Genomic DNA, 61,566 nt, shown 5'->3' with positions numbered 1-61,566 from the left:
CCTGAGCTACAGGCAGTTAGATTTGGGTATGTCATTTTAGGCGAAAATTGAGAAAAAGGGTCCTATCCTTAGCGTGGGATGGCTGGTCATGTTTCGGAGGACGCATGACTCAACCTTCGCCTCCCGAGCCCGTTGGGGAGTTGCAGCGATGAGACGAGATCGAAATTGGGGAGAAAAAGAGGGTAAAAAAATATTATGGTAAGAAAATAAGTATCAATATTTTTCTGATTGATTTACAATATTATATAACAAGCATTTCGCAACACCCGCAACAACATCTGCTAAACATGTGTATGTGACCAATACAATTTTATTTGATTTAAAATATATAAATACCAAATGATCAATTAAGTGTCTACAGAATTTGTCCAAATGTAACTTGTCTTTAATATACTTTTACTGTGTCTCTCTGGTTTTGTTTATTATTTACTTTTCTGTTACGTGTGATATTTGTATATAGTTTTGTACCATGTTCCTGTAATGCAATAAAACATAATAACACAAACAAATATTTGAAATCCAACAGTTGTAATGGAAGGGTGGGGCTTGGGGCTGTGTCGTGTGGGCCTTTGACTGAGAAAGACACAGTGGAGAGCCAACCAGTAATAGCACAGCCTCCTTCATTAGCGACGCATTGTGCCGACAACATCAAAGAACAATTCCAGACTCTGAAGTCAGGAGGACTTCGAGAGTTAGGTGTTAACCGTACTAAGATGCCAGTGTCTTTCTTTAAAATGTATATAAATTGGTTCGTGATTAAACAGATACATTAAGTTATTCTTATCACACCAACAGCATGTTATGGGCGGGGTCATGTCCCACTGGGCGGTGCCCTCGCGCTGGACTTGTGCATGTTGACCACGCCCCTTCTGCATTTCGGAGAAGATGGCGTCGCAAGTACAGAGAGGAGTGCCTCTAAGTGCGGTAAGCATATTATGATATTTTACAGTATCTGTAATCTGTTGGAATTTGTATATAGACGGAAATTGCTGTGCAGTAAACTTAGAAGTATGGTGATAGTCTTGTTGGTTCGATCGCATAATGTAATGTGTGTTTTGGAGCTAGCTAACGTTAGCTAGCTAGCCAATATCCTTTGGGAATGTTGATTGCCGTTAGCGCGTGCGATATTGATAACCCCCAGTCCCCATGCAAAATGGAACATCTTTTGACCAGCGGAGCTGGAGATTTCTATCTTGTCGTTTGCTAGATAAATACAGAACTATTTCTGAACTTGGGCAAAATAGATACTTTGTAGAGGCGTTTCTCCTCATCTAATGTCATGCGGTGTTGTTGTGGTGACGTGCAATATTTTTCAGTGTCACACACGGAGTAGCCCAATGGCGCTCATCCACTATTGTCAAAAACGAGTTGCGTCGAGAGATTCGGAAATCCGGGAGATTGAATTGTGTTCAAATCAAAGCGCCAGATTGCCTAACGGGCGTGTTTTCACGGCGTTGTAAAGCAGATGGCAACCACCACGAAACAGCGTATGCGAACGTGAGTAGATTACGTTGAAAACAACGGTCGGCCATCTTGGACGCTGTCTCCAGTTCATAGCTATAATATATACCCCAGTGATTCCACTCCTCCGTCACAGTATGGTTGCTGTTGATGCATCCAATTATCCTATGCCATTCAAATGGGGAAATAGTGTCTATTTTCATCCTTGCACAGGTCAGAAGTGCGAGATGTATAGCTTAACTTCACCACCATATAGCCAAGAATGACCATATTGACCCGGACATGCATCTTATCTAATTTAAGACGATCCTTTAAGACTATCCTCTCCATGTGCCCTGGGCTGTGCTTGGGGAAGCTTCTGAATCTACAGGCGTGTGTGTTTGACAGGAGGAGGGGGGCAGGGGGTGTATTAAGATGGAGAGAGGTTTGTGTGAGATGAGTAAAGGCAGTGAGTATTGGGTGTGCTTTTCACACTTTAAACTCACATGATGTGGGGATTGACACATGTAGGTTAGTCAGTCAGGACATGCCAGTTGCCGGTTGTCAGTCATTTGAGAATGGAGTAGCCCTAACATAATGCTTCCTGAAGGAGGTGGTAATATACAACATTTTATCCATTTAATGTCATCAACATAGGCTAACTCTACTCCTCCCTTAACAGCTCTGTCCCAAGTTCCTCCACACAAACTCCACCAGCCACACCTGGCCCTTCAGCGCGATCGCTGAATTAATAGGTGAGTCATCATCAGTCCTACTGTCCAGTCGCCAAGTTACCTGTGTCACCTGTCATATTTGTCCAATCGTTGTGTCCAACTGTGAGTCATTAAATCATTACTATCCAATCACTGAGCATCATGGTGTTAAAATGGCTACTCTGTGGCAATGTTCTGCTCTCATTTTGTGACCTATTTTATCCTGCTGAGTGTCTCATTTTTGGATGGGATTCTTTTCCCATAACCACAGTGTTAATGGATGAGTCTTCTTTTTCCCCTTGGGGTAGACCTATAAATCAAATTGTATTGGTCACATACACATTTAGCAGATGTTATTGCGGGTGTAGTGAATTGCTTGTGTTTCTAGCTCTAACAGTTCAGTAACTAACAAGTAATATCTAACAATTTCACAACAATATACACAAATCTAAAGTAAAGGAATGAAGAAAATATACAAATATTTGGACGAGCATTGTCGGAGCAGCATAGACTAAGAGACAGTTGAATAGAATTCAATAGAATACAGTATATACACATGAGACGAGAAATGCAAAATATGTAAACATTATTAAAGTGGCCAGTGAATCCAAGTCTACGTATATAGGGCAGCAGCCTCTAAGGTGCTTGTGGTGGCTATTTAACAGTCCCATGACCATGAGATAGAGACTGTTTTTCAGTCTCTGTCCCAGCTTTGATGCACCTTGTACTGACCTCTCCTTCTGGATAATAGTGGGGTGAACAGGCTAGGATGCTCTCAATTGTGCATCTGTAGAAGTTGGTGCCATGCCACATTTCTTCAGCCTCCTGAGCTTGAAGAGGCGCTGTTGCACCTTTTTTTACCACACTGTTTGTGTGGGTGGATCATTTCAGTTTGTCTGTGATGTGTACACCGAAGAACTTGAAGCTTTCCAACTTCTCCATTGCGGTCCTGTTGATGTGGATAGGGTGGTGCTCCCTCCTGCTGTTTCCTGAAGTCCACGATCAGCTTATTTTGTTGACGTTGAGTGAGAGGGTATTTTCCTGGCACCACACTCCCAGGGCCCTCACCCTCCTCCCTGTAGGCTGTATCATTGTTGGTAATTAAGGCCTACTACTGTTGTCAACTGCAAACTTGATGATTGAGTTGGTGTACGTGGCCACGCAGTCATGAGTGAACAGGGAGTACATGAGGGGGCTGAGCACACACCCTTGTGGGGACCCAGTTGCACAGGGCAGGATTCAGACCCAGGGCCACAAGCTTAATGATGAACTTGGCGGGTACTATGGTGTTGAATGCTGAGCTATAGAATTCTTACATCCTCTTGTCCAGATGGGATAGGGCAGTGTGCAGTGCGATGCCGATTACATTATCTGTGGATCTATTGGGGCGGTAAGCATATTGAAGTGGGTCTAGGGTGGAGGTCGACAGATTATGATTTTTCAACACCGATACCGATTATTGGAGGACCAAAAAAGCCGATACCGATTAATTACAAATGTATTTGTAATAATGACAATTACAACAAAACTGAATGAATTTTAACTTAATACATCAATAAAAATAAATTTAGCCTTAAATAAATAATGAAACATGTTCAATTTGGTTTAAATAATGCAAAAACAAAGTGTTGGAGAAGAAAGTAAAAGTGCAATATGTGCCATGTAAGAAAGCTAACGTTTAAGTTCCTTGCTCAGAACATGAGAACATATGAAAGCTGGTGGTTCCTTTTAACCTCTAGCGTCGAGCAATCCCGTATCCGGGAGCGTAATCATAGCCTCAAGCTCATTAGCATAACGCAACGTTAACTATTCATGAAAATTGCAAATGAAATGAAATAAATATTTTGGATCACAAGCTTAGCCTTTTGTTAACAACACTGTCATCTCAGATTTTCAAAATATGCTTTTCAAGCATAGCTACACAAGCATTTGTGTAAGTGTATTGATGGCTAGCATAGCATTAACCATAGCATTCAGCAGGCAACATTTTCACAAAAACAAGAAAAGCATTCAAATAAAATAATTTACCTTTGAAGAACTTCGGATGTTTTCAATTAGGAGACTCACAGTTAGATAGCAAATGTTCAGTTTTTCCAAAAAGATTATTTGTGTAGGAGAAATTGCTCCGTTTTGTTCATCACGTTTGGCTAAGGAAAAAAAAGAAAAATTCCGTCATTACAACGCCAAACCTTTTTCCAAATTAACTCCATAATATCTACAGAAACATGGCAAACGTTGTTTAGAATCAATCCTCAGTGTTTTTCACATATCTATTCGATGATGAATCATTTGTGGCAGTTGCCTTTCTCCTCTGAACCAAATGGAAAAGTGGACGCAACTGGAGAAGGGCAATAATTTAGACGGAGGACACCAAGCGGACATCTGGTAAATGTAGTCTCTTATGGTCAATCTTCCAATGATATGCCTACAAATACGTCACAATGCTGCAGACACCTTGGGGAAATGACAGAAAGTGTAGGCTCATTCCTGGCGCATTCACAGCCATATAAGGAGACATTGGAACACAGCGCATTCAAAATCTGGGGTATTTCCTGTATGAAATTTCATCTTGGTTTCGCCTGTAGCATTAGTTCTGTGGCACTCACAGACAATATCTTGGCAGCTTTGGAAACGTCAGAGTGTTTTCTTTCCAAAGCTGTCAATTATATGCATAGTCGAGCATCTTTACGTGACAAAATATCTTGTTTAAAACGGGAACGTTTTTTTCCCAAAAATTAAAAGAGCGCCCCCTATATCGAAGAAGTTAACATGTCTTCAATATTCCCAGGTAAGAAGTTTTAGGTTGTAGTTATTATAGGAATTATAGGACTATTTATCTCTCTACCATTTGTAATTCAATAACCTTTGACTATTGGATGTTCTTATAGGCACTTTAGTATTGCCAGTGTAACAGTATAGCTTCCGTCCCTCTCCTCGCTCCTCCCTGGGCTCGAACCAGGAACACAACGATAACAGCCACAATCAAAGCAGCATTACCCATGCAGAGCAAGGGGAACAACCACTCCAAGTCTCAGAGCGAGTGAACGTTTGAAACACTATTAGGGTGCACCCCGCTAGTCATTTCTCTTCGGTTACACCAGCCTCATCTCGGGAGTTGATAGGCTTGAAGTCATAAACAGCGCAATGCTTGACGCACAACGAAGAGCTGCTGGCAAAACGCACAAAAGTGCTGTTTGAATGAATGCTTATGAGCCTGCTGCTGCCTACCACCGCTCAGTCAGATACTTGTATGCTCAGTCAGATTATATGCAATGCAGGACACGCTAGATAAACTAGTAATATCATCAACCATGTGTAGTTAACTAGTGTTTATGATTGATTGATTGTTTTTTTACAAGATAAGTTTAATGCTAGCTAGCAACTTACCCTGACTTACTGCATTTGCGTAACAGGCAGTCTCCCTGTGGAGTGCAACGAGAGGCAGGTGGTTATAGCGTTGGACTAGTTAACTGTAAGGTTGCAAGATTGGATCCCCCGAGCTGACATGGTGAAAATCGGTCGTTCTGCCCCTGAACGAGGCAGGTAACCCACCGTTCCTAGGCTGTCATTGAAAATAAGAATCTGTTCTTAACTGACTTGCCTAGTTAAATATACAGACTTCCGATTGTTATGAAAACTTGAAATCTGCCCTAATTAATCTGTAATTCCAATTAATCGTTCGACCTCTAGTCTAGGGTGTAAGGTTAACGTGTATGGTTCAGTTACTATTGTTCCTGTACCCAAAAAAAGCAATGGTGGATATCTTAAAGCAAGTGGGGACAGCAGATTGGGATAGGGAGAGATTGAATATGTCTGATAACACTCTGGCCAGCTTGTCTGCGCATGCACTGAGGACGCGGCTAGAGATGCTGTCTGGTGCCGGCTGGGTGCAAGACGTCGGTGTCCACGACATGGCTAGTTTTCCCTTTGTAGTCCGATGATTGTCTGTCGACCCTGCCACATACGTCTCGTGTCTGAGCCGTTGAATTGCGACTCCACTTTGTCTCTGTACTGACATTTTACCTGTTCGATTGCCTTACAGAGGGAATAACGACACTGTTTGTATTCGGCCATATTCCCAGTCGCCTTGCCATTTTTAAATGCGGTGGTTTGCTCTTTCATTTTTGCGCAAATGCTGCCATCTATCCACGGTTTTGGGTTTGGGTAGGTTTTAATAGTTACTGTGGACACAACATTTCCTATTAATTTCCTGTTAAACTCAGTCACCGTATCCATGTATTTGTCAATATTATTCTCACAGGTTACCCAGAAACCGATTTAAAGTGATAGTCCTATAGACGGACCCACAGCGGTCCTGTCCTGTCCCTGGCAATGTCTGTTTTCCAGAGTAGGGTTGCAACGGGAGGGAATATTCTCAGTAACTTTTAAAATGTACCAGTAATTACCCGTGACTTTGGAAACATTATGGAATTTTCATAACATGGAATGTAGCTTTTTGATGTATGCTACATGAAACCTATGCTGTATGACTACACACTGAAGAGCTAAAGATCTCTGAACCTACAGTGAGTGGGAATATAACATAATTGATGTTCAGTGAGTATCACTCTCAATTCAAATCACACTACGGAATATGCCGTTTTCTTTCCCCTGCCATGTCCTCCTCTCCTATACTCACTCTGCCTCTACCGTTCTCCAGACTACTATAAAAAGTTATTGCTCTTGGCTGCTATGGCACAAAAACCACTCAAGATGGACAGAGAATGCTAAAGCTCTCTGAACCCTACAATGAGTGGGAATATAACCTAATGGAAGCTCAGACTATCATTCTAAATCCGTGTAATCCCCTGTCTCGCCCCTCCTCTACCTTTCTCCACTCTTCAAGTTGGCAACCATAGATGTTGCATATAAGAACATTTTACCCATGCTGAGAAATAATCCCCCTGCTAGGCTGCTCTGTCACACAAACTACCCGAGAGCGTCAGAAAAAGAGGGAATGCCAACACTCTGTAATGCCTCTGATACCCTAGACTGTTTGGGAATATAACTTAATGTGTGTTCAAGGTCCCCTTCCCTCCTCGGCTCGCCTTCCTCACTTCTCTTTGCATCTCATTGATTTGCTTTCGAATGACGTCATTGTGATTAGACCTTTTATATTTTCTGAACCATATTACCATAGTTTCTGACAATTAGCCTACAGTAGTGTGTCTGGATAAGGCTCTTTATCCTTCGGGCTAGGCCTGTAGCCTATCCCACAGCAGTCCTGTCCCTGGGGTGGTCTTTTTCCACACACACTTTCAGCCTCCATGATGATTAATCCCTTTGCCTTATCACTGGGCTCCAGGGTAACGTTTTAACCTGGTGGTACTGGTGCCACAAACTTTTACACTTGATAGTACCAGCCCATGATTTGGTCGCACCATCCAAAGAAATTCATCACGCAATAAAAAATAATAGGAGTAATCATCTTGTGAAGGGATTGTAAGGTCAATCACATTGCTTTATTTAGTAGTGTGTAGTAGACTACTGGGATCGTTTTCAATAAACACGTTACATCTAACATGTCTAAGCAGGAATGCATGATACAAGATATTTTGACATGCAATCTAATCCAGTGATTATCATGCATTTTTTTTTACTGTCAAAATGGGGCTACAGAATTTTCAGTTTTTTTGGGTTCAATAGAGATTTTCCGTTATCTTTATGCACTAATATTACATATAGATATGGGCGTAATTCAATAGGTGCTCATTCACCACCCGAGGAAGTGGAAATATAACACCTACTGCCAGTAGCCATGTTAATCAAACAGTACATTTTAATGTGCGAAAAACTCTTTTGTAATAGGTCTACTACCTACTCATCTCCAATGAGGCCTAGTGCACTCGCCATGGCATATGCACATTTCACATGCTCCACATTCAGAATATCTTGATTGTATAACTGTGTGCTTTGAGCTCAACATTGAGAGTTCAGAAGTACAAATAATCAGAGGCAGGGTAGCCTAGCGGTTAGAGCGTTGGACTAGTAACCGAAAGGTTGCAAGTTCGAATCCCCGAGCTGAAAAGGTACAAATCTGTCGTTCTGCCCCTGAACAGGCAGTTAACCCACTGTTCCTAGGCCGTCATTGAAAATAAGAATTTGTTCTTAACTGACTTGCCTAGTAAAATAAAGGTAAAATAAAAAAAATTAAAAAAAATAACACCTACAGAAAGATGAGAAAACAAATTGTACCTATACCTGTGTCCCTCTCTTTAACATGGACAACAGTAGTTGCTTCCAAGGTTGTTTTTTCTCTGCAGTTACATTTTGAAATGTTATACAATCAGAATGCATTTCTCAGGGCACACGGGGCGAGGCTTGCTCATTACAGCAGGTGGCCCCAGCGAAACAGGCACAGCAGGAGGGCAGACCATTTCATTAAAGGAGTCATGAGTATAATGCAGTTTACTGTTTAACCAAGTCAATGTTTTATCTGGCCCAAAAAATAGGACATGTTGATTGAGGTGACCAGGTAGAATGTGTAACCAATTAAAAATGTAACTCGCACAGATAGTTATAGGGTCAACTAAATGGTTGCCTTCTGGAGCCCTGCTTATCAGGCAGTGAGCCGTTTCTCAGGCAGGTCTCTGTTGCTGCAGTGCAGTCTGCCAGCCTGCAGTTTGTCTGCCAACCCAGTTTAGTATTCAGCCTGTCACCAGATACCGTCTCAGATGTCCATCACAGTTCTGTGCATGTCTCTGATACAGTTTCCTCCTATCACCATCAATCTCTCCTTCTCTTATCTCCATCTTTCTCTGTTGCAGTATCTCACATTCTTGATTTCCTTCAATACCCCTCACTTTTGCTTACCAATCCCACTCTTTCTTTCTCTTTGTACCTGGAGCAACAAAGGCATATAATATCGCAATATCTTTCATCAGCCTTGTGTTTCCCATCTGCACACACTGCCAACCCCACCCCGCCAGTATGGCTTTGGAAAGGCCTTTGGATTCAAGCTTACTCCAGACAATACTGGAGAGTGGAGGAGCTAGACAATAGAAGATAGTAGTACAAAGATGGCGGTAGGGATGAACATTTTGAAAAGGAGATGGATAGAGGGAGGGGGTGATTTTGAAGGTAGTTGATGGGAGACCAGACCACATGTTTGTGTTAGTCTAATGTTCCAGTAGTGTTTTGAGGATGTTGCATCTACAGCAGAGGCTGGGGTTGCATCCTCTGTGACAGCTGTCAAAGCCAGCCTGTTCTAATGGTCCGCGTTGCACAAGCAACAAAGGAGGACATATTATATCTATCACACTTTACATTACACAGCTTTAATGTTATATTGGGTGTCTAAAACCCTGATGATGTGTGGTAGTTTTCCACAGCATTAGCAACACAGATGGCAATGTGATTTGGCTTGTACTCCTATGCTGGTTTGGCGTGGATGTGTTGGCATTGGACAAATGGCTTGGGTGGTCTACTATAGTGGCAAGCACTATGCAAGAGATTCATTATTTGTGAAGTAACAGTGGAAAAATCAATATTTGTGGAAAAATGTCATTTCTGATTTATTCTGTTCATATTCCTCTATGCTTACAAATCCTTTATTTCCATGTCTTTTCCACAGATAATGCCTATGATCCAGATGTCAATGCCAAGCAGTTCTGGATTGATAAGACCCAGTTCAAAGGCCAAGACTGCCTCATCTTCATGGACAATGGAAATGGGCTGGACTATGAAAAGATGCACAAGATGCTCAGGTATGGACAGTTCTCTGAACCATTACCACTACTTTAGCAGGGTGAATCGGGTTCGATAAAAGCCGGGACAAAAGTCCTGCAGAGAACACCCCCTTCGGGACCATCACGTGACATCCTGATGACACTGGTGAATGTCCTGAAAACGTCCTGACTCGGTCCTCCGTGACATCCAGGGAATTTACACAAGTCCTCCCAGAGAACATTCCCATGGGACCATCATGTAATGTCTTGACAACTGGAAAAACAAATGTTCAGAAAACGTCCTAAGGGACGTCCCCGGAACAAACCAGGGACAAGTAAAAAACAAATGAATGTCTGCTGTGCTATAAGAATGCAAGTTTCTGATTGATGTACATAGAAAACCACCATGTTTCTCTATCTTTTGCCCTCCTCAGCTTTGGTTACAGTGACAAGACAGTCATAAACGGCCAGCACCCGATTGGTCTCTACGGTAACGGTTTCAAGTCGGGGTCCATGCGTCTGGGACGAGACGCCATCGTGTTCTCCAAGTCTCTAGATGGAGACACCATGCATGTAGGCATGCTCTCACAGAGCTACCTGGCACAGATTAAAGCAGAGCAGATCATCGTACCCATTGTCTCCTTCCAACGCGTTGCACACAACCAGTATATCCTTCTATAGAGAGACTACACATACGCACTGCACATACACACACACACACGTCATAGTGCTTAAACTGTCATCACCTTCAAACAGTTTGGACAGGTGGGACGGTGATCTATAGATGTACTTGTACACGGTGTCATTTTATAGTCTGTTGGTTGTATTGTCCCTGTGTGTGTTGTCCTTGACTTCTGCACTCCGTGTGAATGAGAAGCACAAGGCCAGTCTGCAGGACATCCTGTATTACTCTCTCTTTAAGACGGAGAACGAGCTGCTCACAGAGCTCAAAGCCATCAACTCCACCTGCTCCATGGGCTCTTCAGGAACACGCATCATCATCTGGAGCCTGCGCAGGTCAGACACACACACACACCTGGGTATTCCTCTCTTACACAGTCCGTATAAGGACATTTTCCCCTCTTTCTTTCTCCCTCAACTATTGAATTTCACTACGTGGAATTTACTTTCAAATGTTACTTCTCCTTTGGAATTGCCACTCTCTCGGTCATCAGATTTCTCCCTTGGTGGAATTGTAGGTGTCACTTTAGTTTTCTCCTTGAACATAATCAAAACCTAAGATTCCACCATTAGGGGTCGGCACAGAGGCCCGTTTTGAAGTATGGAGCATGTAAAACGGTTGAGTAGGAGTCTATACAGTAAGTGTTTATTCTTGTCCACAGGACATTAACAGGACAGACAGAATTTGATTTCACAACGTCCAGTTACGACATCAGAATCCCGTTGGATGTGTTGGAGAGCACCAGTGAGCAATACAGGCGGTCGGAGCTGCTCACAAAACCAGAGAGTTACTACTCGCTACGTGTGAGTATTAGTATATTGACGTTCCATACAGCATTTCTCACGGCACAGAGCGTAGCTTTAGCTAGATTCAAATACTTTATCCTTTGACTAGTGCAGTGTTTTCCAAACTCGGTTTTGCCTAGCACTACACAGCTGATTTTAAAATATTCTAAGCTTGATGATCAGTTGATTATTTGAATCAGCTGTGTAAAGCTTGGGCAAAAACCAATATTTGCAACCCTTGGGGTCCCCAGGACAGAGTTTGTAAACACTGGACATGTGCATTATCATTTGTATGTGTGAAATTTTATTTCCCATTTTTCTAGTGTTGTATTTTGATTGTTTATTGTATTCTCTCAATGTGCTGTTTGTGTGCTCAGGCATACTGCAGTATTCTGTACCTGAAGCCGCGTATGCAGATCGTCATTCGAGGGCAGAAAGTGAAGACTGAGCTCATCTCCAAGAGCCTGGCATACATCGCTAAGGACTATTACAAGCCCAACTTTGTGGTATCCTACCCCACGCAGGAGCCTCTGTGGATGGCTTTACTGTGTGTGTCCATGTCCGTGTTTTCCTGTGCGTTCCTGTTGTCACATCCTCAAGACACTCATTTTGTTTTCTTTTGGAGGGAAAATAGAAATAGGAAAATATGGGTACTCTACATACAAGAGATACCATCAGCTACTGCCACAGACACAATACTTTTATAAGCTTGCAATAATAATCACTTACCTATGTTTAACTAATATTAGTTCAATACATTCCATAGCTAGATTTTCATGTTCAACACAGTGATACAATATGGTCTTTTTCACAAAGGGAAGAGGATATGTCATCTTCTCTCCTTCCTGTTTGAGGCCTTAAGTCCTGTACCAGAACAGACGTATTCCCATCACGTTTGGGTACAACACCAAGAGCAAAGACCAATACGGCATCATGATGTACCACAAGAACCGCCTTATAAAACCTTATGAGCGAGTGGGCGTTCAACTCAAGGTAAAATAGTGTTTTTGTATGTTTGGGCGTATGGATTGTGCATAAGAAAAATTATTGCCATCCATTGTGGTAATCGGATGCCTCATGTCCTCCATCACTGACTCATAACCACCTCTACCCCCTTCAGGCCAACATCCAAGGTCTCGGGGTCATTGGGGTTATCGAGTGTAACTTTCTGGAGCCCACCCACAACAAGCAAGATTTTGACAATACCGACAAATACAGGTAAGGACTCTTACCTGTATAGGTGAAGAAGAGAGTGCTCCCTTCAAGAACACTTCCCGAAGAACCGTCTTCCATTCAATGAAACAAAACAATCGGACTGTTTTGTGGCCATCTGCCCACATACTTTAAAGATGGTGTACTTTTAATAATTTAGCTGGATAAAGTGGCACTACGTGAACTGTCATAGTTTATTTCTTATTTTCTTTCTGCAGGAAAACCATCAACAACTTAGGGGTTAAGCTGGAGGACTACTGGAAAGAGATCCGCTTTAAAAGAGACAAAGAAGATCCTAACAGCACCGTACCAGTGGAAGACACCATGTAAGTAAAACACTCCTCCATCTTCCTTTCTCCTTTCCTCTGTGTCTCCATCCCTCCTCTAACTTGTTCCTCTGCGTACCTCTACCCCCAAAGGAAGCGCCCGGACCAGAACTGGGTGCAATGTGACACCTGCCTGCGCTGGAGGAAGCTGCCAGATGGGATTGATTGCAGACTGCTCCCAGAGAAGTGGTTCTGCCACATGAATCCCGACCCCCAATTCAGGTGTGTCCCGAACCCACCTAGATTAAATGAACATGCTTATTAAGTGTTGTAACAAGTTGTGTGACCCCCCACTCCCCCTGCCTTTGGGCCCCCTCTGTCTTTGTTTGTGCGCATGTCTACTTGCCTACCGGAGTGTATATATTTGTGTGTGTACCTGTGTGTGTTGACGTTGCCGCGACAGTATATAGGCATTCATTATCGCCTGCCTTTCCAGGAGCTGCATGGTAGAGGAAGAGCCTGAAGACTCCGATGATGACCAACCTTCATACCAGAAAACCTACAAGCAACAGTGAGAACCCAACCATCTACCATATACTTAAGCAATAAGGCACGAGGGGGAGTGGTATATGGCCAATATACCACGGCTAAGGGCTGTTCTTATGTATGATGCAATGCGGCGTGCTTGGATGTAGCCCTTAGCTGCTAAGGGTGCCTTATTGCTATTATAAACTGGTTACCATGGTAATTCGAGCAGTTTAAAAATAAATAAAATGTTTTGTCTTACCCGTGGTATACGTTCTGATATACCACGGCTGTCAGCCAATCAGCATTCAGGGCTCGAACCAACCAGTTTATAATGAATAATTAATGCTGCATCTACAGATATTTTCAATGCATAACTGTATATTTAGGCTATTTGCAGATAATTGACCTTAAGCCTGAAACATGCATCACTATTTTGTCTATGCATGGAGTGAAAAACCAACATTAGGCCTTCCGCAAAACAGTGCTTTGTGTGAGTTGTTGGTGGAAGCAAAATAATGGCAACATATTTCCCATGCTGGTTCGTGGCACAAGTTGCTTGTGTTTTCAATATGCTGCGAGTTTTCCCACCACAGTAACATTTGGTAGTTGCCAGGCCATTTATTCTAGTTCAAAACATTTAATTCTACCAAATGTTTTGCTGGACGCAGGTGATATCAAGTCTGTAGGTAGGCAGCCGCCTCTCTGTGCTAGTGGTGGCTGTTTAACAATCTGATGTCCTTGAGATAAAAGCTGTTTTTCATTCTCTGTCCCAGCTTTGATGCATCTGTACTGACCTCACCTTCAGGATGGTAGTGGGGTGAACAGGCAGTGGCTCCGGTGGTTATTGTTCTCAATGATCTTTTTGGCCTTTCTGTTACATCGGGTGTTGTATGTGTCTTGGAGGGCAGGAAGTTTGCCCCCGGTTATGCGTTGTGCAGACCGCACCACCCTCTGGAGAGCCCTGCGGTTGTGGATGGTGCAGTTGCTGTACCAGGCGGTGATACAGCCCGACAGGATGCTCTCAATTGTGCACCTGTAAAAGTTAGTGCGGTTTTTTTTTGGTGACAAGCCACATTTTTTCAGCCTCCTGAGGTTGAAGAGGCGCTGCTGTGCCTTCTTCACCACAGTGTTTGTGTGGGTGGACCATTTCAGTTTGTCTGTGAACTGTGCACAGAGGAACTTAAAAGTTTCCACCTTCTCCACGACTAACCGTCTGTGGATACGGGGTGCTCCCTCTGCTGTTTACTGAAGTCCACGATAATCTCTTGTTTTGCTGACATTGAGTGACAAGTTATTTTCCTGGCACCATACTCCGACCGCCCTTCCCTCCCTGTAGGCTGTCTCGTCGTTATTGGTAATCAAGCCTACCACTGTAGTGTCGTCTACAAACTTGATGATTGAGTTGGACCCGTGCCTGGCCACGTAGTCATGGGTGAACAGGGAGTACAGGTGGGAGCTGACACTTTTAAATGTTTTACTCACGTCGACCACGGAGAGCCCCCAGTCTTTGGTAGCGGGCTGCGTCGGTGGCACTGTGTTGTTCTCAAAGCGCACTAAGTAAGTTGTTTAATTTGTCTGGAAGCGAGACGTCAATGTCTGGGACGGGGCTGGTTTTCTTTTTGTAGTCCGTGATTGTCTGTAGACCCTGCCATATACGTCTCGTGTTTGAGTCGTTGAATTGCGACTCCACTTTGTCTCTATACTTACGCTTTGCTTGTTTGATTGTCTTGCGGAGGGAATAACTACACTATTTGTATTCGGCCATGTTTCCAGTCAACTTGCCATTATTAAATGCGGTGGTATGTGCTTTCAGTTTTGCGCGAATGCCGCCATCAATCCACGGTTTTAGGTTTTAATTGTCACAGTGGGCAGAACATCTCCAATACACTTCCTTATAAACTCACTCACCGAGTCAGCGTATACATCAATGTTATTGTCTGAGGCTACCCGGACCATATCCCAGTCCATGAGATAGAAGCAATCTTGACGCGTGGAATCCGATTGGTCAGACCAGTATTGGATAGACCTAAGCACGGATGCTTCCTGTTTTAGTTTCTGTCTATAGGAGGGGAGCAACAAGATGGAGTGTGGTAGCACACAGTGCTAATGTAACGTTAGCAGGCTGGTACGGCTAACAACCATACAAGCTGATTTGTAACAAGAAATTACATTTAAACCAGTAGTCATGAGTGCATATGATTTGGTTTAATTTCCAACATTAATTTGACATTCTAAGGAATTCTAATTTGGTTTTATGTAATACTTTCCATTTTTCAAGTTGAGGTAACTTTGCGTTGGGACTTTTGATGTGTATACTAATGCAAATCCATATGTTACATGTGGCTATGTTTATACTACCTACCCTTTAAACGGTGAATGAGCAGTGGCAAATTCAAATACTTCCCATTCAAGCCTATGGAGCTTTTTTTTATTAACAATTAAAATGCTTATAGTTCAAAAAGTATAGATGGTATCGAAATTCTGAATGCAAGAAATCTAAGTTAGGTAATTCTGCACGTTATTACATTGGTTTGGAGTTGATAGCTTAAACGGTAAAAGGAGATTTTTTTAGCATTCAAGCCTATGTGCCTTTTTGGCATTAAAAAGCATTGAGAGCTCATTTAAATGTTGTTGTAGTACAAAAAGTATAAATGCCATCAAAAAAATGTCTCAAGCAATATAAGTTGGGGCAGCCTGTGGGTTTTAGAAGTTTGTTTCATATTCATAACTTAAATCGATTAAGCTCTAGAGTGGATGGAAGAAATATAATTTTAACTAGATGGTAGCTTTACATTAAGTAAAGTTGTGGGGCTTGCTTTCTCTTTTAAAAGTATTTTTGTGGTAGTGGAAGAAGTAAAAAAACAACAACATTTATCTACTATTAGAAGCAACGCAGTTACATATAGTCAGTTACATTTAGTAATATAATTGGTCTGGTTACTTTGATAGACTACTATATCAACCTGATTTAATTATGATTATGGGGCAGTTAGATCACAAAAATGTCTGTCTGTAAAGAGTGTGCTGAGAGTCAAATCAAATCGAATTTATTTGTCACATACACATGGTTAGCAGATGTTAATGCGAGTGTAGCGAAATGATTGTGCTTCTACTTCCGACAATGCAGTAATAACCAACGAGTAATCTAACATAACAATTCCAAAACTACTACCTTATACACACAGGTGTTTAGGGATATGTGCATATGTACATAAAGATATATGAATGAGTGATGGTACAGAACGGCATAGGCAAGATGCAGTAGATGGTATCGAGTACAGTACATACATATGAGATGAGTAATGGAGGGAATGTAAACAAAGTGGCTAGTGATACTTGTATTACATAAAGATGCAGTAGATGATATAGAGTACAGTATACATATACATATGAGATGAGTAATGTAGGGTACGTAAACATTATATTAAGTAGCATTGTTTAAAGTGGCTGGTGATATATTTTTCCATCAATTTCCACTATTAAAGTGGCTGGAGTTGAGTCAGTGTTTAGGTAGCAGCCACTCAATGTGAGTGGTGGCTGTTTAACAGTCTGATGGCCTTGAGATAGAAGCTGTTTTTCAGTCTCTCGGTCCCTGCTTTGATGCACCTGTACTGACCTCGCCTTCTGGATGATAGCGGGAAGCAAGTTCAGGGAGTGGGTGTTTAAATAAATGAAACAAACACGTAATTCTAACAACGCACCGACATGAAAACAAAGTCAATAACACCTGAGGAAAGAACCAAGGGGAGTGACAGATATAGGGAAGATAATCAAGGAGGTGAAGGAGTCCATCCAGGTGAGTGTCATGAGCCGCAGGAGTGCGAGACGATTGTGACAGGTGTGCGGGATAATCAATAGCCTGATGACCTAGAGGCCAGAGAGGGAGTTCACGTGACAGTACCCCCTCAGGCGCGCGGCTCCAGCTGCAGGACGCTGTCAAAGGGGACGAACCCGGGGTTCAGGAGCAGACCGGCACCCCTGCTGATGTGCAAGAACCTGTCACGCCAGCTGAGGCACGGGAACCTGTCGAGTCAGCTGGGGCGCGGGAACCTGACAGATCGTTTGAGGCAGGGGAGCCCGGCAATCCGCCTTTGGCAGGGGAGCCCGGCGATCCGCCTGGGGCAGGGGAGCCCGGCGATCCGCCTGGGGCAGGGGAGCCCGGCGATCCGCCTGGGGCAGGGGAGCCCGGCCCCAACGTCATTACTATGTCCACATACTTTTGGTCATGTAGTGTGTCAACCTTAATACATTGGATTGTGGGGCAATCAGATCATACATTTTAGCAGAAATAACTACACTCTCACTACTACACTTTTTAATACACTCTCCTAGAATACCACAGTATATGGAAAATGTGATAATAGAGTACAGAAGACAAGGAGGGATTGAAGTTTTAAATTAAAATTTTATCACAACGGTTTGGATAACAACAGGATTTTCTTGAAGTTTTCTGGGCTGAATCGGGATCAGTGGGAAGAGGGACCCACTGACAGGATACGGGCACCCATTCCCTCATAGCTCCTCTACCCCCAGGGGTATACACAAGTCGAGTCACTAGTTCAATTTCAATCTACTTTGAGTTATAAACAAAGCAAATTGATAGAATTTGCAGGAAATGTTCATGACATGATTTTGTCTGATTTACGTAATCGGACAGGGACACAGAAGATTGTGTGACTTTTCCTTCAGACCTGTTAGTAAAGAAAAGTCTGTGTCAAATACTGTATGTTCAAATACTTTACTTTGAGAGTTTTCTCTAGCCTGCCTGGAGTGTCAGATGGCCAGGGTTTGCAATTTTGGGACTATTCTATTGGTCCATTAAGCCAGGCAAGCTAAATCAAGCAAAAATAAAGTGTGTGTGTGGATACATGTAGTGATTCACACCTGTATCCCAAAGCCCTGGGCTAATGCAACCAGTGCTACGTTCTATCTAGAGCCCTGCATGGGCATGACTTTTTAGCGCAAGCCCTACCCAGGCCTGATTGCCTAACCCGAAATTAGAAATACAGTAACTTCCTTCGTTTAGTATCTATAGCTGATCGTCTCTGTCTGTCCCTAGCTCCCAGCGCTGCCCCATGCACTCTGAGTATCTGTAGTAACTGCTCCGTTTGCTCAAAACTGCTCAAAAAAACAAAAGGAACACTAAAATAACACATCCTAGATCTGAATGAATGAAATATTCTTATTAAATACTTTTTTCTTTACATAGTTGAATGTGCTGACAAAATGGAGGTCTGGATTTGGAGTCACACTCAAAATTAAAGTGGAAAACCACACTACAGGCTGATCCAACTTTGATGTAATGTCCTTAAAGCAAGTCAAAATGAGGCTCAGTAGTGTGTGTGGCCTCCACGTGCCTGTATGACCTCCCTACAACGCCTGAGCATGCTCCTGATGAGGTGGAGGATGGTCTCCTGAGGGATCTCCTCCCAGACCTGGGCTAAAGCATCCGCCAACTCCTGGACAGTCTGTGGTGCAACGTGGCGTTGGTGGATGGAGCGAGACATGATGTCCCAGATGTGCTTAATTGGATTCAGGTCTGGGGAACGGGCAGGCCAGTCCATAGCATCAATGCCTTCCTCTTGCAGGAACTGCTGACACACTCCAGCCACATGAGGTCTAGCATTGTCTTGCAATAGGAGGAACCCAGGGCCAACCGCACCAGCATATGGTCTCACAAGGGGTCTGAGAATCTCATCTCGGTACCTAATGGCAGTCAGGCTACCTCTGGCGAGCACTTGGAGGGCTGTGCGGCCCCCCAAAGAAATGCCACCCCACACCATGACTGACCCACCGCCAAACCGGTCATGCTGGAGGATTGCTGGAGGATTGCAGGCAGCAGAACGTTCTCCACGGCGTCTCCAGACTCTGTCACGTCTGTCACATGTGCTCAGTGTGAACCTGCTTTCATCTGTGAAGAGCACAGGGCGCCAGTGGCGAATTTGCCAATCTTGGTGTTCTCTGGCAAATGCCAAACGTCCTGCACGGTGTTGGGCTGTAAGCACAACCCCCACCAGTGGACGTCGGGCCTTCATACCACCCTCATGGAGTCTTGTTCTGACTGTTTGAGCCGACACATGCACATTTGTGGCCTGCTGGAGGTCATTTTGCAGGGCTCTGGCAGTGCTCCTCTTGCTCCTCCTTGCACAAAGGCGGAGGTAGCGGTCCTACTGCTGGGTTGTTGCCCTCCTACGGCCTCCTCCACGTCTCCTGATGTACTGGCCTGTCTCCTGGTAGCGCCTCCATGCTCTGGACACTACGCTGACAGACACAGCAAACATTCTGGCCACAGCTCGCATTGATGTGCCATCCTGGATGAGCTGCACTACCTGAGCCACTTGTGTGGGTTGAAGACTCCGTCTCATGCTACCACTAGAGTGAAAGCACCGCCAGCATTCAAAAGTGACCAAAACATCAGCCAGGAAGCATAGGAACTGAGAAGTGGTCTGTGGTCACCACCTGCAGAACCACTCCTTTATTGGGGGTGTCTTGCTAATTGCTTATAATTTCCACCTGTTGTCTATTCCATTCGCACAACAGCATGTGAAATTTATTGTCAATCAGTGTTGCTTCCTACGTGGACAGTTTGATTTCACAGAAGTGTGATTGACTTGGAGTTACAATGTGTTGTTTAAGTGTTCCCTTTATTTTTTTGAGCAGTGTATTTGTACTCATAAAAATTCTTAATTCAGTCTACATTTGTAAATTCATCTCAGTTTAAGGAACTGTATTGTGGCCTTTCGTGGCTTCCTGTTTCACTGGGGTATAAACATTAGGTAACATGCATGTAAATTCCCTGTCATCCATCACAATGGGAAAAGGAAAAGAACTCACAAACGAAAAGAGACATGGTTGTTGACCTTCATAAATCTGGCAATGGCAAAAAAAAATGCATACTACCTATTAGTGCAACAATTTAGAAGTTTAAAACCGTTGGAAGAGTGGTAAGCTTGCCTAGTATTGGACGCATGTGTATCTTGTCCCCACGCACAGTGAGGAAGATGGTTCAGGAGGCAAATAAAAGGGCCAAAGTAGGAGAGTTACAAAACTTTGTCACATTACCGGGTCGCCACATCTCCAAATCTACAATTAGACGCCACCTCCATGCCAATAGGCTCTTTGGAATGGTTGCAAGAAAAAGCCTTTATTGAGAGCAACAAACAAATGTACATGCCTAGAGTTTGATAAACAGCATTGCCACTTGGATTGGAACCGGTGCTATGGTCAGATGACAGAGCTCTTTGGGCATGCACACCAGTCAGTGGTGGGTTTGGCGACAAAATAAGGATGCATGTGCAGAAGATAACCTCATACTTACTGTAAAATATGGTGGTGGATCTTGACTAAAATGTCAATCTTATGGTGCTATTTTGCTTCCACTGGTCCTGGGGCACTTGTTAAGGTCAACAGCATCATTAACTTCACCAAATACCAGGACATTTTAGCCAAAAACCTGGTTGCCTCCCCTTGGAGGCTGAAACTTGGAGGTCGCAAGTGCAACTTCCAGCAAGACAATATCCCCAAGCACACATCAAAATCGAGAAATTGTTAATTGAAGACAAAATCAGTCTCCTGACTTGAACCCCATTGAAAAACTTTTGCTCATCTTTATCAAGGGTGCCAATCATTTCGGACCTGATAGGCGATTCCATAGAATGTGTATGATGTCAGCAGGTGAGATTAATGCAATTATGGCTTTTCATTTTCAATCAAATTAAACTGTGCTCTATTTCACAGTGAAAGGAACACCAAAATGCAGCAGGAGTGGAAACGACAACAGGTTAGCTTTTTCTGTGTGTGTCTGTCTGCCTGTCTATGTATGTGTCACACCCTGGTTCATGCCTACACATGATTTGTTCTACCTTATATTTTGTGTACCCTGCCCAAACTACCCTGTTGTGTGTGTCCTAATGCCCGACTCTGGTGTGTGTGTGTCAGTATGAAGATGAGCAGAAGAAGACAGAGCGGATGCGGATCGCAGCGCTGGCTCGGCAGAACGAAGCTCTGAGGCGCCAACAGGAGGACCTGAAACTGCAGCTTATAAAGACATCGGTGGGTCTAGATATGTCATGTAGCAGCACCTAGTACAGAGGCGAGGAGGACTAGCTAGTTGAATAAAAACAGCCAATACAGTCTTCCTACTCATGTCCTTCCTTTCCTCTGTCATTTGTAGAGCTTCAGGACAGCTGTACAGATGTCTCCAGCTTCTGCTCCCCCCACAGTCAGAGTTAATGTGAAGGCACCACTGAGCACTAGGGCTACCACAGCATCACCACTCAGTGCTAGGCCCAGATCATCTCCTCTCAGGATCTCTCCCCTCACTCAATCAGGTACGTCTCCTGTGAACTGCATATGTTATGTTGATGGGGATGTTTTTGATAATGTAGATGTTGATATAAATGTATCTCTCTCTTCATAGGGACCAGCCCTTCCTCCAACCACATGCCCATCATCTCTAGCGTGTGCTCTCTTTCAACCCCTCCAGCCCCTTCAACACCTTCAAGGTAGGGCCACTGTCTGAGTGGTCTCTCTTCTCTTGTATGCTCTCTCTCGTTCTGTCTCTCCCGTAGTGTTTGTACTACATATCCTTGCCACAAGGGAGAGAGAAATTCTGTCAATAATCATTGTTATTTGTTTAATGGTGCATAATAAGCCCCCATGTCCTCTGTAGAATGAAGAGAACATTGGCCATGACCTCTGAAAGGGACACCAAAAGACCCAGGGTGAACGGTTTCCACCAAAACACCTCTATGGGATCCGCATCAACGGCAGCAGAGACGAATGTGTCATCCCCATCAGTCATCATCCCGATTGACGATGACGATGATGAGATCACGGATGACGATGACATTGTTATCTTGGAGACCAACAGCACCCCTATTCCAAAGAAGGCAACCTTTGACATGGCCAAGGTAAAGTCAGAGAGTAGGGCTGTGGAAACAGCTTCTGGCACTGGCAACGTTAGGACCAATGGCATAGGAACAAGCTCCGTGGAGACGGGAACCGTAGCAACCAACCTCTCCCCTCTACCACCTTCCTCAGAGCAGATGAGCATCACCACCCAGACAGACATACGGGGCGAAGTGAAGGATGAAGAGGAGGAGCGAAAGAAAAAGGAGGAAGTGGAAAAGGAGAAGGAGAGAATAGAGAACTGGACAAAAGTGAAGAACAAAGAAGAGGACAACAAGAAGAAGGAGGAAAGAGATAGGAAGAGAACAGAACCAGGCCCGTCCTCTGCAGGCCCATCCTCTGCAGGCCCCTCCACACCAGGCCCCTCCACACCAGGCCCCTCCACACCAGGCCCTTCCACACCAGGCCCCTCCACACCAGGCCCCTCCACACCAGGCCCGTCCTCTGCAGGCCCGTCCTCTGCAGCCCCATCCACACCAGGCCCATCCACACCAGGCCCATCCACACCAGGCCCATCCTCTGCTGGCCCATCCTCTGCAGGCCCATTCTCTGCTGGTCCATCTGTCCCAGACCCATCAGATCTTCCTCGGATTGACTTCCGTAACCTGTCAGAGGCACAGGAGCAGCAAGATCAGCTGCTGGAGCTCATGCAGGCTGCAGCCCATGAGAGGGACCAGTTCAAGGAACAGGTCCACAAGCTGACCTGCCAGCTCCATGACCTGGAGGGCAGCATGCAGGAGCATTCCCGGGCCGCTGTGAAGAGAGAGCAATGCAACCTGGCCTGTCAGACTGGAGCAGGGGATGGAGAACGAGAGCAGGCAGAGGGGAGTAAGGTCAGTGACCAGCTGGCTGTACAGGTAGACACTCTGCTCCAGGACCTCAGCAATGCCAACTGTGAACGTGACATGCTACGCTCCCAGGTGAGTGGCCATTTTATCCCCCCTACCTTTATAAGTATGCTGTTGATATTTTACCATACCGTGAAAAAGGCTAGTTTGATGTAAACCTGATGTACCAGGTGTGTGGAGGATGAAGAGGTGGTGATGGGGCAATGCATCATACTGTGTGTAAGTGAACATGAATCAGTTTGTCCATCTGATGTGATTTCTTATCTTCCTCCGCATAATCATCTGCCGTCCATTCCCTTTTGTGTCCCTGTCTACTCTCCCACCCCCAGGTGGAGGCTATGAAAGAGGAGAAGGGCAACCTCTTGTCCCAGTGTGAGACGCTACAGCTGGACGTGGTGGAGCTGAGGAGGGAGAAACAAGAGTGGGAGCGAGAGAAAGAGGAGAGAGAGAAACAGGAGAGAGAAGCAGCTCAGGCTGCAGCTGCCCAGACAGAGAGGGGAGACGTAGCGGCCACTAGTGCTGCTAATGGCTCGACCTCGGAGGCACCCCAGACGTGAGGATAAGATTTTCACTTCTGTTTCCTTCAGTATTCCTGTATGGTCATCAGATCACCAGTGCGTTTAGAAAGTATTCATACCTCTAGACTTATTCCACCATGTGTTGTGTTACAGCCTGAATTCAAAATGGATGATTTTCTTTTCTTTCTCACCCACAGAATACCCTATAATGACAGTGAAAACATGTTTTTAGACATTTTTGCACAATTATTATCTCCCGTAGTGTTTGTACTACATATCCTTGCCACAAGGGAGAGAGAAATACAGAAATTTACATATTATTCACACCCAAGTCAATACATATTAGAATCATCTTTGGCAGTGATTACAGTTGAGTCTTTCTGGGTAAGTTTCTAAGAGTTTCTAAGAGCTTTGCACACACCTGGATTGTACAATATTTGCAAATGATTGTTTTAAAAAAATCTTCAAACTCTGTCAAGCTGGTTGCTGATCATTACTAGGACAGCCTTTGTAAGTCTTGCCATATATTTTCAAGCCACTTTAAGTTTATTGTCCTGCTGAAAGGTTAATTTGTCTCCCATTGTCTGTTAGAATACAGACTGAACCAGATTTTTCTCTAGGATTTTGCCTGTGCTTTGCTCTATTCCATTTTATCCTAAAATACTCTTTAGTTCTTGCCAAGGACAAGCATACCCATAACATGATGCAGCCACCACCATGCCTGGAAATATGAAGTGTGGTACTCAGTGATGTTTGTGTTGGATTTGCCCTAGTCATAGCATTTTATTTTCAGGACAGAAACGGCCTTATTTGCGAACGGGATTCATGTTTTGTTCATGTCATGTTCATGTTCTGTACAGGCTTTCATCTCTTCACTCTGTCATTTAGGTTAGTATTGTGGAGTAACAATGTTGTTGATCCATCCTCAATTTTCTCCTATCACAGCCATTAAACTCTGTTTTAATGTCACTATTGTCCTCATGGTGAAATCCCTGAGCATTTTCCTTCCTCTCCGGCAACTGAGTGTATTGATACACCATCCAAAGTGTAATAACTTCACCATGCTTAAAGGGATATTCAATGTCTGCTTTAAAAAAAGTGTTTATACCCATCTACCAATAGGTTCCCTTCTTCGCGAGGCATTGGAAAACCTGGTCTTTGTGGTTGAATCTGTGTTTGAAATTCACTGCTCAACTGAGGGATCTTACATATTATCTGTGGGGTACAGAGATGAGGTAGTCATTAAAAAAAAATATTACCTGACTTGTTAAGCACATTTTTACTCCAGAACGTATATAGGACTACCATAACAAAGGGGATTAATACTTATTGACTCAAGACATTTCAACTTTTCATTTTTTATTAATTTGTAAAAACATCATTCCACTTTGACATAATGGGGTATTGTGTTTAGGCCAGTGACAGTCTCAATTTAATCCATTTTAAATTCAGGCTGTAACACAACAAATTGTGGAAAAAGTCAAGGAGTGTGAATAGTTTCTGAAGGCACTGTACATGAACACCCTTTTTCTCTTTGTCTGTCTGTCTCTCAGGCTGAGGGAGCTTCGGAGGAGCATTGGTCGTCTCCTTGTCACGTTTGTCCCAGCGCTGGACCTTGAACAAGTCAACTACGACTGTCCAGTCATCGACGAGATCCTCCATCAGGTTCTTACTGATGTGGAGACGTTGGGGCCGGCGTAAGGGCCTGGGGCGGGATATGGATGGAGGGGTTGTCCTCCATCTAACTCTGTGAGGAGAGGCAGACCTGGAGATGGTCACAGAGACTTCCTGCCTCTCCTTTTACCTCGGCGTTACCTCGGCGTTTTTACACTTTTTAAATGTATTTTCTATGGATTTTTTACAAGTGAAAGAGGGAATGAACTGAAAAGTATTTATTTGTATTGCTGTACAAACACTTTTATATTGTTCCATGACCATGGTGGTACTTAATGATGCAACAAACAGTAAGCTATTTTGCACTGAAACTTTGGGGTTACTGAGTTCAACCTCTCCTTCTCACAAACACTTACTACTCCAATGTGGATGGAGGCTCTAGAATCATGTCAGTGTTCCGGGAAGATGTGTTTCTCTTCGATTACAGGTGACCACAGTGAACTTTCCTGGAATGATGTCAGGAACAGAGGAGTTTTCACTTGATGAGTTAAGGGACATAGTCTCCACCATGATCTGCTCTGTGGCTTGGTAGAAGGACTCCCTTCTCTCCCAAAACAGACATAGCCATCAGTTCTACATCGTTCCTAGATCAAGACAGATTAAGTTCAGTATTCAATGTTGCATTCACTTTTATGTGCTCATGTTCATTTATATGCTAAGAAATAATGAAGACTTTTTCACCCAAATCTTGAGTTAACATATATTTTTATTTTGTGTTATGTTTTATAACTAGGAGTACGATATCCATAACCTCTCCCCTCACTCTTGTCACACGTTTGTCTTATCAGAGTACTATCAATCCCTCTCTGTTCTTTTGAAATAACAGGGTTTTTGCACTCCAGAGGATTTCAAACTTATTCCTACCTCTGGGACGCTAACAAAATTGTAAATTATTAATTAAAAGTTAAGGTCCAAATGCGGGAGATTGTAATGCAAGAGATGGGGGGGATGAGTCCAGAGAGGTGCAGTGCATTCAGACCCCTTGACTTTGTCCACATTTTGTTACGTTACAGCCTTATTCTAAAATGGATTAAATCCCCCCCCATCGAGCTACACACAATACCCCATAATAACAAAAACAATTTCACAATTTTGCTAAATTTATAAAAAATAAAACCTGATATGACATTTACATAAGTATTCAGACCCTTTGCTCAGTACTTTGTTGAAGCACCTTTGGCAGTGATTACAGCCTCGAGTCTTAGTTTTTTTTACGTTACAAGCTTGGCACACCTGTATTTGGGGAGTTTCTCCCATTCTTCTCTGCAGATCCTCTCAAGCTCTGTCAGGTTGGATGGGCAGCGTTGTTGCACAGCTATTTTCAGGTCTCCAGAGATGTTCGATTGGGTTCAAGTCTGGGCTCTGGCTGGGCCACTCAGGGGCATTCAGAGACTTGTCCCAAAGCCACTCCTATTTTGTTTTGGCTGTGTGCTTAGCATCATTGTCCTGTTTGAAGGTGAACCTTCGCCCCAGTCTGAGGTCCTGAGTGCTCTGGAGCAGGTTTTCATCTGTACTTTGCTCTGTTCATCTTTCCCTTGATCCTGTCTAGTCTCCCAGTCTCTACCGCTGAAAAACATCCCCACATCATGATGCTGCCACCAACATGCTTCACCGTAGGGATGGTGCCAGGTTTCCTCCAGACGTGAAGCTTACCATTCATGCCAAGGAGTTCAATCTTGGTTTCATCAGACCAGATCATCTTGTTTCTCATGGACTTTAGGTGCCTTTTGGCAAACTCCAAGCGGGCAGTCATGTGCCTTTTACTGAGGAGTGGCTTCCATCTGGCAACTTTACCATAAAGGCCTGATTGGTGAAGTGCTGCAGAGATGGTTGTCTTTCTGGAAGGTTCTCCCATCTCAACAGAGTAACTCCAGAGCTCTGTCAGTGACCATCGGGTTCTTGGTCACCTCCCTGACCAAGGCCTTTCTCCCCCAATTGCTCAGTTTGGCCGGGCGGCCAGCTTGAGGAAGAGTCGTGGTGGATCCTAACTTCTTCCATTTAAGAATGGAGGAGGCCACTGTGTTCTTGGGGCCCTTCAATGCTGCAGAAATGTTTGGTACCCTTCCCCAGGTTTGTGCCTCGACACAATCCATTCTCGTAGCTCTACGGACAATTCCCTCGACCTCAAGGCTTGGTTTCTTTCTCTGACAGGCACTGTCAACTGTGGAACCTTATAGACATGTGTGTGCCTTTCCAAATCATGTCCAATCAAATGAATTTACCCCCAGGTGGACTCCCAAGTTGTTGAAACATCAAGGATGATCAATGGAAACCGGATGCCCCTGATCTCAATTTCAAGTCTCATTGCGAAAGAGTCTGAATACTTACGTAAATAAGGTATTTTTATTTTTAATAAATGAGCAAAAATGTCAACCTGTTTTTGCTTTGTCGATATGGGGTATTGTGTGTAGATTGCTGAGGAAAAATATTTATTTAATCCATTTTAGAATAAGGCTTTAATGTAAAAGAAAAATGTGGAAAACGTCAAGTGGTCTGAATACTTTCTGAAAGCACTGTATTTCAAAGCAGGATCAAATTGTTAGCCAGCTCAAACCACTCAACTTTCTAGTTCATGAAGAAATATTGACTTATTGAGGTCGTGCAACTGACTCAATATCTTCAATGATCCATATTTAACTGAACCTTTTTATTAATTAACTGGAAAATCAGCAGCTAGATCTGGAATGTTTATCAAAGTTAACTGGTTAATTTATTGATTTGTGATTCATCCCTCAATTGGGATTAGAGATTGGGAATGTGCTTTGTTTTCTCGACACAAGGGAATTTTGGTTGTCCTTTTAGCAATGCAACTGTCCCGGATGTATTATTTCTTTTAAAAATATATTTATTTTTTTCACTGTTCTAACGATGCGTTGACTTTTTTTTCAATGTATAGCCTCTACAAAAGATACATTACCAACATTGCTTCTAAAAGTATGCAATGAAAAAACAGACCTTGAAATCCCAACAACATTTACTGACTAACAAAGTCCTCTGTCACTTTCACAATTCCATACACAATCAGCAATAATTTACTGGGTTGGGAAGGCATCAAAACTGAAACATTATTCATTCAGTGTCATTAGAAAAGCACCGAGCTTCAAAGCGAAAGTATATTTGCTGAAAGGTTGGGAAATATAACAAACTTTAATTTTTACCTGAAATTACATTACATTACATCAAACACTTACAATGGCTTGCATGTCATATGTTATTCTGGAATGCAGATTTTAAATTACCCAGACTCAATTGGGTGCCACAGTATGAGTCATAAAACCCGGAAATGGTTCTAATTGTTTTTTCACCATAAATGTTTCCATCTGCAATTTTAGACCTACTGTATAAGGTCTGTGTTTTGTGTAGGTTTACCTTGGCTTGACGTTTTGATAACTTGTCCTTGAGAGATGTGCGCAGTTAACTGGAATCAATCATTTGCATTGTGAATTTAAGAGTAAATTGAGGCAAATATAATTATAAAACTCACCTTGTCCTAGAGAATTACACAGCTATCAAAACGTCATGCCAATATAAGCCTACAACATATACACAATTAACTTGAACATTTTGTAAAATTCACAACGTGAAAAATGAAAGGCGGCAAAAACGCGTCCGCTATGGCGGACTATAGCAATGGCGTCTTTTTGTAGGCACTAACCACGGTGGTTCGTTGAATGAAGCTTTTGGAAAAATGTATGGAGTTTTTGGATAAAAGCTGAAATGAAGGTCTGTTAAGCACAGGTTTAGGAGATCTTATACGTTTTGTTCTATGATATAAGCTAATATTACTTTTTTAACTTAATTTACATTACATAAAGGCTTCATATTTCATAAAGGTCATGTTATCTCATAGAACAAAACATAATATTTCATGAGCCTGTGTTAATAACCTCGGACCTTATTTTCGGCGTGTATTCCAAAAATCCTATTTCGACATTCATTTTGCCTATAAGAATGGCTGAAAGAACCAGAGCTAAATAATTTCCTGTTTTTAGAACTACAAGCTGACAAGCTCCTGACACCAAGTCATAAACCTCGCCCATTTCCTTTTAAACCAGCCCTGAATTTAAATTAAGAGCAAAAAGCATTTTTTGTGTGTGTGCCAATTTGGACTTTTTCCTGTGGAATCTGTGGCTCTAGAAGCTCGTGGAACCCCCTGGACTGCTCTGGTATTACCCGCCCCTTCCCTTCTCAGCCTATCACTGCTGACTTCTCTACCGGAAGTTTTTTCCGAACTCTACGCGGGAAACCAATGTTTTCTCTCTGCTGTCCGCTTGTAGATTTGACTCCGCGCGGGACGTAGCAGAAAAGTGAATCAGTGGAAAACAACTGGTAGGCAGAGATACAAGCATATTTATGGATTTGTTCTGGATGCATATTTGAATAATCCAAATTTTGATATAACACAATTGTTCATATGTCTTCGCAAGTTGTTTTACTTCAACACACAGCAATCGAATTAAACTAGTTTAGCCATGGCTGAACTAAGCAAACCAGTAGCTACCAAGCTAACTATTTAAAACAAAAAAATGAATGTAACTTTAAGAGCACTTGGAAGTGGTTAATGGCCCAACTTTCTCCACTGCCTTTCCAGTATGTATTGCAAGTGACTATCGGTGTCAACAACAGCTGCTGTTTGTTTAGTTGCTGTAGTTAGCTAACTAACTGTTAACGTTACTAGCTGTCTCTAGTCTAGCTGACATCGCATTTTCAGTTAGCTAACGTTAACCTTTCTCTCTTTGCCTGTATTTAGTAGCAAGATGAAGGTGATAACATGTGAGATAGCGTGGCACAACAAAGAACCTGTCTACAGTCTGGACTTCCAGCACAACTCAGAGGGCCGCATACACCGACTGGCCACAGCAGGAGTGGACACCACTGTCAGGGTGAGCAACAGTTAGCTACTGACGTTATCTGTTTAAAACAACCCCTCCATTGTTTAGTCATTCATTCTCTGGGGTTGTTTCAAGTGTCCCACCTGGAATTGAGAACAGTCTCTATTGTTCTCTCACTCTCATATGCACACATCGTGAACACTTTGTATGCATTAGCAGATTGTCACACACACACACACACACACACACAGAGAGAGAGCTTGGTAAAGGAAACTGTAATAATGCATTGTATGGTGATATACTATTAAGAGAGATAATGACCTAATGAGTGTAGTGGGTCTGTGTGATGCTATAACGTGTGAGGTCACTTCCTGTGGTTAGTTGTGGCGTGTGGAGATGGGGCCTGATGGGAAGGCAGTGGTGGACTTCCTGTCCAACCTTGCACGGCACACCAAGGCTGTCAACGTGGTGCGCTTCTGCCCCAACAGTGAGCTGCTCGCTTCTGGAGGAGATGGTGGGTCACTATGTAGCAAACGTGTATATATCAACTATAGCATATTTGACAAATAAAATAGTTTGCTATAATATATAAAGATGTGGTTAGATGCAGTATATTGACACCCTTGCATGATTCACTATTCTCAAATAAGTTGAAAAAACATTTGTTTATATGTGTATTTGTTTTATTTCCACTGCACAGGACCAAGATCAAAAATATATAAACTGAAATTGAGATTGTTCACAATTATTCAAAATTCCATATAATTTGGTTAGAGGCAATTATTCTCATTTACTGTGTAATTCATCTAATCTGTGATACTTTGCAGGTGCTTACAGGGTAAACATTGCCATTCAACCAGTTTTAAAAATAAAAAAAATAAACGATCTTCTCCATTGTAAAGTGCAAGGGTGCCAATAAATGATTTATATACGGTATACACTAGATAACTGATCGAGGGTGCTGTGTTGAAGCCACCATGCCTCCATCTTGGTACTCTCCCACCATTGTAAAAAAAAATATATATATATTTTGGAAGCTATAGAAATGCAATTATTAATGTCTACATTTGTCTTTGCCACATTCATTCTATTACAGACACCTTAATGCATACTTTTAAATTATATTATGTGAGCTAAACATAAAAAAAAAATATAAAACAATTTCTTTAAGTATAATGTTTTGACATTATTAATGTTACTGTCCCCACTACACCTAAAGAATATTCAAATCCATGTAATTTTGTCCTTGCATCATTCAATTGAAATACTGTAGAATTCTATTTATTCCTGTGAAGGACTGCTCCTACTGAGGAGTCCCAATATGGCTAACCGGTGACTTCAAAGCCTCTCAATGGCCAATACATAGCATCAGCAACCCAGGGTTTATATTCATCATTGGTGCCAGTATATTTGACTGCATCTGTATGACAAATGTTTTGCCATAAAGATATATCTATCTATCTATCTATCTATCTATCTGAAATAAAATGGAACAAGGATGATCAGTGTCTCCAATTGTAACCCATTGATGCCAACACTGAAGAAAAATGCGCTATTAACATTTCAGTCATTTAGCAGACACTTATCCAGAGCATACATTTTTTTTGTACTTTACTATGTTCAAGTCATAGCTAGGCAGAATCTCTAACCGAACACTTGGCCCCTAAGCCCTTTATCGATTTGCCACTTACTGATGTGTTCGATAGTTATTATTCGAGTCTGCAAGTGTTTTGGTCAAAATGAGCATTGAGACGATGCACACTCGACATCCAAATGTCACTTATCAATATTCTAAATCTATTCGCGAGCTGTCTTGGGCAGACACAGACGCATACACCGATAGACATTGAGAAAACGACATGTATCTGCTCCTGCCCAAAATATGTGCGACTAAATCCATCGCTGGTGACTTCATCGGCCAATTTAGCTGGTTGTAGACTGCTTTGATAACAAATATTCAGTGTGTGTGTTAATGACTGTGTGTTGATGACTCTGTAACAGATTCAGCCATCCTGCTGTGGAAGCTGAATGACAATAAGGAGCCTGAGCAGGCCCCGTCGTTCCAGGAGGAGGAGGATAGTCAGCTCAACAAGGAGAGCTGGAGCGTGGTCAAGACCCTGCGGTGATACCCTTTAATCACTCCCCTTATCTACAATACATTGTCCCTTCCCTGTGTATTACTTCATAATCACATTCGTGACTGTTTGTGTGTGCACTGTTTAAATGGTGTTGTGTTTTGTAGGGGACATATTGAGGATGTGTATGATATCAGCTGGACCCGGGATGGGAACTTCATGGTCTCTGGTTCTGTGGACAACACTGCCATTATGTGGGATGTAACAAAGGGTAAGACGTGTGTGAGATTACATATAACTTGTGTGTCTAAATATGTCTATTCAGTTTTATTTGCGGCAAAATACTGTATATTGGCACCCTTGGACTTTAATTCTCTAGGTCTTCTAAAATAATTCAAATTGAAGAAAACCATTTAGTCACCTCACCTTATTGGCTTTTCAACATTGCAGAATTAATAGTATTTTGTAAACTTTTTAAACTATTTTAATTTAGAAAATAAAGACATGGCATGGACAAAATTATTGCCACCTTGGAGCTAAATACATTTGTTTCTGTAATGTTGAAAATCCAATACGGTGTTGGTGGCCAAAAGTTGTTCTTTTTTATTTCAACTTATTTTAGGGGAAAAAAGGTGAATTATTTAATAAATCTGCAAGGGTGCCAATATATTTGGCCACAACTGTATACCTGTGTGTGTGTTATTCAGTAAGGGATAATACCCCAACACGATCAATACTATGGGACAGTTGGAGATCAAGATCAAATTTGAGTATTGAAACAATGTTGCACATGTCAGAGAGACAGACAGCAAGGTTGATATACATCTCTGCTGTTGAAAACTAAATGTTAGTCTTAAAGAAATGTGAGATAATGTCTAGTTGCTTTTTATAGTGGAGATCAAGTTTATAAATTCCCTGTCTGGGCTGATGAGAGAGTGAATTGCGCACTCAAATGGAACAGAGTAAATAGGCATTTTAACATCATAGATTTAGCCGGTGGTAACTTGTGTAATAGACACCGTCTGGAATGCGATTTTAACCAATCAACGTTCAGGATTAGATAGAAGCTGTTTTTCAGTCTCGGTCCCAGCTTTCATGCACCTGTACTGACCTTCTGGATGGTAACAGGGTGAACAGGCTGAGGCTCGGGTGGTTGATGTCCTTGATCTTTTTATACCTGGACACAGCCCTTAGCCGTGGGTATATTGGCCATATACCACAAACCCCTGAGGTGCCTTATTGCTATTATAAACTGGTTACCAATGTAATTAGAGCAGTAAAATACATGTTTTGTCATACCAGTGGTATACAGTCTGATATACTATGGCTGCCAGCCAATCAACATTCAGGGCTCAAACCACCCAGTTTATAATTAGTTATAACACCGGTAATAAGTGTTGTATTTCTCAGGTCAGAAGCTGTGCATCTTTAACGACCATAAGAGCTATGTGCAGGGAGTGACCTGGGACCCGCTGGGCCAGTATGTGGCCACACTCAGCTGTGACAGGTAGGAACACACCCAGCCTCTGGTCCCCTGTAAGAAGACATTTTGTCTCCTTTTATCAGTGATCAGTGGGATTAACATGATACATAAACAAAGAACCAACATGGACTTGTAGATCTGAACCTTCTTAAACAGTGTTATATGATTGATGATCTGTCTCCCCCCCCCTCCCTCAGGGTGATGCGTGTGTACAGTACTCAGAGCAGGAGGAAAGTCTACAGTGTCAGTAAGATGAGCTCTGGATCAGCTGCGGAGGGAGAGGTCAGTATGAGCTGAGTGGACAAACGTTCTCCCATAGATGGGTTAGCTGACAACGTAAAGAAAACAATGTGCATACTTCAATGGGGTAGAAGTCTGTGTTTTGATTCTGCATAGCCAGAAAGCTGCCAACTATGACAATAAGCTACCATTGGGGAATTGTTAGTAACTTGTTTCAGCTAGTTTTGTCTTTTTCTTGATACCATGTCTTGTTTTGACAGGAGACAAACTATAGCTTAGATGATGTCAGCACGAAGCCAACTCTGTCTGTTTTGCCCCATATGTCAGTTTTGTTGCTAAACAGCTATCTATACACACACACATACTTTACACTCACACTAAACACAATCATACACACACCAAACACTCTTTAATGTGATGGTGTTTGTCTGTTTATTTGTGTGCAGGTGAAACAGTACCGAATGTTCCATGACGACAGCATGAGGTCTTTCTTCAGACGCCTCACCTTCACACCGGACGGCTCCTTCCTGCTCGCCCCAGGTAAATGCACACACGCACTCACACAGAAACAGCTAAGCCTTGTTCACATTGGTAGTTTGAAGTGATTCAAATACAATTTTTTGCGTATCTGATAGGAATCTGTTTTATTTCCTGCAGTCTGAACAGCCAAAAAGCAAATGGATTCAGATGTCTCAAGCCACATTTTAAACCACCTTCGTAGGTGGTTTGAAGTCCGATACAAAACTGATTCTTTCCCATGCAACCTGTCTGAATGTTCAAATCTGATTTATTTACAGTTATTTGGCGTATCTTGTTGGTTGCTAGCTACTCTGTTGACAGTTTGACAAGAACATGTGCTAGCTAACTGGTTTGTTAATTATTTACAAACAAATGAGTGAATGTGCTAGCAAGGTAAACAGTTACCTAACTAGTTTACTGCTGTAGACATTAAGGACTAGTTTTGAAAGTTGGATCATTTTATCCTTTAAAGGTGTTCTTACACAATGATTTTGAGTTTACTGAGAAACATTCATGGCAGGCATTGTCACCTTAGCTTGTTAAATAACTTCTGAGTGATGGGAAGCACGAGCACCACCACCTCACACACCTGTCGTTATTATGACCACTAGCATAGCCATGTCAGCAAATGACTACTGTCTGAACACACACACACATGGAAAATAAAACTGATTTGAGTGTGGAGGCCTGTATTGTGAACAAGGTTTTATTCTGTACATCCATCTGGTGATTTGAAACAGGAAGTAATTGTGTCCTGTGCTGCTGTCATATCCTGTGATGGTGTAGAGGTCATGGGTGACATCCTGTTTAACCCATCTCTTTTCTCCCTCTCTGTGTCCCCCTCTCCTCTCTGTCTGTTTGTGTCTGTCTCTCTGTAGCAGGGTGTGTGGAGGCGGGGGAGAACATCACCAACACCACCTACGTCTTCTCCAGGAAGAGCCTCAAGAGGTAACTGCTGCCAACGAATAGCCCTTTGTGGACAATAAACATGAATTGAACTGAGACTGTCCAGGTCTGGAGTTAGCTGCTGTCTCTGGGTCTGTTGCTCTAGGTCAGTATTTAGTTGGGTTAGTTGACAAGTAGAATCAGGCATGCTTGTCCAGGGACTGGAGTTGGGAACCGCTGCTCTACTGTATGTCTTAGAGTTGGATATGGACAAAAATCCATATTGCGGTAAATTGCCTGAATTGATGAGAGAACAAAAGGTTTATAACACTAATGTGCACCATTTTTTTTAAATAATTGATTCTTAAACTGCTACTACTAGTTTGATGGTTGTACCCATTAATTGTCCCATTAACAATCACCCATATTAGCAAACTTTTTTAAATGTAGAACTTTTCTATAATATAGGCTATCGTAATGAACGATATCGTCCAAATACCTGCAATAAGTGATCAGTGTGGATCATTTTCAGTTTATCATCCCAGCTCTAATAAGTCTTGCTCTCTTAGTGTGTAGCTGTATCAGAGTAAGAGTGAAACTGGATGCATCTGCCTTTCTGTATTCTAGGCCCATAGCTCACCTGCCCTGCCCTGCTAAAGCCACCCTGGCTGTACGCTGTTGCCCTGTCTACTTTGAGCTGAGGACCAAGAAGGGAGAGGGTAAAGACACAGCTCTTCTACTGATTATTACTCATTTATATATTTCATTTATTCAGCAAACTCTTATTACCCAAAATATAAAAGGATAGCTAACTCTCTCTCTGCTCCCCAGATGGCAGTGCCCAGCCCCTGCCCAACACGTTTGGCTTGCCCTACAGACTGGTGTTTGCTGTGGCCTCTGAGGATTCCATCTTCCTCTATGACACTCAGCAGACCCTACCTTTCGGCTACGTCTCCAACATCCACTACCACACACTCAGCGACCTCACCTGGTAGTCCACATAAAACATGCAACATAATACAGAATGACACAATACAGAACATCATCATTAGACAAGAACAACTCAAGGACAGAACTACAAACATTTATTTTAAAAGGCACACGTAGCCTACATATCAATGCATACACACAAACTATCTAGGTCAGATATGGAAGAGGTGTTGTGCCCGCAAGGTGTTGCTTTACCTGTTTTTAAAACCAGGTTTTCTGTTTATTTGAACAATATGAGATGGGAGGAAGTTCCATCCAATAAGGGCTCTATATAATACTGTACGCTTTCTTGAATTTGTTCTTGATTTGGGGACTGTGAAAGACCCCTGGTGGCATGTCTGGTGGGTTAAGTGTGTGTGTCAGAGCTGTGTGGAAGTTGACTGAAAATAATTTGGGATTTTCAACACATTGATGTTTCTTATAAAAATATGTGATGCAGCCAGTCTCTCTTCAACTCTAAGCCAAGAGAGACTGGCATGCATAGCATTTATATCAGCCCTCTGATTACAATTAAGAGCAAAACATTCCGCTCTGTTTTTGATGAGCTTGAGGTAGAAGATGCCTTAACCACAGATTGAGGATCCGATGACCCCACAACTCCCAATCCTAAACTGCACTGAAAAATATCTGATCCTGTGTCAGTGTTTAGGGGTAACCTCGAAGTACTGTTTAATTAGTTGTTGTGTGGCATTCTTCCGTTGTGTGGTGTTTTCACCCAGTCTCTTTAGTGATGTCATATCCTTTTGTAGGTCTCGGGATGGTTCCTTCCTGGCGGTGTCATCTACAGATGGCTACTGCTCCTTCCTGTCCTTCTCCCCTGGTGAGCTGGGCACGCCCCTCAAGGAGCCCCCTGTCCTGGAGGTCGTCACCCCTGGCAACGGGCTCGAAAAGAAGGGCAAGAAGGTTGCAACGGCCCGCACGGTGTCCCCCGTCCCCAAAACTACAGAGAGCACCACCCCTATTCACCCCACCCCTAAAGAGGCCCCCAGCACCCCCATCTCCACCCCTGGCACCCCCCTGACCCCTGGGGGAGAGGAAGAGAAGAAGAACCCTGGTAGGGCCAAGACCCAGCCCCGTAGGATCACCCTCAACACCCTGGAGGGGTGGGGCAAGCCCAGCACCCCCAAAGCGCCTGCTGCTAGTGCCCCCAAAACCCCCACCACGGCCAGCACCAACACGCCCTCCACCCCTCAGCAGCCTCACCTCACCCTCTCTACCCCCAACACCCCCTCTATAGCCCAGCCCTGCCTCACGCCAAAAGCCCAATGCAGCAGCGGTAAAACCCTGGGCCCCAGCACCCCTAAAGCTAGCACCACCCCTAAAGGGCCTGCCCCCAGGTAAGAGCACAAATACAAGATTGTGTGTCTGTGTTTTTGCCTGTCTCTGTTTATATGCTTGCCTGTGAGTCAGTTGGTGCGTGTATTCCGTGAGAGTGTGTGTCTGCATGTGTGAGTAGCTTTTGCACGCTGATGTATCTTGATCCTGGTTGTATCACTCATCATGTGAGCCACCACTACATAAAGGGATAGATGAAACCCTTCTCGCTGTAATGTCTGCCCCTGGTCCATAAGCTCAGAACTATCCTTCTCTCACTGTTCCTACAGGAACTGACTTTTCTGATAACTACTTTAATGAGGAAAGATGTACTTATTTTGATGTGGTTGTCCCACCTAGATGTCTTAAGATAAATGCACTAACTAAGTTGTCCTGGATAAGAGCATCTGCTAAATGACTAAAATGTAAATGTAATGCTGCTTGATGCTATAGCCTAGATGCTAAAACGGAGTAGCCGGACTGCTTCGCTATCTCTCGCAAGACTACGGTATGTAAATGTATGCAAACTCTCATTCAAATGGCCTGTGGTGAGTGGAGCCAGACAGCCTGACTGGTGCCTACATACAGCTACTACATAACTGCCACATCACTGGATGGAAAGGAGCAGTTAGACTGGGAGAGGCTGGTGGGAGATGGGAGCACCAGCCAGGCAGCATGCCTCGTGTAGGGAAGGACATTTCCCCACTAATGTTTCCATTTATTGCAAATGATTGTGAATTATTTTGTAAACTTAGATTTTCAGATGTTGCAGATGATTTGTCATTTGTTGTGTGACAAAATGATGAGCGTGCTTGTGGCATGTTTGGTCATTAGCTACTGTCTGTCAGAACAAACCCTGTCTGGTATTCAGGGTTTGTTGGACCTCACGACTGTTAATCAAGTACTGATTATCCTGAGATGCTGCCGGCAGATAATAGATGGGCTGTGTGTGTGGGACATTATCAGTCTATGAACACAGATTGAATGGGCAGAAGTGAAGTTATATTTGTTATTATTTGCAGGTCTACCTTTTCTCTATGAATCCTAAATTAGGTGGAAGTGTTTCTTATGTAGGCCTACACTGATAGAATAGTAGCTGTATGTTGAGTTCTGCTGTTGTCTTAGGACTAATTCCTCAGCCACCTACTCGAGTCGGGTAGAATCCCCTTCTAAGTGACTCTGTTCTCGCTCTACCTTGTTTTCAGACGGATATCTCTGACTCCTGTCATCTCCAGATCTCCAGCTGCCTTCAGCACACCCTCCTCCACAGAGAAAGCCAAACATGGTCAGTATATCCTGCAACAACTTATGATACGATTGGCTAAGCACTTTACAACAAGACCAGCGATTGGCTATGGACAGTATTATCATTACTGGTCTTTGTAATGGGGTCTGCCTCTGAGAGCCCAACTAATGAAACATCAACAACATTTGAGTAAACTAAATTATGTGAAATCTTATTCCTAAGAACTTTTATCCAGTCCAGTGTTCGGCCTATGATTGATGCATCTCTTTTGGTTCAACCTATTTCCCCAGAACGGCCCTCTCCCCCCACTGACCCTGTGTGCCAGCCCCCAGAGTCCAAGCGGACCAAAACCAACACCCTGGCAGGCAAGACAGGGGTGGCTCCAGCCTCAGGGTCAACACCCAAACCCTAAGGACCCCACGTTACTAAGAACACTGAAGCACGAGTACAGAGCAGCACAGAGAGTGGTGTCAACATGCAACTCACATATTATCCTCCTACACTCACACACACACTTTGAGTTTAGCCTACTGAACTGCATAGACTGGTGTTGTCAGCTAAAACACACAAGTTCACGGAGCGAAGACTGGCATTTTCCTTCTAACATTATTATGTATGTTTTTGTAACTTCACGTTCTCAATCTGTAGGTCTTTTTGGTGGATAACCAGGTTATTGGGAATTTAAATAAAGGATATGAAACAAAAAGTTTAAGATAAACCACCTCAGTCTAAAAGAAGCCGAGATCACGTATGAAACTTAACTTTTAGTCAGAATTATTGTCTGTATAAGTAGTATATTAGTACACTATATATACAGTGCCTTTTGGAAAGTATTCAGACCACTTAACTTGTTACACATTTTCTTATGCGACAGCCTTATTCTAAGATGTATTACATAAAACATTTTCCTCAGCAATCTACACACAATACCCCAAAATGACAAAGTGAAAACATGTTTTTAGACATTTTTGCAAAGTTATTAAAAACAAACCTTTTCTACATAAGTATTCAGACTCTTTGCTATAAGCTCAGGGGCATCCTGTTTTCATTGATCATCCTTGAGCTGTTTCTACATCTCAATTGCAGTCTGTGGTCAATTCAATTGATTGGACATGATTTGGAAAGGTGCACGCATGTCGATAAGGTCCCACAGTTGACAGTGCATGTCAGAAAAAAACAAGCCATGAGGTCGAAGGAATTATCCGTAGAGCTATGAGAATGGATTGTGTTGAGGCACAAATCTGGAGAAAGGTACCAAAACATTCTGCAGCACTGAAGGTCCCTCTTTCTTAAATGGAATAAGTTTGAAACCACCAAGACTCTTTCTATAGCTGGCTGCCTGGCCAAACTGAGCAATTGAGGGAGAAGGGCCTTTGTCAGGGAGGTGACCAAGAACCCGATGGTCACTGACTGAGCTCCAGAGTTTCTCTGGAGATGGGAGAACCTTCCAGGACAACCATCTCTGCAGCACTTCACCAATTAGGTCTGTATGGTAGAGTGGCCAGACGGAAGCCACTCAGTAAAATGCACATGACAGCCTACTCTTGAGTTTGCCAAAAGGCATCTAAAGAACTCTGACCATGAGAAACAAGATTCTCTGGTCTGATGAAACCAATAACTCTTTGGCCTGAAAGCTAAGAGTCACGTCTGGAGGAAACCTGGCACCATCCCTACGGCGAAGCATGGTGGTGGTAACGTCATGCTGTGGGGATGTTTTTCAGCAGCAGGGACTGGGAGACTTGTCAGGATTGAGGCAAAGGTGAATGGAGCAAAGTACAGAGAGATCCTTGATGAAAACCTGCTCCAGAGCACTCAGACTGGTGTGAAGGTTCACCTTCCAACAACCCTAAGCAGACAGCCAAGACAACGTAGGAGAGGCTTCGGGATAAGTCTCAATGTCCTTGAGTGGCCCAGCCAGAGCCCGGACTAGAACCCGATCGAACATATCTGAAGAGACCTGAAAATAGCCATGCAACAACGCTCTACATCCAATCTGACAGAGCTTGAGAGGTTCTGCAGAGAAGAATGGGTGAAACTCTCCAAATACAGGTGTGCCAACTTGTAGCATCACACACACGATGACTCGAGGTTGTAATCACTGCCAAAGGTGCTTCAACAAGTACTGAGTAAAAGGATCTGAATACTTATGTAAATGTAATATTTCAGTTTTTTATTTGATAAATTAGCAAACATTTCTGAAACAGTGTTTGCTTTGTTATTATGGGCTATTGTGTGTAGATTGAGGGGGAGGGGACAATTTAAGCAATTTTAGAATAAGGCTGTAACGTAACAAAATGTTGAAGTCAAGGAGTCTGAATACTTTCCGAAGGCTCTGTACAAAGGTATGTAAAATGCCCTCTGCTATTTCAGCCACACCCATTTGCTGATAGGTGTATAAAATCGAGCACACAGCCATGCAAATTCCACAGACAAACTTTAGCAGTGGAATGGCCTTACTGAAGAGCTCAGTGACTGTCAAAGTAGCACCGTCGCCTGTCCTCGGTTGCAACACTCACTATCAAGTTCCAAACTGCCTCTGGAAGCTATGTCAGCACAAGAACTGTTCGTTGGGAGCTTCATGAAATGGGTTTCAATGGCCAACCAGCAGCACCCAAGCCTAAGATCACCATGCGCAATGGAGTGGTGTAAAGTTCGCCACCATTGGACTCTGGAGCAGTGGAAACGCGTTCTCAGGAGTGATGAATCACGCTTCACCATCTGACAGTCCGACAGACAAATCTGGGTTTGGTAGATGCCAGTAGAACGCTACGTGCCCGAATGCATAGTGCCATTTGTAAATTTTGGTGTTGGTGGAATAATGGTCTGGGGCTGTTTTTAATGGATCGGACTAGGCCCCTTCGTTCCAGTGAAGGGAAATATTGACGCTACAGCATACAATGACATTCTAGACGATTCTGTTGCAACAGTTTGGAGAAGGCCCTTTAATGGTTCAGCATGACAATGCCCCATGCGCACATCAAGAGACATACAGAAATGGTTTGTTGAGATTGGTGTCGAATAACTTCTTGTATTTTTTTGAGGGAGGGGTACTTTTTCTCCCCAATTTTGTGATATCCAATTGGTAGTTTTAGTCTTGTCCCATTACTCTCGTATGGACTCGGGAGAGGCGAAGGTCGAGAGCCATGCGTCCTCCGAAACACGACCCTGCCAAGCCGCACTGCTTCTTGACAGACTGCTCGCTCAACCCAGAAGCCAGCAGCACCAATGTGTCAGAAGGAAACACCGTCCAACTGGCTACCATGTCAGCATGCTTGCGCCCGGCCCGCCACAGGAGTCGCTAGAGCGCGATTGGACAAGGACATCCCAGCCAGCCAAACCCTCCCCTAACCCGGACAACGCTTGGCCAATTGTGTGCCGTCTCATTGTGCCTGCACAGAGCCCTGACCTCAACCCCATCAAACACTTTTGGATGAATTGGAACGCCGAATGCGAGCCTGGCGTAATCGCCCAACATCAGTGCTCTTGTGGCTGAATGGAAGCAAGTCCCTGCAGCAATGTTCCAACATCTTAGTGGAAAGCCTTCCCAGAAGAGAGAAGGCTGTTATAGCAGCAAAGTGGAGACCAACTCCATGTTAATGCCCATGATTTTGGAATTAGATATTTGACAAGCAGGTGTCCAAATACTTTTGGTCATGTAGTGTTTTTATATATGAATGTCTATAATGCTGTGGACTTTGGTAACATTTCAATTCAATGTTTGTCTAAAAAAAATAAAAAATATTGGCTGTGTCTTTCTAAAAACATTCCCATGAAAAGCAGTCTACTACCTACTACCACCACCTGTGGTTAGGGACCCATCATACTACCTGTGGTTAGGGACCCATCATACTACTACTACCACTACTACCACCACCTGTGGTTAGGGACCCATCATACTACTACTACTACCACCACCTGTGGTTAGGGACCCATCATACTACTACTACCACTACTACCACCACCTGTGGTTAGGGACCCATCATACTACTACTACTACCACCACCTGTGGTTAGGGACCCATCATACAACTACTACTACCACCACCTGCGGTTAGGGACCCATCATACTACTACTACTACCACCAACAGTGGTTAGGGACCCATCATACAACTACTACTACCACCACCTGCGGTTAGGGACCCATCATACAACTACTACTACTACTACCACCACCTGCGGTTAGGGACCCATCATACTACTACTACCACCACCTGTGGTTAGGGAACCATCATACTACAACCACCACCTGTGGTTAGGGACCCATCATACTACTACTGCTACCACCACCTGTGGTTAGGGACCCATCATACTACTACAACCACCACCTGTGGTTAGGGACCCATCATACTACTACTACCACCACCACCTGTGGTTAGGGACCCATCATACTACTACCACCACCACCTGTGGTTAGGGACCCATCATACTGCTACCACCTGTAGTTAGGGACCCATCATACTACTACTGCTACCACATGTGGTAAGGGACCAATCATACTACTACTACCACCACCTGTGGTTAGGGACACATCATACTATACTACTACAACTACCACCACCTGCGGTTAAAGACCCATCATACTACTACTACCACCACCTGTTGTTAGGGACCCATCATACTACTACTGCTACCACCTGTGGTTAGGGACCCATCATACAACTACAACTACCACCACCTGCGGTTAGGGACCCATCATACTACTACTACCACCACCTGTGGTTAGGGGCACATCATACTATACTACTACAACTACCACCACCTGCGGTTAGGGACCCATACTACTACAACTACCACCACCTGTGGTTAGGGACCCATCATACTACTACCACCACCTGTGGTTAGGGACCCATCATACTACTACTACCACCACCTGTGGTTAGGGACCCATCATACTACTACTACCACCACCACCTGTGGTTAGGGACCCATCATACTACTACTACCACCACCTGTGGTTAGGGACCCATCATACTACTACCACCACCACCTGTGGTTAGGGACCCATCATACTACTACCACCACCTGTGGTTAGGGACCCATCATACTACTACTACCACCACCTGTGGTTAGGGACCCATCATACTACTACTACTACCACCTGAGGTTAGGGACCCATCATACTACTACTACTACTACCACCACCTGTGGTTAGGGACCCATCATACTACTACCACCACCACCTGTGGTTAGGGACCCATCATACTACTACTGCTACCACCTGTAGTTAGGGACCCATCATACTACTACTGCTACCACATGTGGTAAGGGACCAATCATACTACTACTACCACCACCTGTGGTTAGGGACACATCATACTATACTACTACAACTACCACCACCTGCGGTTAAAGACCCATCATACTACTACTACCACCACCTGTTGTTAGGGACCCATCATACTACTACTGCTACCACCTGTGGTTAGGGACCCATCATACAACTACAACTACCACCACCTGCGGTTAGGGACCCATCATACTACTACTACCACCACCTGTGGTTAGGGACACATCATACTATACTACTACAACTACCACCACCTGCGGTTAGGGACCCATACTACTACAACTACCACCACCTGTGGTTAGGGACCCATCATACTACTACCACCACCTGTGGTTAGGGACCCATCATACTACTACTACCACCACCTGTGGTTAGGGACCCATCATACTACTACTACCACCACCACCTGTGGTTAGGGACCGATCATACTACTACTACCACCACCTGTGGTTAGGGACCCATCATACTACTACCACCACCACCTGTGGTTAGGGACCCATCATACTACTACCACCACCTGTGGTTAGGGACCCATCATACTACTACTACCACCACCTGTGGTTAGGGACCCATCATACTACTACTACTACCACCTGAGGTTAGGGACCCATCATACTACTACTACTACTACCACCACCTGTGGTTAGGGACCCATCATACTACTACTACCACCACCTGTGGTTAGGGACCCATCATACAACTACTACTACCACCACCTGTGGTTAGGGACCCATAATACTACTACTACCACCACCTGTGGTTAGGGACCCATCATACAACTACTACTACCACCACCTGCGGTTAGGGACCCATCATACTACTACTACCACCACCTGTGGTTAGGGACCCATCATACTACTACAACCACCACCTGTGGTTAGGGACCCATCATACTACTACAACCACCACCTGTGGTTAGGGACCCATCATACTACTACTGCTACCACCACCTGTGGTTAGGGACCCATCATACTACTACAACCACCACCTGTGGTTAGGGACCCATCATACTACTACAACCACCACCTGTGGTTAGGGACCCATCATACTACTACAACCACCACCTGTGGTTAGGGACCCATCATACTACTACAACCACCACCTGTGGTTAGGGACCCATCATACTACTGCTACCACCACCTGTGGTTAGGGACCCATCATACTACTACTGCTACCACCTGCGGTTAGGGACCCATCATACTACTACCACCACCACCTGTGGTTAGGGACCCATCATACTACTACTGCTACCACCTGTAGTTAGGGACCCATCATACTACTACTGCTACCACCTGTAGTTAGGGACCCATCATACTACTACTGCTACCACATGTGGTAAGGGACCAATCATACTACTACTGCTACCACCTGTGGCTAGGGACCCATCATACTACTACTGCTACCACCTGTGGTTAGGGACCCATCATACTACAACTACCACCACCTGCGGTTAGGGACCCATACTACTACAACTACCACCACCTGTGGTTAGGGACCCATCATACTACTACCACCACCTGTGGTTAGGGACCCATCATACTACTACTACCACCACCTGTGGTTAGGGACCCATCATACTACTACTACCACCACCACCTGTGGTTAGGGACCCATCATACTACTACTACCACCACCTGTGGTTAGGGACCCATCATACTACTACCACCACCACCTGTGGTTAGGGACCCATCATACTACTACCACCACCTGTGGTTAGGGACCCATCATACTACTACTTCCACCACCTGAGGTTAGGAACCCATCATACTACTACTACTACTACCACCACCTGTGGTTAGGGACCCATCATACTACTACTACCACCACCACCTGTGGTTAGGGACACATCATACTACTACTACTACCACCACCACCTGTGGTTAGGGTCCCATCATACTACTACTACCACCACCACATAAGGTTAGGAACCCATCATACTACTACCACCACCACCTGCGTTTAGGGACCCATCATACTACTACTACCACCACCTCCTGTGGTTAGGGACCCATCATACTACTACTACCACCACCACCTGTGGTTAGGGACCCATCATACTACTACCATCACCACCTGTGGTTAGGGACCCATCATACTACTACCACCACCACCTGCGGTTAGGGACCCATCATACTTCTACTACCACCACCACCTGTGGTTAGGGACCCATCATACTACTACTACTACCACCACCTGCGGTTAGGGACCCATCATACTACTACTACTACCACCACCACCTGTGGTTAGGGACCAATCATACTACTACTACCACCACCTGTGGTTAGGGACCCATCATACAACTACTACTACTACTACCACCACCTGTGGTTAGGGACCCATCATACAACTACTACTACCACCACCTGCGGTTAGGGACCCATCATACAACTATTACTACCACCACCTGCGGTTAGGGACCCATCATACTACTACTACTACTACTACCACCACCTGTGGTTAGGGACCCATCATACAACTACTACTACTACTACCACCACCTGTGGTTAGGGACCCATCATACAACTACTACTACCACCACCTGCGGTTAGGGACCCATCATACTACTACTACTACCACCAACAGTGGTTAGGGACCCATCATACAACTACTACTACCACCACCTGTGGTTAGGGACCCATCATACTACTACTACCACCACCTGTGGTTAGGGACCCATCATACTACTACTACCACCACCTGTGGTTAGGGACCCATCATACAACTACTACTACTACTACTACCACCACCTGTGGTTAGAGACCCATAATACTACTACTACCACCACCTGTGGTTAGGGACCCATCATACAACTACTACTACCACCACCTGTGGTTAGGGACCCATCATACTACTACTACCACCACCACCTGTGGTTAGGGACCCATCATACTGCTACCACCTGTAGTTAGGGACCCATCATACTACTACCACCACCACCTGTGGTTAGGGACCCATCATACTACTACTGCTACCACCTGTAGTTAGGGACCCATCATACTACTACTGCTACCACATGTGGTAAGGGACCAATCATACTACTACTGCTACCACCTGTGGCTAGGGACCCATCATACTACTACTGCTACCACCTGTGGTTAGGGACCCATCATACAACTACTACTACCACCACCTGTGGTTAGGGACCCATCATACTACTACTACCACCACCTGTGGTTAGGGACACATCATACTATACTACTACAACTACCACCACCTGCGGTTAAAGACCCATCATACTACTACTACCACCACCTGTTGTTAGGGACCCATCATACTACTACTGCTACCACCTGTGGTTAGGGACCCATCATACAACTACAACTACCACCACCTGCGGTTAGGGACCCATCATACTACTACTACCACCACCTGTGGTTAGGGACACATCATACTATACTACTACAACTACCACCACCTGCGGTTAGGGACCCATACTACTACAACTACCACCACCTGTGGTTAGGGACCCATCATACTACTACCACCACCTGTGGTTAGGGACCCATCATACTACTACTACCACCACCTGTGGTTAGGGACCCATCATACTACTACTACCACCACCACCTGTGGTTAGGGACCCATCATACTACTACTACCACCACCACCTGTGGTTAGGGACCCATCATACTACTACTACCACCACCTGAGGTTAGGGACCCATCATACTACTACTACTACTACCACCACCTGCGGTTAGGGACCCATCATACTACTACCACCAACAGTGGTTAGGGACCCATCATACTACTACTACTACCACCACCTGCAGTTAGGGACCCATCATGCTACTACTACCACCACCTGTGGTTAGGGACCCATCATACTACTACAACCACCACCTGTGGTTAGGGACCCATCATACTACTACTGCTACCACCACCTGTGGTTAGGGACCCATCATACTACTACTACCACCACCTGTGGTTAGGGACCCATCATACTACTACAACCACCACCTGTGGTTAGGGACCCATCATACTACTACTGCTACCACCACCTGTGGTTAGGGACCCATCATACTACTACCACCACCACCTGTGGTTAGGGACCCATCATACTGCTACCACCTGTAGTTAGGGACCCATCATACTACTACCACCACCACCTGTGGTTAGGGACCCATCATACTACTACTGCTACCACCTGTAGTTAGGGACCCATCATACTACTACTGCTACCACATGTGGTAAGGGACCAATCATACTACTACTGCTACCACCTGTGGCTAGGGACCCATCATACTACTACTGCTACCACCTGTGGTTAGGGACCCATCATACTACTACTACCACCACCACCTGTGGTTAGGGACCCTTCATACTACTACCACCACCACCTGTGGTTAGGGACCCATCATACTACTACCACCACCTGTGGTTAGGGACCCATCATACTACTACTACCACCACCTGAGGTTAGGAACCCATCATACTACTACTACCACCACCTGTGGTTAGGGACCCATCATACTACTACTACCACCACCTGTGGTTAGGGACCCATCATACAACTACTACTACTACTACCACCACCTGTGGTTAGGGTCCCATCATACTACTACTACCACCACCACATAAGGTTAGGAACCCATCATACTACTACCACCACCACCTGCGTTTAGGGACCCATCATACTACTACTACCACCACCACCTGTGGTTAGGGACCCATCATACTACTACTACCACCACCTGTGGTTAGGGACCCATCATACAACTACTACTACTACTACCACCACCTGTGGTTAGGGTCCCATCATACTACTACTACCACCACCACATAAGGTTAGGAACCCATCATACTACTACCACCACCACCTGCGTTTAGGGACCCATCATACTACTACTGCCACCACCACCTGTGGTTAGGGACCCATCATACTACTACTACCACCACCACCTGTGGTTAGGGACCCTTCATACTACTACCACCACCACCTGTGGTTAGGGACCCATCATACTACTACCATCACCACCTGTGGTTAGGGACCCATCATACTGCTACCACCACCTGCGGTTAGGGACCCATCATACTTCTACTACCACCACCACCTGTGGTTAGGGACCCATCATACTACTACAACTACCACCATCTGTGGTTAGGGACCCATCATACTACTACTACTACCACCACCTGCGGTTAGGGACCCATCATACTACTACTACTACCACCACCACCTGTGGTTAGGGACCCATCATACTACTACTACCACCACCTGTGGTTAGGGACCCATCATACAACTACTACTACTACTACCACCACCTGTGGTTAGGGACCCATAATACTACTACTACCACCACCTGTGGTTAGGGACCCATCATACAACTATTACTACCACCACCTGCGGTTAGGGATCCATCATACTACTACTACCACCACCTGTGGTTAGGGACCCATCATACTACTACTACTACTACTACCACCACCTGTGGTTAGGGACCCATCATACAACTACTACTACTACTACCACCACCTGCGGTTAGGGACCCATCATACTACTACTACTACCACCAACAGTGGTTAGGGACCCATCATACAACTACTACTACCACCACCTGTGGTTAGGGACCCATCATACTACTACTACCACCACCTGTGGTTAGGGACCCATCATACTACTACTACCACCACCTGTGGTTAGGGACCCATCATACAACTACTACTACTACTACTACCACCACCTGTGGTTAGGGACCCATCATACAACTACTACTACTACTACCACCACCTGTGGTTAGGGACCCATCATACAACTACTACTACTACTACCACCACCTGCGGTTAGGGACCCATCATACTACTACTACTACCACCAACAGTGGTTAGGGACCCATCATACAACTACTACTACCACCACCTGTGGTTAGGGACCCATCATACTACTACTACCACCACCTGTGGTTAGGGACCCATCATACTACTACTACCACCACCTGTGGTTAGGGACCCATCATACAACTACTACTACTACTACTACCACCACCTGTGGTTAGAGACCCATAATACTACTACTACTACCACCACCTGTGGTTAGGGACCCATCATACTACTACTACCACCACCTGTGGTTAGGGACCCATCATACAACTACTACTACCACCACCTGCGGTTAGGGACCCATCATACTACTACTACTACTACCACCAACAGTGGTTAGGGACCCATCATACAACTACTACTACCACCACCTGCGGTTAGGGACCCATCATACTACTACTACCACCACCTGTGGTTAGGGACCCATCATACTACTACTACTACTACTACCACCACCTGTGGTTAGTGACCCATCATACAACTACTACTACCACCACCTGTGGTTAGGGACCCATCATACTACTACTACTACTACTACCACCACCTGTGGTTAGTGACCCATCATACAACTACTACTACCACCACCTGCGGTTAGGGACCCATAATACTACTACTACCACCACCTGTGGTTAGGGACCCATCATACAACTACTACTACCACCACCTGCGGTTAGGGACCCATCATACAACTACCACCACCACCTGTAGTTAGGGACCCATCATACTCTACCACCACCACCTGTGGTTAGGGACCCATCATACTACTACAACTACCACCACCACCTGTGGTTAGGGACCCATCATACTACTACTGCTACCACCTGTAGTTAGGGACCCATCATACTACTACTGCTACCACATGTGGTAAGGGACCAATCATACTACTACTGCTACCACCTGTGGCTAGGGACCCATCATACTACTACTGCTACCACCTGCGGTTAGGGACCCATCATACTACTACCACCACCACCTGTGGTTAGGGACACATCATACTATACTAATACTACCACCACCACCTGTGGTTAAAGACCCATCATACTACTACTACCACCACCTGTGGTTAGGGACCCATCATATTACTACTACCACCACCACCTGTGGTTAGGGACCCATCATACTACTACTGCTACCACCACCTGTGGTTATGGACCCATCATATTCCTCTACTACCACCAACTGTGGTTAGGGACCCATCATACTACTACTACTACCACCACCACCTGTGGTTATGGACCCATCATACTACTACTGCTACCACCTGTAGTTAGGGACCCATCATACTACTACCACCACCACTTGTGGTTAGGGACCCATCATACTACTACTGCTACCACCTGTAGTTAGGGACCCATCAAACTACTACCACCACCACCTGTGGTTAGGGACCCATCATACTACTACTACTACCACCACCTGTGGTTAGGGACCCATCATACTACTACTACCACCTGTAGTTAGGGACCCATCATACTACTACTGCTACCACATGTGGTAAGGGACCAATCATACTACTACTGCTACCACCTGTGGCTAGGGACCCATCATACTACTACTGCTACCACCTGTGGTTAGGGACCCATCATACAACTACTACTACCACCACCTGCGGTTAGGTACCCATCATACAACTACTACTACTACTACCACCACCTGCGGTTAGGGACCCATCATACTACTACTACTACCACCACCTGTGGTTAGGGACCCATCATACCACTACCACCACCACCTGTGGTTAGGGACACATCATACTATACTAATACTACCACCACCACCTGTGGTTAAAGACCCATCATACTACTACTACCACCACCTGTGGTTAGGGACCCATCATATTACTACTACCACCACCACCTGTGGTTAGGGACCCATCATACTACTACTGCTACCACCACCTGTGGTTATGGACCCATCATATTCCTCTACTACCACCAACTGTGGTTAGGGACCCATCATACTACTACTACTACCACCACCACCTGTGGTTATGGACCCATCATACTACTACTGCTACCACCTGTAGTTAGGGACCCATCATACTACTACCACCACCACTTGTGGTTAGGGACCCATCATACTACTACTGCTACCACCTGTAGTTAGGGACCCATCAAACTACTACCACCACCACCTGTGGTTAGGGACCCATCATACTACTACTACTACCACCACCTGTGGTTAGGGACCCATCATACTACTACTACCACCTGTAGTTAGGGACCCATCATACTACTACTGCTACCACATGTGGTAAGGGACCAATCATACTACTACTGCTACCACCTGTGGCTAGGGACCCATCATACTACTACTGCTACCACCTGTGGTTAGGGACCCATCATACAACTACTACTACCACCACCTGCGGTTAGGTACCCATCATACAACTACTACTACTACTACCACCTGTGGTTAGGGACCCATCATACTATACTAATACTACCACCACCACCTGTGGTTAGGGACCCATCATACTACTACTACCACCACCACCTGTGGTTAGGGACACATCATACTATACTAATACTACCACCACCACCTGTGGTTAAAGACCCATCATACTACTACTACCACCACCTGTGGTTAGGGACCCATCATACTACTACTACCACCACCTGTGGTTAGGGACCCATCATACTACTACTACCACCACCTGTGGTTTGGGACCCATCATACTACTACTGCTACCACCTGTGGTTAGGGACCCATCATACTACTACTACTACCACCACCAGTGGTTAGGGACCCATCATACTACGACCACCACCACCTGCAGTTAGGGACCCATCATACTACTACTCCCAGCGGTAAGGGACACATCATACTGCTGCCAGCGTTAAACAACTATGAACTTTCACTGGATGCTGTTTTTAAATTCAAGCACACAAGCTAGGCATGAACATGAGTCTTTACATGGAGAAAGCCGGTCTCAACTGCTTTGAGACAAAGTAACCATCCTTTGGAGACGAGACTGTCCAGATATACAGATATAGAACCTGCCACCTAGAAAAACCTGCCACCTAGAAAAACAACCTGCCACCTAGAAAAACCTGCCTCCTAGAAAAGCCTGCCACCCAGAAAACCCTGCCACCTAGAAAAACTATTCACAAACCTTCATGAACAAGCATAAGACAGGGCATTTTTACTAGGATTAAATGTCAGGAATTGTGAAAAACTGAGTTTAAAAGTATTAGGCTAAGGTGTACAGTGGGTCAAAAAAAGTATTTAGTCATCCACCAATTGTGCAAGTTCTCCCACCTAAAAATATGAGAGAGGCCTGTAAATTTCATCATAGGTACACTTCAACTATGACAGACAAAATGAGGGGGAAAAAATCCAGAAAATCACATTGTAGGATTTTTTATGAATTTATTTGCAAATTATGGTGGAAAATAAGTATTTGGTCAATAACAAAAGTTTATCTCAATACTTTGTTATATACCCTTTGTTGGCAATGACCGATGTCAAACATTTTCTGTAAGTCTTCACAAGGTTTTTACACACTGTTGCTGGTATTTTGGCCCATTCCTCCATGCAGATCTCCTCGAGAGCAGCGATGTTTTGGGGCTGTTGCTGGGCAACACGGACTTTCAAGTCCCTCCAAAGATTTTCTATGGGGTTGAGATCTGGAGACTGGCTAGGCCACTCCAGGACCTTGAAATGCTTCTTATGAAGCCACTCCTTCGTTGCCTGGGTGGTGTGTTTGGGATCATTGTCATGCTGAAAGACCCAGCCACGTTTCATCTTCAATGCCCTTACTGATGGAAGGAGGTTTTCACTCAAAATCTCACGATACATGGCCCCATTCATTCTTTCCTTTACACGGATCAGTCGTCCTGGTCCCTTTGCAGAAAATCAGCCCCAAAGCATGATGTTTCCACCCCCATGCTTCACAGTAGGTATGGTGTTCTTTGGATGCAACTCAGCATTCTTTGACCTCCAAACACGAGTTGAGTTTTTACCAAAAAGTTCTATTTTGGTTTCATCTGACCATATGACATTCTCTCAATCTTCTTCTGGATAATCCAAATGCTCTCTAACAAACTTCAGACGGGCCTGGACATGTACTGGCTTAAGCAGGGGGACACGTCTGGCACTGCAGGACTTGAGTCCCTGGCGGTGTAGTGTGTTACTGATGGTAGGCTTTGTTACTTTGGTCCCAGCTCTCTGCAGGTCATTCACTAGGTCCCCCCGTGTGATTCTGGGATTTTTGATCACCGTTCACTGATCATTTTGACCCCACGGTGTGAGATCTTGCATGGAGCCCCAGATCGAGGGAGATTATCAGTGGTCTTGTATGTCTTCGATTTCCTAATAATTGCTCCCACAGTTGATTTCTTCAAACCAAGCTGCTTACCTATTGCAGATTCAGTCTTCCCAGCCTGGTGCAGGTCTACCATTTTGTTTCTGGTGTCCTTTAACAGCTCTTTGGTCTTGGCCAAGTTTGGAGTGTGACTGTTTGATGTTGTGGACAGGTGTATTTTATACTGACAACAAGTTCAAACAGGTACCATTATTACATGTAACGAGTGGAGGATAGAGGAGCCTCTTAAAGAAGAAGTTACAGGTCTGTAAGAGACAGAAATATTGCTTGCTTGTAGGTGACCAAATACTTATTTTCCACTATAATTTGCAAATAAATTCCTTAATTACCACTAGAACAGATCCCATCGTCTTTCCAACCACAGTTGAATGTACACAAGTACATTTAGGGCATAATCTGACAGAGCAGTGATGTATACTTTGTCTCCATCACTTTATTGCATGCTGCATGTCATGCCTTGGATGAAGATGATGATGTTGATTATGTTTATACAGTCAGGTGCAGGGTTGAGGGCTTGGGTGGTTCACTCTGGCCTTACATCAAACAGTCAGTATGGATAATGACTTACCTAAACTACATACAACTGGAAGCATGTTACTCATTTGATTGTAAAGCCCATCATCCTTATAAGAAAGGGACTGCTCTACATTCAATAATATAAAATTGAACCAATTACTGCCACTCCAGTTTGGGGGCCCATATCCAGCCTACAACACGTTATGCATTTACATGAATAAACTTCGATGACAACATTGTGGGTGCATTTCTAAACATGTTTATATTTATAGCATGTTGCAGAAGAATGCCTTGACGTTTTGTCCTCTGATCGCATTTCTTGGTCTGAATGCAAAAGAAGATTCATCTAGGAATTTGCCTATGAATATGAATTCCCTACAGAGGCATTGGTTGATATAAGAGAAATAGCGGAATTGATTATTGTATCAATTATATTTCTCAGTAATCAATTTAACGGTGGGCACGAAGTGAGGAAATACTGACGTCAACAACCTATCTTGATGCACGAAAAACACCCCCTGACTGGCAGTTCTAATGGCCAATCGCATTGTCAATGGTCGGGGCTCTTTAAAGTGTCTGCTTATAGGCATTGACTGAAGGAGGGGAAGATCCTGTGAGGGTGAGAATAACGTTAGGTTGTCATGTGGTAACCAACAGAAGGTTATGAGTAAAAAAAAAAAAAAGGATTATTTGATCATCTGACTTGTTTTGCGTAAAGGGAAGAGATATGGAATGAGTCGGATAGCACATACGGTTGTCTTGTGTTGATTTTAGAGACATTATTTTGACATTTTTAATATTTGTGGTGATCGGCGAAACACCTCGATTCACGAATTGGTCGTCCAACTCGCGATGCTGGACAGATCGCTGCATCATCATGTTGCTTTCGAGTTAGCGAAACAAATCACAAGTTACACCAGGGGAATAGTGAGTCGTCGTCATTTAGCTACCCGACAATTGCAATTGTGAACAGAAAAGGATGGATACATCTGTTGATTTGGCTTGTTGGCACTTCGATGATACATTGTCGCGCCCAGTGATGTGAAATAAGAAGATACAATGTAACCAGCTATTTATCACTTGTTTATGCCTGGGGTTGATGCGATATTTCTCATTTGTTATTGGGTGGGCGCGATTGTAATTAGCCAACATCTTCATTGTGGGCATTTGGGATAATGAAGAATCAAAATGCATTTTCTTTCAAATAAAATTTGCCACTGAAATATAGTCTATCCAGACCTACATTATAAAAATCTGGAATATAGTATTTACTTTTTTATTGGCTCCATCATCATCAAATAATATATTGTATTTATCAAGGAAGTGCACGTTTAGTCTCTGTTGGATTACCCCGGTTTGTGTAGGATATCCTTTGACTGCTCTGTTCGGGTTATGATCATGACCCGGGAATGTATGGATGATCGCCAAAGAGATGCTGACTTCATGGAAATATGCTGGTGACATTTCTCCTATTCAAACAAATCAGTTACACAGTTATTGTGCTGCAGACTGTTATTGGATACTTTTTGATAATAGTGGCTAAGCGTGCCACATTGTCTCAGTAAATGTTTTTAACCACGATGGAATGCAACATATATAGATTCTCCAAATAGGTTGCCAATATGTTAATTTGAAAGTTTCATAGGTCTATTTCTTCCCATGTTTTCCTGGCCCGTCTTTAATCTTTTGTTACTGTCCACTGCTGTCACCGCATCCACGTGGAGTTGACAACACCTGACACTTGCAACTTTTGGGTCGAGGAAACTTGCAACCGTGACGCACAGACGGCTCCCTCTGCCGTAATCCCCAGAACGGTGCAAGGGGACATCGCTTTTGTTTTTGCTTTCGGACCGCGGAGAGGAAGAGGGATAGACACAATAAGGAAAAAGTAGCTTACAGCAGATACAAAAAAGAAGTCCGGCTAAAATGGCCGGCGAATGCAACTATAAAACACAATACGAGAATGATGACACATTTTCTCCATCCAAATTACCCGACCGAGTGCGGATGCTCGCGGGGGAGCCCGACGCCGCCCGTGCTCAGACGGGGCGTAAATCCTTGGGTTGCTCGCCAAACTTCGAATTGATTGACGGACTGCTGTACCGTAAGAAGTTGGAGAGAGGCTTCATCCATTACCGGGAGGTGCTTGACGAGGACCGACGGTTCGGGGCAATCGCCACTTTCCACCGGCGACGGCCAGGCACGCGCCACCACTCCCTGGAGGACACGTACAGATCTGTGGCCGAGAACTACTGGTGGGAGGGTGAGTGTGGACTCGTGGGATGGTTCGTTATTATCGATCTTCCGTGGCATTGATACACAGGACAATGATAAAAACCACTTGGGATGTTCCCCAAACTGGCCTATAGACCAAAATATGTCATTATAATGTTATTGTGAGGCTTGGTATAGGCTGTAATTTAAACACATCTGACGCTCTCTCTATTGTGGCTGACTTCCCCTATGTTGCTTCTCTATAATCTAGTGTAAACAATGCATTTCTCTATTCTCATCACAAGTGCAGGCTTTAGACAGAGGTGTTATTATAATGGCCATTTGTCATTTACATTTGGAGTCATTTAGCAGATGCTCTTATCCAGGGCGATTTTCAGGCGCAATTAGGAGCAAGTGCCTTGCTCAATGCCAATGTCAACAGATTTTTCCCCAACTATTCTGCTTGGAGATTCAAATCAGTGACATTTTGGTTACTGGCCCAACACTCCTAACCCCAAGGCTACTTTTAGTCAGAAAGATAATGTTGAACTACGTTGAAGAATGACTGGTCTTGTTTTGCTGTTCAAAAACATTAGGACCCTTTTGGTGGTCAAAAACTGCTTGTGTAATATGTTTTTTTTGTGAATAAAATATTGGATATGATGATCATTGAAATAACATACATTATTGATTCATCCTCAGGGATGTATTTTCAGATCCGAGACTTTGTCCTGGGATGCCCAGAGTGCCTTGAGCAGAGGAACAAGAGACTTGAGGTAAGAGATGGAATAGTAGAACATCAGGGGATCATCACCAGAGTATGTGAGCAGAGCTGGAGCGGCGCTAGAGCTGGAGCGGAGCTGGAGTGGAGTCTGCTCAATTTGACTGGAGCGTGGAGCGAGATTCCCAAAGGCTGGAGCGTCGCTGTTACAATTTCGCTCCAGTAGCGCTCACTTCATGAGCTCAGGGCATGCCTGGCCCAGCATGCATTTGTAATATAGTTGTGGTGCTGCTTTAGCTACTGTCGTGGAGTTGGCTAAATATTTTCATAAAGAAACTGATAAAACGCACAGGTGCCAAATCAAGGTAACAAAGATGAGAACCAAGAGCAATTTTTCTATTTAATTCTAAGTAAGTCACAGCCTGTATGAGCAATTTACAGACTATAATGATTTAATACAATGTTGTTTAAATGCTGAGCGCTTTAGCTACCAGCCTAGGGTCTCACTCATAAATGCTTCACAAGGTATTTCATTGTAGGCTATAGCATTTAAATAATATAGCCTAAATAATTCATTTACGTTCCTTCTTCGGCTCCCTGTCTGGCTCCTGACATATTTAGAGTGCTGTTTAATATGACATGTGGCCTATTTGAAATGATGAGCGCTTCTTACATTCACCTTTTCATGTTTATTAAAATAATTTTCATTGAAATCATATGGTTTGGTTTCAATACCAAATGGTAGGTCCAGGTAGTCACAGAAAGAGATTGGTGTTGGTTACATTGTGATTTGAATGAATGGAGTGAATTCTGAGCGGCAGTTCTTTTTCCCGTGAGCGAGGAGCGGTTGGAAAGGATGTGGAGTGCTGGAGCGATGAGCGGAATTTCCGACTGCTCAACTCCACTCACATTCTCTGGACAGCACTGACACTGAATTGTGACGTTCTCTCACTCACATGTTCAATAATGTCATACTTCTGTCTCTCACATTCTCTTTTCTTCAATCACGTTCTCACAATTATTGGTGTCTCTTTTCCTCCTCTCACTCATGCTAACTCTCTCCAACAGAAGGGTGTGGGCGAGAGCCGTCTCTCTCAGACAATGATGTCACACAGCCGTGACGTGTTGAATAAGCTGAGGAGCCAGCGGGAGGCTGGACTGTTCTGTGACATCACTCTGAGGACAGACGGACGCTCTTACTCTGCCCACAAGGCAGTGCTGGTGGCAGTGAGCGAGTACTTCCAGGAAGTATTCACTGAGATGGACTCCGCCCCTAGCGCCAGGTCTGACATCGATCTCACAGGTATGAAACGGTCACACACACACGCCTCTCTGAACGGGGTTGTTTCTTTATTTATCTGTTTCTTTATCTTCTATCTGCTCTGCTCTCTCATTTTGAGAATGCTCATGTTGTTTTGGCATGGACATGACGACTACTCCTCTGAAATGAACTCCACACCACTTTCTACCTCACTTTCTTTCCCACTTTTCCACTCCATCATGTTGGGCCTCTCCCTCCACAGTTTCGTTATCTCTCTGATCTTCTCAGCATCTGTTTTTGGGGCAAGGGCTGATGTTTGTGCCTATATTTATTCTCTCTTAATTTAATCTATCTTTCTCGCTCTCTCTCTTTCTTTCCCGCTCTCTTTCTTACTCTCTCAGATAAAAATTCAATCTCTCAACTTTTTAGCTTTCACTTCCTGTCTAATCACCTCCCTCTCCCTGCCCTGTAGGTTTCAGTGAGTCTAGCCTGGTGTCTCTGCTGGACTTCTCCTACTCCTCTACTCTGTGTGTGTCTGAGGAGGACCTGTCAGAGGTCAGCACTATGGCCCGTCATCTGGGCATGTGGCCTGCCGTGGAGGCCTGCACGGCCCTCCAGAGGGAGCAGGCGGACCACACCTCCCGCTACCCCAACACGGAGCACTCTGCCCTGGGCTTCCCATCGCAGTGCCCTGGGTCTCCCATGGAGCTCCGCCACCACCAGAAGGACAGGAAGACGGGATTGGCTGGAGAGGGCAGGGAGAGGGTGGCTGGGGGAAGAGTGGTGAGGGGTTTGGGTGATGGCTTCAGACTGATTCTGGATCAGTCCGATGAGTCGGGAGAGGAGAGCCCCACCAGACGGTCGCCCCGTCGCCCCCTCAGACCCAGCGCCCACCCTCCAGGGCGGAACGGACTCCCCCTCAGCCCCATGCACAGGATGAAGCTCATGGACTTCAAATCCCCCTCCTGTAAAATAACCTCTTCCCCCCGAAAAAATGTCCCCTCCAACCCCCGCTCCCGAAATGTCCCCTCTTCCTCCTTGCCCCACACATGTACCCGTCTCCTCCGCTCCACTCCCAGGGCCGCCAAGGAGGTCCAGAGTATGCTGCCCAGGACAGAGAGCCCTCCTCAGGGCCGAAAGCCACCCCCAGTCCCCTGTCCTGCCTTCACCTCCTCCAGACAGAGGACTTGCTCTGAGGCCAACATAGTGAGGGTGGAGGAGGAAGATGAGAAAGATGATTTCAGAGCGCTGGAGAAGTACCGGCTGATGAGCGTGCTCGGGTTACAGAGGACGTCCCTCCTCCCCAGACCAGAGGATCTGATTGGCTGGAGGCAGAAGAAACGGCTCCGGAAGCTGAAAGTCAATAATTATTCGCTGACTAAGCGGAGGAAACCCCGCCCCCAGGGGTTGGGGGGGCTGGTGTTCGGGGGGCTGCCCCTGTCCCTCCCTCTCTGCACCCCTGCCAATGCCCACTTCTTGAACAGGATCATAAAGAAGGAGCCTGTGTATCCAATCAGCATGGAGGACAGGAGACTGAAGAGATCCAGGCAGCCCCGTCCTTTTCCACCCAGCGACAGGAGCATGCGCAGTAAAGTGGCATTACCGGACCTGCTGCAGCCCGTGTCCAGGCCGGCCTACGGCGGCAGGGATCTCAGGCGTTCTGTCAGGGGTGAAGAAGTCAGCCATCCCCCTCCGCACCTCCCGCCCCGCTCTGGGAATGCCAGAGTTCCAAATCCCAAGAGGAACATCTCTGCTCTCAGGATCAAACCGGAACATGCCGACTACGCCATCTCAGCCCTGCAACTCCCCTCACATGGCCAACGCCCAAACACACACATCCCCCCTCCCAGGGCCCACCCCAGGAACAAGGTTACCTTGGAGACTGTCAGGGTGCTCCGCTACAACAGAGGGTGTCTGTTGGCCAAAGCCAAGCCGGAGCGGAGTGGCATGAAAGAGGCTGGGAGAGCTAAGCATAAGCCCAGAGAGAAGAGTAGGAGGACAGGGTGCAACCAGGGAGCAAGGGGGGTCATGGAGAGAGGGCCTGGAGCTCTGAGCAGAAGGAAAAACAGCAGCATCCTCAGCCCTGACAATGTCCCTCCTCCCCTCCATAGCCATCCTCTGTACAGGGTCATCAAGGAGGAACCAGCAGACCCTCTACCCGTGGTGGGGCCTTTCCCCGAGTCTCCCTCCCCAGAGCTGGGTAAGAGGCAGATCAAGCCCCCTGTCAAGCTTCTCGATCCAGGCTTCCTCTTCAGCTTCTGCCGGCCACCCGGAGGGCCCATGGTGGGGGTGAAGAGGGAGGAGGAGAGTGTGGATATCTGCCTAACACGATCTGTCTCGAGGGGGGAGAGGTTAGGTCCCGGGGGGGGCCCGGACAGGGTCCTGAGGGCCAGAGGAGGTCCCCCCACTTTGCCCATGGTGCAAAAGGAGCGAGAGGAGAAGAGTGTGAACCAAAGTCAAACCAAGAGGCAGGGGCCACCAAGGGCTGTCAACATTCACCAACACAAGGCCCCCCACCTGGTTAGAGCCAAAGGGTCAAAGGGTGCACACACAGCACGCGACATACCAAAGGTACACACCAGGGATGCATAGTA

The 61,566-nt window shown here is 44.7% G+C and overlaps 3 protein-coding genes across 6 annotated transcripts in view; all 3 read left to right on the top strand.

Moving 5' to 3' along the window:
- Positions 1-841: 841 nt before the first annotated feature.
- LOC135519128 (MORC family CW-type zinc finger protein 3-like) lies at positions 842-28,105 on the top strand. 3 transcript variants are annotated; one of them, XR_010452277.1, is made up of 20 exons: positions 842-924; positions 2,123-2,195; positions 9,727-9,859; positions 10,255-10,487; positions 10,681-10,837; positions 11,164-11,305; positions 11,665-11,793; positions 12,161-12,280; positions 12,408-12,505; positions 12,718-12,825; positions 12,919-13,047; positions 13,262-13,336; positions 21,031-21,073; positions 21,232-21,345; positions 21,467-21,623; positions 21,713-21,797; positions 21,965-23,123; positions 23,381-23,604; positions 24,692-24,804; positions 25,123-25,203. XR_010452277.1 is itself a non-coding variant. In XM_064944194.1 (19 exons), exons 1-19 carry the CDS (start codon positions 886-888, stop codon positions 25,268-25,270), a joined length of 3,366 nt encoding a protein of 1,121 aa, XP_064800266.1. In that variant the 5' UTR covers positions 842-885; the 3' UTR covers positions 25,271-28,105. The 3 variants fall into 3 exon arrangements, 2 of the variants coding, with proteins under 2 accessions (XP_064800266.1, XP_064800265.1); XM_064944194.1 differs by lacking the exon at positions 24,692-24,804 and having other exon boundaries at positions 25,123-28,105; XM_064944193.1 differs by lacking the exons at positions 24,692-24,804; positions 25,123-25,203 and adding an exon at positions 23,767-24,684.
- Positions 28,106-29,482: 1,377 nt separating this feature from the next.
- On the top strand, positions 29,483-42,583 carry LOC135519127 (chromatin assembly factor 1 subunit B-like). 2 transcript variants are annotated; one of them, XM_064944191.1, is made up of 14 exons: positions 29,483-29,572; positions 29,994-30,126; positions 30,457-30,589; positions 32,077-32,197; positions 32,318-32,421; positions 33,561-33,657; positions 33,831-33,915; positions 34,320-34,413; positions 35,271-35,340; positions 35,905-35,996; positions 36,109-36,268; positions 37,017-37,604; positions 38,787-38,866; positions 39,118-42,583. In XM_064944191.1, exons 2-14 carry the CDS (start codon positions 30,001-30,003, stop codon positions 39,237-39,239), a joined length of 1,872 nt encoding a protein of 623 aa, XP_064800263.1. In that variant the 5' UTR covers positions 29,483-29,572; positions 29,994-30,000; the 3' UTR covers positions 39,240-42,583. The 2 variants fall into 2 exon arrangements, with proteins under 2 accessions (XP_064800263.1, XP_064800264.1); XM_064944192.1 differs by having other exon boundaries at positions 29,508-29,572; positions 29,997-30,126.
- Positions 42,584-55,406: 12,823 nt separating this feature from the next.
- Positions 55,407-61,566, top strand: part of LOC135519126 (uncharacterized) — a 12,025-nt gene continuing 5,865 nt past the window's right edge. Inside the window, exons 1-4 of the mRNA XM_064944190.1 lie at positions 55,407-57,039; positions 57,693-57,766; positions 58,780-59,014; positions 59,445-61,543. Of these exons, the coding sequence (XP_064800262.1) occupies positions 56,703-57,039; positions 57,693-57,766; positions 58,780-59,014; positions 59,445-61,543 (2,745 nt within the window). The 5' untranslated portion in view covers positions 55,407-56,702. The remainder of the gene's footprint in view (positions 57,040-57,692; positions 57,767-58,779; positions 59,015-59,444; positions 61,544-61,566) is intronic.

Source organism: Oncorhynchus masou, chromosome 29 (assembly GCF_036934945.1).
Source record: "Oncorhynchus masou masou isolate Uvic2021 chromosome 29, UVic_Omas_1.1, whole genome shotgun sequence".
NCBI classification, from domain to species: Eukaryota; Metazoa; Chordata; class Actinopteri; order Salmoniformes; family Salmonidae; genus Oncorhynchus; species Oncorhynchus masou.
Note: the sequence above shows the minus strand (reverse complement) of the source record. Positions and strands in the feature narration are given on the sequence as shown.

Bases quoted from the DNA above. Each gene is read 5' to 3' on its own strand.
- LOC135519128 (XM_064944193.1), top strand. From the start codon at position 886: ATGGCGTCGCAAGTACAGAGAGGAGTGCCTCTAAGTGCG. The intron at 12,506-12,717 runs GTAAGGACTCTT...TTCTTTCTGCAG, and splicing joins GACAATACCGACAAATACAG to GAAAACCATCAACAACTTAG. The intron at 12,826-12,918 runs GTAAGTAAAACA...CTACCCCCAAAG, and splicing joins GTACCAGTGGAAGACACCAT to GAAGCGCCCGGACCAGAACT.
- LOC135519127 (XM_064944191.1), top strand. From the start codon at position 30,001: ATGAAGGTGATAACATGTGAGATAGCGTGGCACAACAAAGAACCTGTC. The intron at 30,127-30,456 runs GTGAGCAACAGT...TCCTGTGGTTAG, and splicing joins GAGTGGACACCACTGTCAGG to TTGTGGCGTGTGGAGATGGG. The intron at 32,198-32,317 runs GTGATACCCTTT...TGTGTTTTGTAG, and splicing joins AGCGTGGTCAAGACCCTGCG to GGGACATATTGAGGATGTGT.